This window comes from Lepus europaeus, chromosome 19 (assembly GCF_033115175.1).
Source record: "Lepus europaeus isolate LE1 chromosome 19, mLepTim1.pri, whole genome shotgun sequence".
Classification (NCBI taxonomy): Eukaryota; Metazoa; Chordata; class Mammalia; order Lagomorpha; family Leporidae; genus Lepus; species Lepus europaeus.
In genome coordinates, this window is record NC_084845.1 from 27326134 (window position 1) to 27398222 (window position 72089).

The following is a 72089-nucleotide window of genomic DNA, read 5'->3' on the forward strand; positions in this document are numbered from 1 at the left end:
GGAACATTTAATTTTGTGCTGGGAAACACTAATTGGTTCCACATGGAGACACCAGTCTACACATTCGTATTTTCTAGGGAGAAAGCTAGAATAACTGCGGTAAACAAACATGATGTTTCTGTTTGTATAGATGACATTTTATGCACTGGCTTAAGGAAAAGACTTTGTTTTACTCCAAAACCATTTTTACTGCGATTTTCCCGGTTCATTGCATACGAATTCCACCAAACTTAGTCCGGATATGACTGGATGAAACCAGAAATATCCGGTTGTGTTTTGGCTAAATCAATCCCAGATATTGCGACGGACTCTGTGTTTGTGTTTTCTGGACATTATCAATGGACTTTATTGTTTTGAATGTTTTTATCAGGGAACATTTAATTTTGTACCGTAGAAACACTAATTGGTTCCACATGGAGACACCAGTAACACATTCCTATGTTCTAGGGAGAAAGCTTGAGGAACTGCAAATCGATATGATATGTCTGTTTGTATAGATGACATTTTATGCACTTGCGATGGAAAAGACTTTTTGCCTTTCTCTAAAACCATTTTTACTGTGATTTTGTTGGTCCATTGCATACGAATTCCAACCCACTTTGTCCGGATATGACTGGATGAAACCAGAAATATCCGGTTGTGTTTTGGCTAACTCAATCCCAGATATTGTGAAAGCTTCTGTATTTGTGTTCTCCAGATATTATGAACGGATTTTATGGTTTTGCATGTTTTTTTTCAGGGAACATTTAATTTTGTACCGTAGAAACACTAATTGGTTCCACACGGAGACACCAGCTCTACACATTTGTATTTTCTAGGGAGAAAGCTAGAGGAACTGCGGGAAACAAACATGATATTTCTGTTTGTATAGATGACATTTTATGCACTTTCCTAAGAAAAAGACTTTACTTTTCTCCAAAACCATTTTTACTGTGATTTTCTCGGTCCATTGCATACGAATTCCACCTCACTTTGTCCGGATATGACTGGATGAAACCAGAAATATCCGTTTTCTTTTTTTTGGGCTTACTATATCCCAGATATTACTACAGACTCTGTGTTTGTGTTTTCTGGATATTATCAATGGATTATATTGGTTTGAATGTTTTTATCAGGGAACATTTAATTTTGTGCTGGGAAACACTAATTGGTTCCACATGGAGACACCAGTCTACACATTCGTATTTTCTAGGGAGAAAGCTAGAATAACTGCGGTAAACAAACATGATGTTTCTGTTTGTATAGATGACATTTTATGCACTGGCTTAAGGAAAAGACTTTGTTTTACTCCAAAACCATTTTTACTGCGATTTTCCCGGTTCATTGCATACGAATTCCACCAAACTTAGTCCGGATATGACTGGATGAAACCAGAAATATCCGGTTGTGTTTTGGCTAAATCAATCCCAGATATTGCGACGGACTCTGTGTTTGTGTTTTCTGGACATTATCAATGGACTTTATTGTTTTGAATGTTTTTATCAGGGAACATTTAATTTTGTACCGTAGAAACACTAATTGGTTCCACATGGAGACACCAGTAACACATTCCTATGTTCTAGGGAGAAAGCTTGAGGAACTGCAAATCGATATGATATGTCTGTTTGTATAGATGACATTTTATGCACTTGCGATGGAAAAGACTTTTTGCCTTTCTCTAAAACCATTTTTACTGTGATTTTGTTGGTCCATTGCATACGAATTCCAACCCACTTTGTCCGGATATGACTGGATGAAACCAGAAATATCCGGTTGTGTTTTGGCTAACTCAATCCCAGATATTGTGAAAGCTTCTGTATTTGTGTTCTCCAGATATTATGAACGGATTTTATGGTTTTGCATGTTTTTTTTCAGGGAACATTTAATTTTGTACCGTAGAAACACTAATTGGTTCCACACGGAGACACCAGCTCTACACATTTGTATTTTCTAGGGAGAAAGCTAGAGGAACTGCGGGAAACAAACATGATATTTCTGTTTGTATAGATGACATTTTATGCACTTTCCTAAGAAAAAGACTTTACTTTTCTCCAAAACCATTTTTACTGTGATTTTCTCGGTCCATTGCATACGAATTCCACCTCACTTTGTCCGGATATGACTGGATGAAACCAGAAATATCCGTTTTCTTTTTTTTGGGCTTACTATATCCCAGATATTACTACAGACTCTGTGTTTGTGTTTTCTGGATATTATCAATGGATTATATTGGTTTGAATGTTTTTATCAGGGAACATTTAATTTTGTGCTGGGAAACACTAATTGGTTCCACATGGAGACACCAGTCTACACATTCGTATTTTCTAGGGAGAAAGCTAGAATAACTGCGGTAAACAAACATGATGTTTCTGTTTGTATAGATGACATTTTATGCACTGGCTTAAGGAAAAGACTTTGTTTTACTCCAAAACCATTTTTACTGCGATTTTCCCGGTTCATTGCATACGAATTCCACCAAACTTAGTCCGGATATGACTGGATGAAACCAGAAATATCCGGTTGTGTTTTGGCTAACTCAATCCCAGATATTGCGACGGACTCTGTGTTTGTGTTTTCTGGACATTATCAACGGACTTTATTGTTTTGAATGTTTTTATCAGGGAACATTTAATTTTGTACCTTAGAAACACTAATAGGTTCAACATGGAGACACCAGTATACACATGCGTATGTTCTAGGGAGAAAGTTAGAGGAACTGCGGCAAACAAACATGATATTTCTGTTTGTATACATGACATTTTATGCACTTGCATAATGAAAAAAACTTTGCTTTTCTCCAAAACCATTTTTACTGTGATTTTCTCGGTCCATTGCATACGAATTCCACCTCGCTTTGTCCGGATATGACTGGATGAAACCGGAAATATCCGGTTGTGTTTTGGCTAACTCAATCCCAGATATTGTGAAAGCTTCTGTATTTGTGTTCTCCGGATATTATGAACGGATTTTATGGTTTTGCATATTTTTTATCAGGGAACATTTAATTTTGTACCGTGGAAACACTAATTGGTTCCACACGGAGACACCAGCTCTACACATTTGTATTTTCTAGGGAGAAAGCTAGAGGAACTGCGGCAAACAAACATGATATTTCTGTTTGTATAGATGACATTTTATGCACTTTCCTAAGAAAAAGACTTTACTTTTCTCCAAAACCATTGTTACTGTGATTTTCTCGGTCCATTGCATACGAATTCCACCTCACTTTGTCCGGATATGACTGGATGAAACCAGAAATATCCGGTTGTGTTTTGGCTAACTCAATCCCAGATATTGTGAAAGCTTCTGTATTTGTGTTCTCCGGATATTATGAACGGATTTTATGGTTTTGCATGTTTTTTATCAGGGAACATTTAATTTTGTACCGTAGAAACACTAATTGGTTCCACACGGAGACACCAGCTCTACACATTTGTATTTTCTAGGGAGAAAGCTAGAGGAACTGCGGCAAACAAACATGATATTTCTGTTTGTATAGATGACATTTTATGCACTCTCCTAAGAAAAAGACTTTACTTTTCTCCAAAACCATTGTTACTGTGATTTTCTCGGTCCATTGCATACGAATTCCACCTCACTTTGTCCGGATATGACTGGATGAAACCAGAAATATCCGTTTTATTTTTTTTGGGCTTACTATATCCCAGATATTACTACAGACTCTGTGTTTGTGTTTTCTGGATATTATCGATGGATTATATTGGTTTGAATGTTTTTATCAGGGAACATTTAATTTTGTGCTGGGAAACACTAATTGGTTCCACATGGAGACACCAGTCTACACATTCGTATTTTCTAGGGAGAAAGCTAGAATAACTGCGGTAAACAAACATGATGTTTCTGTTTGTATAGATGACATTTTATGCACTGGCTTAAGGAAAAGACTTTGTTTTACTCCAAAACCATTTTTACTGCGATTTTCCCGGTTCATTGCATACGAATTCCACCAAACTTAGTCCGGATATGACTGGATGAAACCAGAAATATCCGGTTGTGTTTTGGCTAACTCAATCCCAGATATTGCGACGGACTCTGTGTTTGTGTTTTCTGGACATTATCAACGGACTTTATTGTTTTGAATGTTTTTATCAGGGAACATTTAATTTTGTACCTTAGAAACACTAATAGGTTCAACATGGAGACACCAGTATACACATTCGTATGTTCTAGGGAGTAAGTTAGAGGAACTGCGGCAAACAAACATGATCTTTCTGTTTGTATACATGACATTTTATGCACTTGCATAACGAAAAAAACTTTGCTTTTCTCCAAAACCATTTTTACTGTGATTTTCTCGGTCCATTGCATACGAATTCCACCTCGCTTTGTCCGGATATGACTGGATGAAACCAGAAATATCCGGTTGTGTTTTGGCTTACTACAACCCAGATATTGTGAAAGCTTCTGTATTTGTGTTCTCCGGATATTATGAACGGATTTTATGGTTTTGCATGTTTTTTATCAGGGAACATTTAATTTTGTACCGTAGAAACACTAATTGGTTCCACACGGAGACACCAGCTCTACACATTTGTATTTTCTAGGGAGAAAGCTAGAGGAACTGCGGCAAACAAACATGATATTTCTGTTTGTATAGATGACATTTTATGCACTCTCCTAAGAAAAAGACTTTACTTTTCTCCAAAACCATTGTTACTGTGATTTTCTCGGTCCATTGCATACGAATTCCACCTCACTTTGTCCGGATATGACTGGATGAAACCAGAAATATCCGTTTTATTTTTTTTGGGCTTACTATATCCCAGATATTACTACAGACTCTGTGTTTGTGTTTTCTGGATATTATCGATGGATTATATTGGTTTGAATGTTTTTATCAGGGAACATTTAATTTTGTGCTGGGAAACACTAATTGGTTCCACAAGGAGACACCAGTCTACACATTCGTATTTTCTAGGGAGAAAGCTAGAATAACTGCGGTAAACAAACATGATGTTTCTGTTTGTATAGATGACATTTTATGCACTGGCTTAAGGAAAAGACTTTGTTTTACTCCAAAACCATTTTTACTGCGATTTTCCCGGTTCATTGCATACGAATTCCACCAAACTTAGTCCGGATATGACTGGATGAAACCAGAAATATCCGGTTGTGTTTTGGCTAACTCAATCCCAGATATTGCGACGGACTCTGTGTTTGTGTTTTCTGGACATTATCAACGGACTTTATTGTTTTGAATGTTTTTATCAGGGAACATTTAATTTTGTACCTTAGAAACACTAATAGGTTCAACATGGAGACACCAGTATACACATTCGTATGTTCTAGGGAGAAAGTTAGAGGAACTGCGGCAAACAAACATGATCTTTCTGTTTGTATACATGACATTTTATGCACTTGCATAACGAAAAAAACTTTGCTTTTCTCCAAAACCATTTTTACTGTGATTTTCTCGGTCCATTGCATACGAATTCCACCTCGCTTTGTCCGGATATGACTGGATGAAACCAGAAATATCCGGTTGTGTTTTGGCTAACTCAATCCCAGATATTGTGAAAGCTTCTGTATTTGTGTTCTCCGGATATTATGAACGGATTTTATGGTTTTGCATGTTTTTTATCAGGGAACATTTAATTTTGTACCGTAGAAACACTAATTGGTTCCACACGGAGACACCAGCTCTACACATTTGTATTTTCTAGGGAGAAAGCTAGAGGAACTGCGGCAAACAAACATGATATTTCTGTTTGTATAGATGACATTTTATGCACTCTCCTAAGAAAAAGACTTTACTTTTCTCCAAAACCATTGTTACTGTGATTTTCTCGGTCCATTGCATACGAATTCCACCTCACTTTGTCCGGATATGACTGGATGAAACCAGAAATATCCGTTTTATTTTTTTTGGGCTTACTATATCCCAGATATTACTACAGACTCTGTGTTTGTGTTTTCTGGATATTATCGATGGATTATATTGGTTTGAATGTTTTTATCAGGGAACATTTAATTTTGTGCTGGGAAACACTAATTGGTTCCACATGGAGACACCAGTCTACACATTCGTATTTTCTAGGGAGAAAGCTAGAATAACTGCGGTAAACAAACATGATGTTTCTGTTTGTATAGATGACATTTTATGCACTGGCTTAAGGAAAAGACTTTGTTTTACTCCAAAACCATTTTTACTGCGATTTTCCCGGTTCATTGCATACGAATTCCACCAAACTTAGTCCGGATATGACTGGATGAAACCAGAAATATCCGGTTGTGTTTTGGCTAACTCAATCCCAGATATTGCGACGGACTCTGTGTTTGTGTTTTCTGGACATTATCAACGGACTTTATTGTTTTGAATGTTTTTATCAGGGAACATTTAATTTTGTACCTTAGAAACACTAATAGGTTCAACATGGAGACACCAGTATACACATTCGTATGTTCTAGGGAGTAAGTTAGAGGAACTGCGGCAAACAAACATGATCTTTCTGTTTGTATACATGACATTTTATGCACTTGCATAACGAAAAAAACTTTGCTTTTCTCCAAAACCATTTTTACTGTGATTTTCTCGGTCCATTGCATACGAATTCCACCTCGCTTTGTCCGGATATGACTGGATGAAACCAGAAATATCCGGTTGTGTTTTGGCTAACTCAATCCCAGATATTGTGAAAGCTTCTGTATTTGTGTTCTCCGGATATTATGAACGGATTTTATGGTTTTGCATGTTTTTTATCAGGGAACATTTAATTTTGTACCGTAGAAACACTAATTGGTTCCACACGGAGACACCAGCTCTACACATTTGTATTTTCTAGGGAGAAAGCTAGAGGAACTGCGGCAAACAAACATGATATTTCTGTTTGTATAGATGACATTTTATGCACTCTCCTAAGAAAAAGACTTTACTTTTCTCCAAAACCATTGTTACTGTGATTTTCTCGGTCCATTGCATACGAATTCCACCTCACTTTGTCCGGATATGACTGGATGAAACCAGAAATATCCGTTTTATTTTTTTTGGGCTTACTATATCCCAGATATTACTACAGACTCTGTGTTTGTGTTTTCTGGATATTATCGATGGATTATATTGGTTTGAATGTTTTTATCAGGGAACATTTAATTTTGTGCTGGGAAACACTAATTGGTTCCACATGGAGACACCAGTCTACACATTCGTATTTTCTAGGGAGAAAGCTAGAATAACTGCGGTAAACAAACATGATGTTTCTGTTTGTATAGATGACATTTTATGCACTGGCTTAAGGAAAAGACTTTGTTTTACTCCAAAACCATTTTTACTGCGATTTTCCCGGTTCATTGCATACGAATTCCACCAAACTTAGTCCGGATATGACTGGATGAAACCAGAAATATCCGGTTGTGTTTTGGCTAACTCAATCCCAGATATTGCGACGGACTCTGTGTTTGTGTTTTCTGGACATTATCAACGGACTTTATTGTTTTGAATGTTTTTATCAGGGAACATTTAATTTTGTACCTTAGAAACACTAATAGGTTCAACATGGAGACACCAGTATACACATTCGTATGTTCTAGGGAGAAAGTTAGAGGAACTGCGGCAAACAAACATGATCTTTCTGTTTGTATACATGACATTTTATGCACTTGCATAACGAAAAAAACTTTGCTTTTCTCCAAAACCATTTTTACTGTGATTTTCTCGGTCCATTGCATACGAATTCCACCTCGCTTTGTCCGGATATGACTGGATGAAACCAGAAATATCCGGTTGTGTTTTGGCTAACTCAATCCCAGATATTGTGAAAGCTTCTGTATTTGTGTTCTCCGGATATTATGAACGGATTTTATGGTTTTGCATGTTTTTTATCAGGGAACATTTAATTTTGTACCGTAGAAACACTAATTGGTTCCACACGGAGACACCAGCTCTACACATTTGTATTTTCTAGGGAGAAAGCTAGAGGAACTGCGGCAAACAAACATGATATTTCTGTTTGTATAGATGACATTTTATGCACTCTCCTAAGAAAAAGACTTTACTTTTCTCCAAAACCATTGTTACTGTGATTTTCTCGGTCCATTGCATACGAATTCCACCTCACTTTGTCCGGATATGACTGGATGAAACCAGAAATATCCGTTTTATTTTTTTTGGGCTTACTATATCCCAGATATTACTACAGACTCTGTGTTTGTGTTTTCTGGATATTATCGATGGATTATATTGGTTTGAATGTTTTTATCAGGGAACATTTAATTTTGTGCTGGGAAACACTAATTGGTTCCACATGGAGACACCAGTCTACACATTCGTATTTTCTAGGGAGAAAGCTAGAATAACTGCGGTAAACAAACATGATGTTTCTGTTTGTATAGATGACATTTTATGCACTGGCTTAAGGAAAAGACTTTGTTTTACTCCAAAACCATTTTTACTGCGATTTCCCCGGTTCATTGCATACGAATTCCACCAAACATAGTCCGGATATGACTGGATGAAACCAGAAATATCCGGTTGTGTTTTGGCTAACTCAATCCCAGATATTGCGACGGACTCTGTGTTTGTGTTTTCTGGACATTATCAACGGACTTTATTGTTTTGAATGTTTTTATCAGGGAACATTTAATTTTGTACCTTAGAAACACTAAGAGGTTCAACATGGAGACACCCGTCTACACATTCGTATGTTCTAGGGAGAAAGTTAGAGGAACTGCGGCAAACAAACATGATATTTCTGTTTGTATACATGACATTTTATGCACTTGCATAACGAAAAAAACTTTGCTTTTCTCCAAAACCATTTTTACTGTGATTTTCTCGGTCCATTGCATACGAATTCCACCTCGCTTTTTCCGGATATGACTGGATGAAACCAGAAATATCCGGTTGTGTTTTGGCTTACTACAACCCAGATATTGTGAAAGCCTCTGTGTTTATGTTTTCCGGATACTATCAACGGAATTTATGTTTTTGCATGTTATTTATCAGGGAACATTTAATTTTGTGCTGGGAAACACTAATTGGTTCCACATGGAGACACCAGCTCTACACATTCGTATTTTCTAGGGAGAAAGCTAGAGGAACTGCGGCAAACAAACATGATATTTCTGTTTGTATAGATGACATTTTATGCACTTTCCTAAAGAAAAGACTTTGCTTTTCTCCAAAACCATTTTTCCTGTGATATTCTCGATCCATTACATATGAATTCCACCCCACTTTGTCCGGATATGAGTGGATGAAACCAGAAATATCCGGTTGTGTTTTGGCTAACTCAATCCCAGATATTGCGACGGACTCTGTATTCGTGTTTTCTGGACATTATCAATGGACTTTATTGTTTTGAATGTTTTTATCAGGGAACATTTAATTTTGTACCTTAGAAACACTAATAGGTTCAACATGGAGACACCAGTATACACATTCGTATGTTCTAGGGAGAAAGTTAGAGGAACTGCGGCAAACAAACATGATATTTCTGTTTGTATACATGACATTTTATGCACTTGCATAACGAAAAAAACTTTGCTTTTCTCCAAAACCATTTTTACTGTGATTTTCTCGGTCCATTGCATACGAATTCCACCTCGCTTTGTCCGGATATGACTGGATGAAACCAGAAATATCCGGTTGTGTTTTGGCTAACTCAATCCCAGATATTGTGAAAGCTTCTGTATTTGTGTTCTCCGGATATTATGAACGGATTTTATGGTTTTGCATGTTTTTTATCAGGGAACATTTAATTTTGTACCGTAGAAACACTAATTGGTTCCACACGGAGACACCAGCTCTACACATTTGTATTTTCTAGGGAGAAAGCTAGAGGAACTGCGGCAAACAAACATGATATTTCTGTTTGTATAGATGACATTTTATGCACTCTCCTAAGAAAAAGACTTTACTTTTCTCCAAAACCATTGTTACTGTGATTTTCTCGGTCCATTGCATACGAATTCCACCTCACTTTGTCCGGATATGACTGGATGAAACCAGAAATATCCGTTTTATTTTTTTTGGGCTTACTATATCCCAGATATTACTACAGACTCTGTGTTTGTGTTTTCTGGATATTATCGATGGATTATATTGGTTTGAATGTTTTTATCAGGGAACATTTAATTTTGTGCTGGGAAACACTAATTGGTTCCACATGGAGACACCAGTCTACACATTCGTATTTTCTAGGGAGAAAGCTAGAATAACTGCGGTAAACAAACATGATGTTTCTGTTTGTATAGATGACATTTTATGCACTGGCTTAAGGAAAAGACTTTGTTTTACTCCAAAACCATTTTTACTGCGATTTTCCCGGTTCATTGCATACGAATTCCACCAAACTTAGTCCGGATATGACTGGATGAAACCAGAAATATCCGGTTGTGTTTTGGCTAACTCAATCCCAGATATTGCGACGGACTCTGTGTTTGTGTTTTCTGGACATTATCAACGGACTTTATTGTTTTGAATGTTTTTATCAGGGAACATTTAATTTTGTACCTTAGAAACACTAATAGGTTCAACATGGAGACACCAGTATACACATTCGTATGTTCTAGGGAGAAAGTTAGAGGAACTGCGGCAAACAAACATGATCTTTCTGTTTGTATACATGACATTTTATGCACTTGCATAACGAAAAAAACTTTGCTTTTCTCCAAAACCATTTTTACTGTGATTTTCTCGGTCCATTGCATACGAATTCCACCTCGCTTTGTCCGGATATGACTGGATGAAACCAGAAATATCCGGTTGTGTTTTGGCTAACTCAATCCCAGATATTGTGAAAGCTTCTGTATTTGTGTTCTCCGGATATTATGAACGGATTTTATGGTTTTGCATGTTTTTTATCAGGGAACATTTAATTTTGTACCGTAGAAACACTAATTGGTTCCACACGGAGACACCAGCTCTACACATTTGTATTTTCTAGGGAGAAAGCTAGAGGAACTGCGGCAAACAAACATGATATTTCTGTTTGTATAGATGACATTTTATGCACTCTCCTAAGAAAAAGACTTTACTTTTCTCCAAAACCATTGTTACTGTGATTTTCTCGGTCCATTGCATACGAATTCCACCTCACTTTGTCCGGATATGACTGGATGAAACCAGAAATATCCGTTTTATTTTTTTTGGGCTTACTATATCCCAGATATTACTACAGACTCTGTGTTTGTGTTTTCTGGATATTATCGATGGATTATATTGGTTTGAATGTTTTTATCAGGTAACATTTAATTTTGTTCTGGGAAACACTAATTGGTTCCACATGGAGACACCAGTCTACACATTCGTATTTTCTAGGGAGAAAGCTAGAATAACTGCGGTAAACAAACATGATGTTTCTGTTTGTATAGATGACATTTTATGCACTGGCTTAAGGAAAAGACTTTGTTTTACTCCAAAACCATTTTTACTGTGATTTTCCCGGTTCATTGCATACGAATTCCACCAAACTTAGTCCGGATATGACTGGATGAAACCAGAAATATCCGGTTGTGTTTTGGCTAACTCAATCCCAGATATTGCGACGGACTCTGTGTTTGTGTTTTCTGGACATTATCAACGGACTTTATTGTTTTGAATGTTTTTATCAGGGAACATTTAATTTTGTACCTTAGAAACACTAATAGGTTCAACATGGAGACACCAGTCTACACATTCGTATGTTCTAGGGAGAAAGTTAGAGGAACTGCGGCAAACAAACATGATATTTCTGTTTGTATACATGACATTTTATGCACTTGCATAACGAAAAAAAACTTTGCTTTTCTCCAAAACCAATTTTACTGTGATTTTCTCGGTCCATTGCATACGAATTCCACCTCGCTTTGTCCGGATATGACTGGATGAAACCAGAAATATCCGGTTGTGTTTTGGCTTACTACAACCCAGATATTGTGAAAGCCTCTGTGTTTATGTTTTCCAGATATTATCAACGGAATTTATGTTTTTGCATGTTATTTATCAGGGAACATTTAATTTTGTGCTGGGAAACACTAATTGGTTCCACATGGAGACACCAGCTCTACACATTCGTATTTTCTAGGGAGAAAGCTAGAGGAACTGCGGCAAACAAACATGATATTTCTGTTTGTATAGATGACATTTTATGCACTTTCCTAAAGAAAAGACTTTGCTTTTCTCCAAAACCATTTTTCCTGTGATATTCTCGATCCATTACATATGAATTCCACCACACTTTGTCCGGATATGAGTGGATGAAACCAGAAATATCCGGTTGTGTTTTGGCTAACTCAATCCCAGATATTGCGACGGACTCTGTATTCGTGTTTTCTGGACATTATCAATGGACTTTATTGTTTTGAATGTTTTTATCAGGGAACATTTAATTTTGTACCTTAGAAACACTAATAGGTTCAACATGGAGACACCAGTATACACATTCGTATGTTCTAGGGAGAAAGTTAGAGGAACTGCGGCAAACAAACATGATATTTCTGTTTGTATACATGACATTTTATGCACTTGCATAACGAAAAAAACTTTGCTTTTCTCCAAAACCATTTTTACTGTGATTTTCTCGGTCCATTGCATACGAATTCCACCTCGCTTTGTCCGGATATGACTGGATGAAACCAGAAATATCCGGTTGTGTTTTGGCTAACTCAATCCCAGATATTGTGAAAGCTTCTGTATTTGTGTTCTCCGGATATTATGAACGGATTTTATGGTTTTGCATGTTTTTTATCAGGGAACATTTAATTTTGTACCGTAGAAACACTAATTGGTTCCACACGGAGACACCAGCTCTACACATTTGTATTTTCTAGGGAGAAAGCTAGAGGAACTGCGGCAAACAAACATGATATTTCTGTTTGTATAGATGACATTTTATGCACTCTCCTAAGAAAAAGACTTTACTTTTCTCCAAAACCATTGTTACTGTGATTTTCTCGGTCCATTGCATACGAATTCCACCTCACTTTGTCCGGATATGACTGGATGAAACCAGAAATATCCGTTTTATTTTTTTTGGGCTTACTATATCCCAGATATTACTACAGACTCTGTGTTTGTGTTTTCTGGATATTATCGATGGATTATATTGGTTTGAATGTTTTTATCAGGGAACATTTAATTTTGTGCTGGGAAACACTAATTGGTTCCACATGGAGACACCAGTCTACACATTCGTATTTTCTAGGGAGAAAGCTAGAATAACTGCGGTAAACAAACATGATGTTTCTGTTTGTATAGATGACATTTTATGCACTGGCTTAAGGAAAAGACTTTGTTTTACTCCAAAACCATTTTTACTGCGATTTTCCCGGTTCATTGCATACGAATTCCACCAAACTTAGTCCGGATATGACTGGATGAAACCAGAAATATCCGGTTGTGTTTTGGCTAACTCAATCCCAGATATTGCGACGGACTCTGTGTTTGTGTTTTCTGGACATTATCAACGGACTTTATTGTTTTGAATGTTTTTATCAGGGAACATTTAATTTTGTACCTTAGAAACACTAATAGGTTCAACATGGAGACACCAGTCTACACATTCGTATGTTCTAGGGAGAAAGTTAGAGGAACTGCGGCAAACAAACATGATCTTTCTGTTTGTATACATGACATTTTATGCACTTGCATAACGAAAAAAACTTTGCTTTTCTCCGAAACCATTTTTACTGTGATTTTCTCGGTCCATTGCATACGAATTCCACCTCTCTTTGTCCGGATATGACTGGATGAAACCAGAAATATCCGGTTGTGTTTTGGCTAACTCAATCCCAGATATTGTGAAAGCTTCTGTATTTGTGTTCTCCGGATATTATGAACGGATTTTATGGTTTTGCATGTTTTTTATCAGGGAACATTTAATTTTGTACCGTAGAAACACTAATTCGTTCCACACGGAGACACCAGCTCTACACATTTGTATTTTCTAGGGAGAAAGCTAGAGGAACTGCGGCAAACAAACATGATATTTCTGTTTGTATAGATGACATTTTATGCACTCTCCTAAGAAAAAGACTTTACTTTTCTCCAAAACCATTGTTACTGTGATTTTCTCGGTCCATTGCATACGAATTCCACCTCACTTTGTCCGGATATGACTGGATGAAACCAGAAATATCCGTTTTATTTTTTTTGGGCTTACTATATCCCAGATATTACTACAGACTCTGTGTTTGTGTTTTCTGGATATTATCGATGGATTATATTGGTTTGAATGTTTTTATCAGGGAACATTTAATTTTGTGCTGGGAAACACTAATTGGTTCCACATGGAGACACCAGTCTACACATTCGTATTTTCTAGGGAGAAAGCTAGAATAACTGCGGTAAACAAACATGATGTTTCTGTTTGTATAGATGACATTTTATGCACTGGCTTAAGGAAAAGACTTTGTTTTACTCCAAAACCATTTTTACTGCGATTTTCCCGGTTCATTGCATACGAATTCCACCAAACTTAGTCCGGATATGACTGGATGAAACCAGAAATATCCGGTTGTGTTTTGGCTAACTCAATCCCAGATATTGCGACGGACTCTGTGTTTGTGTTTTCTGGACATTATCAACGGACTTTATTGTTTTGAATGTTTTTATCAGGGAACATTTAATTTTGTACCTTAGAAACACTAATAGGTTCAACATGGAGACACCAGTCTACACATTCGTATGTTCTAGGGAGAAAGTTAGAGGAACTGCGGCAAACAAACATGATATTTCTGTTTTTATACATGACATTTTATGCACTTGCATAACGAAAAAAAACTTTGCTTTTCTCCAAAACCAATTTTACTGTGATTTTCTCGGTCCATTGCATACGAATTCCACCTCGCTTTGTCCGGATATGACTGGATGAAACCAGAAATATCCGGTTGTGTTTTGGCTTACTACAACCCAGATATTGTGAAAGCCTCTGTGTTTATGTTTTCCGGATATTATCAACGGAATTTATGTTTTTGCATGTTATTTATCAGGGAACATTTAATTTTGTGCTGGGAAACACTAATTGGTTCCACATGGAGACACCAGCTCTACACATTCGTATTTTCTAGGGAGAAAGCTAGAGGAACTGCGGCAAACAAACATGATATTTCTGTTTGTATAGATGACATTTTATGCACTTTCCTAAAGAAAAGACTTTGCTTTTCTCCAAAACCATTTTTCCTGTGATATTCTCCATCCATTACATATGAATTCCACCCCACTTTGTCCGGATATGAGTGGATGAAACCAGAAATATCTGGTTGTGTTTTGTTTTACTATATCCCAGATATTGCTACAGCCTCAGTGTCTGTGTTTTCTGGATATTATCGATGGATTTTATTGTTTTGAATGTTTTTATCAGGGAACATTTAATTTTGTACCGTAGAAACACTAATTGGTTCCACATGGAGACACCAGTAACACATTCCTCTGTTCTAGGGAGAAAGCTTGAGGAACTGCAAATCGATATGATATGTCTGTTTGTATAGATGACATTTTATGCACTTGCGATGGAAAAGACTTTTTGCCTTTCTCTAAAACCATTTTCACTGTGATTTTGTTGGTCCATTGCATACGAATTCCAACCCACTTTGTCCGGGTATAACTGGATGAAACCAGAAATATCCGGTTGTGTTTTGGCTAACTCAATCCCAGATATTGTGAAAGCTTCTGTATTTGTGTTCTCCGGATATTATGAACGGATTTTATGGTTTTGCATGTTTTTTTTCAGGGAATATTTAATTTTGTACCGTAGAAACACTAATTGGTTCCACACGGAGACACCAGCTCTACACATTTGTATTTTCTAGGGAGAAAGCTAGAGGAACTGCGGCAAACAAACATGATATTTCTGTTTGTATACATGACATTTTATGCACTTTCCTAAGAAAAAGACTTTACTTTTCTCCAAAACCATTTTTACTGTGATTTTCTCGGTCCATTGCATACGAATTCCACCTCACTTTGTCCGGATATGACTGGATGAAACCAGAAATATCCGTTTTCTTTTTTTTGGGCTTACTATATCCCAGATATTACTACAGACTCTGTGTTTGTGTTTTCTGGATATTATCACTGGATTATATTGTTTTGAATGTTTTTATCAGGGAACATTTAATTTTGTGCTGGGAAACACTAATTGGTTCCACATGGAGACACCAGTCTACACATTCATATTTTCTAGGGAGAAAGCTAGAATAACTGCGGCAAACAAACATGATGTTTCTGTTTGTATAGATGACATTTTATGCACTGGCTTAAGGAAAAGACTTTGTTTTACTCCAAAACCATTTTTACTGCGATTTTCCCTGTTCATTGCATACGAATTCCACCAAACTTATTCCGGATATGACTGGATGAAACCAGAAATATCCGGTTGTGTTTTGGCTAGCTCAATCCCAGATATTGCGACGGACTCTGTGTTTGTGTTTTCTGGACATTATCAACGGACTTTATTGTTTTGAATGTTTTTATCAGGGAACATTTAATTTTGTACCTTAGAAACACTAATAGGTTCAACATGGAGACACCAGTCTACACATTCGTATGTTCTAGGGAGAAAGTTAGAGGAACTGCGGCAAACAAACATGATATTTCTGTTTGTATACATGATATTTTATGCACTTGTATAACGAAAAAAACTTTGCTTTTCTCCAAAACCATTTTTACTGTGATTTTCTCGGTCCATTGCATACGAATTCCACCTCGCTTTGTCCGGATATGACTGGATGAAACCAGAAATATCCGGTTGTGTTTTGGCTAACTCAATCCCAGCTATTGTGAAAGCTTCTGTATTTGTGTTCTCCGGATATTATGAACGGATTTTATGGTTTTGCATGTTTTTTATCAAGGAACATTTAATTTTGTACCGTAGAAACACTAATTGGTTCCACACAGAGACACCAGCTCTACACATTTGTATTTTCTAGGGAGAAAGCTAGAGGAACTGCGGCAAACAAACATGATATTTCTGTTTGTATAGATGACATTTTATGCACTTTCCTAAAGAAAAGACTTTGCTTTTCTCCAAAACCATTGTTACTGTGATTTTCTCGGTCCATTGCATACGAATTCCACCTCACTTTGTCCGGATATGACTGGATGAAACCAGAAATATCCGTTTTCTTTTTTTTTGGCTTACTATATCCCTGATATTACTACAGACTCTGTGTTTGTGTTTTCTGGATATTATCGATGGATTATATTGTTTTGAATGTTTTTATCAGGGAACATTTAATTTTGTGCTGGGAAACACTAATTGGTTCCACATGGAGACACCAGTCTACACATTCGTATTTTCTAGGGAGAAAGCTAGAATAACTGCGGTAAACAAACATGATGTTTCTGTTTGTATAGATGACATTTTATGCACTGGCTTAAGGAAAAGACTTTGTTTTACTCCAAAACCATTTTTACTGCGATTTTCCCGGTTCATTGCATACGAATTCCACCAAACTTAGTCCGGATATGACTGGATGAAACCAGAAATATCCGGTTGTGTTTTGGCTTACTACAACCCAGATATTGTGAAAGCCTCTGTGTTTATGTTTTCCGGATATTATCAACGGAATTTATGTTTTTGCATGTTATTTATCAGGGAACATTTAATTTTATGCTGGGAAACACTAATTGGTTCCACATGGAGACACCAGCTCTACACATTCGTATTTTCTAGGGAGAAAGCTAGAGGAACTGCGGCAAACAAACATGATATTTCTGTTTTTATACATGACATTTTATGCACTTGCATAACGAAAAAAACTTTGCTTTTCTCCAAAACCATTTTTACTGTGATTTTCTCGGTCCATTGCATACGAATTCCACCTCGCTTTGTCCGGATATGACTGGATGAAACCAGAAATATCCGGTTGTGTTTTGGCTTACTACAACCCAGATATTGTGAAAGCCTCTGTGTTTATGTTTTCCGGATATTATCAACGGAATTTATGTTTTTGCATGTTATTTATCAGGGAACATTAAATTTTGTGCTGGGAAACACTAATAGTTTCCACATGGAGACACCAGCTCTACACATTCGTATTTTCTAGGGAGAAAGCTAGAGGAACTGCGGCAAACAAACATGATATTTCTGTTTGTATAGATGACATTTTATGCACTTTCCTAAAGAAAAGACTTTGCTTTTCTCCAAAACCATTTTTCCTGTGATATTCTCGATCCATTACATATGAATTCCACCCCACTTTGTCCGGATATGAGTGGATGAAACCAGAAATATCCGGTTGTGCTTTGTCTTACTATATCCCAGATATTGCTACAGCCTCAGTGTCTGTGTTTTCTGGATATTATCGATGGATTTTATTGTTTTGAATGTTTTTATCAGGGAACATTTAATTTTGTGCTGGGAAACACTAATTGGTTCCACATGGAGACACCAGTCTACACATTCGTATTTTCTAGGGAGAAAGCTAGAATAACTGCGGTAAACAAACATGATGTTTCTGTTTGTATAGATGACATTTTATGCACTGGCTTAAGGAAAAGACTTTGTTTTACTCCAAAACCATTTTTACTGTGATTTTCCCGGTTCATTGCATACGAATTCCACCAAACTTAGTCCGGATATGACTGGATGAAACCAGAAATATCCGGTTGTGTTTTGGCTTACTACAACCCAGATATTGTGAAAGCCTCTGTGTTTATGTTTTCCGGATATTATCAACGGAATTTATGTTTTTGCATGTTATTTATCAGGGAACATTTAATTTTGTGCTGGGAAACACTAATTGGTTCCACATGGAGACACCAGCTCTACACATTCATATTTTCCAGGGAGAAAGCTAGAGGAACTGCGGCAAACAAACATGATATTTCTGTTTGTATATATGACATTTTATGCACTTGCATAACGAAAAAAACTTTGCTTTTCTCCAAAACCATTTTTACTGTGATTTTCTCGGTCCATTGCATACAAATTCCACCTCGCTTTGTCCGGATATGACTGGATGAAACCAGAAATATCCGGTTGTGTTTTGGCTTACTACAACCCAGATATTGTGAAAGCCTCTGTGTTTATGTTTTCCGGATATTATCAACGGAATTTATGTTTTTGCATGTTATTTATCAGGGAACATTTAATTTTGTGCTGGGAAACACTAATTGGTTCCACATGGAGACACCAGCTCTACACATTCGTATTTTCTAGGGAGAAAGCTAGAGGAACTGTGGCAAACAAACATGATATTTCTGTTTGTATAGATGACATTTTATGCACTTTCCTAAAGAAAAGACTTTGCTTTTCTCCAAAACCATTTTTCCTGTGATATTCTCGATCAATTACATATGAATTCCACCCCACTTTGTCCAGATATGAGTGGATGAAACCAGAAATATCCGGTTGTGTTTTGTTTTACTATATCCCAGATATTTCTACAGCCTCAGTGTCTGTGTTTTCTGGATATTATCGATGGATTTTATTGTTTTGAATGTTTTTATCAGGGAACATTTAATTTTGTGCTGGGAAACACTAATTGGTTCCACATGGAGACACCAGTAACACATTCCTATGTTCTAGGGAGAAAGCTTGAGGAACTGCAAATCGATATGATATGTCTGTTTGTATAGATGACATTTTATGCACTTGCGATGGAAAAGACTTTTTGCCTTTCTCTAAAACCATTTTTACTGTGATTTTGTTGGTCCATTGCATACGAAATCCAACCCACTTTGTCCGGATATGACTGGATGAAACCAGAAATATCCGGTTGTGTTTTGGCTAACTCAATCCCAGATATTGTGAAAGCTTCTGTATTTGTGTTCTCCGGATATTATGAACGCAATTTATGGTTTTGCATATTTTTTATCAGGGAACATTTAATTTTGTACCGTAGAAACACTAATTGGTTCCACACGGAGACACCAGCTCTACACATTTGTATTTTCTAGGGAGAAAGCTAGAGGAACTGCGGCAAACAAACATGATATTTCTGTTTGTATAGATGACATTTTATGCACTTTCCTAAGAAAAAGACTTTACTTTTCTCCAAAACCATTGTTACTGTGATTTTCTCGGTCCATTGCATACGAATTCCACCTCACTTTGTCCGGATATGACTGGATGAAACCAGAAATATCCGTTTTCTTTTTTTTGGGCTTACTATATCCCAGATATTTCTACAGACTCTGTGTTTGTGTTTTCTGGATATTATCGATGGATTATATTGTTTTGAATGTTTTTATCAGGGAACATTTAATTTTGTGCTGGGAAACACTAATTGGTTCCACATGGAGACACCAGTCTACACATTCGTATTTTCTAGGGAGAAAGCTAGAATAACTGCGGTAAACAAACATGATGTTTCTGTTTGTATAGATGACATTTTATGCACTGGCTTAAGGAAAAGACTTTGTTTTACTCCAAAACCATTTTTACTGCGATTTTCCCGGTTCATTGCATACGAATTCCACCAAACTTAGTCCGGATATGACTGGATGAAACCAGAAATATCCGGTTGTGTTTTGGCTAACTCAATCCCAGATATTGCGACAGACTCTGTGTTTATGTTTTCCGGATATTATCAACGGAATTTATGTTTTTGCATGTTATTTATCAGGGAACATTTAATTTTGTGCTGGGAAACACTAATTGGTTCCACATGGAGAAACCAGCTCTACACATTCGTATTTTCTAGGGAGAAAGCTAGAGGAACTGCGGCAAACAAACATGATATTTCTGTTTGTATACATGACATTTTATGCACTTTCCTAAGAAAAAGACTTTACTTTTCTCCAAAACCATTGTTACTGTGATTTTCTCGGTCCATTGCATACGAATTCCACCTCGCTTTGTCCGGTTATGACTGGATGAAACCAGAAATATCTGGTTGTGTTTTGGCTTACTACAACCCAGATATTGTGAAAGCCTCTGTGTTTATGTTTTCCGGATATTATCAACGGAATTTATGTATTTGCATGTTATTTATCAGGGAACATTTAATTTTGTGCTGGGAAACACTAATTGGTTCCACATGGAGACACCAGCTCTACACATTCGTATTTTCTAGGGAGAAAGCTAGAGGAACTGCGGCAAACAAACATGATATTTCTGTTTGTATAGATGACATTTTATGCACTTTCCTAAAGAAAAGACTTTGCTTTTCTCCAAAACCATTTTTCCTGGGATATTCTCCATCCATTACATATGAATTCCACCCCACTTTGTCCGGATATGAGTGGATGAAACCAGAAATATCCGGTTGTGTTTTGTTTTACTATATCCCAGATATTTCTACAGCCTCAGTGTCTGTGTTTTCTGGATATTATCGATGGATTTTATTGTTTTGAATGTTTTTATCAGGGAACATTTAATTTTGTGCTGGGAAACACTAATTGGTTCCACAAGCACACACCAGTAACACATTCCTCTGTTCTAGGGAGAAAGCTTGAGGAACTGCAAATCGATATGATATGTCTGTTTGTATAGATGACATTTTATGCACTTGCGATGGAAAAGACTTTTTGCCTTTCTCTAGAACCATTTTTACTGTGATTCTGTTGGTCCATTGCATACGAATTCCAACCCACTTTGTCCAGATATGACTGGATGAAACCAGAAATATCCGGTTGTGTTTTGGCTAACTCAATCCCAGATATTGTGAAAGCTTCTGTATTTGTGTTCTCCGGATATTATGAACGGATTTTATGGTTTTGCATATTTTTTATCAGGGAACATTTAATTTTGTACCATAGAAACACTAATTGGTTCCACACGGAGACACCAGCTCTACACATTTGTATTTTCTAGGGAGAAAGCTAGAGGAACTGCGGCAAACAAACATGATATTTCTGTTTGTATAGATGACATTTTATGCACTTTCCTAACAAAAAGACTTTACTTTTCTCCAAAACCATTGTTACTGTGATTTTCTCGGTCCATTGCATACGAATTCCACCTCACTTTGTCCGGATATGACTGGATGAAACCAGAAATATCCGTTTTCTTTTTTTTGGGCTTACTATATCCCAGATATTACTACAGACTCTGTGTTTGTGTTTTCTGGATATTATCGATGGATTATATTGTTTTGAATGTTTTTATCAGGGAACATTTAATTTTGTTCTGGGAAACACTAATTGGTTCCACATGGAGACACCAGTCTACACATTCGTATTTTCTAGGGAGAAAGCTAGAATAACTGCGGTAAACAAACATGATGTTTCTGTTTGTATAGATGACATTTTATGCACTGGCTTAAGGAAAAGACTTTGTTTTACTCCAAAACCATTTTTACTGCGATTTTCCCGGTTCATTGCATACGAATTCCACCAAACTTAGTCCGGATATGACTGGATGAAACCAGAAATATCCGGTTGTGTTTTGGCTAACTCAATCCCAGATATTGCGACGGACTCTGTGTTTGTGTTTTCTGGACATTATCAACGGACTTTATTGTTTTGAATGTTTTTATCAGGGAACATTTAATTTTGTACCGTAGAAACACTAATTGGTTCCACATGGAGACACCAGCTCTACACATTCCTATGTTCTAGGGAGAAAGCTAGAGGAACTGCGGCAAACAAACATGATATTTCTGTTTGTATACATGACATTTTATGCACTTGCATAACGGAAAAAACTTTGCTTTTCTCCAAAACCATTTTTACTGTGATTTTCTCGGTCCATTGCATACGAATTCCACCTCGCTTTGTCCGGATATGACTGGGTGAAACCAGAAATATCCGGTTGTGTTCTGGCTTACTACAACCCAGATATTGTGAAAGCCTCTGTGTTTATGTTTTCCGGATATTATCAACGGAATTTATGTTTTTGCATGTTATTTATCAGGGAACATTTAATTTTGTGCTGGGAAACACTAATTGGTTCCACATGGAGACACCAGCTCTACACATTCGTATTTTCTAGGGAGAAAGCTAGAGGAACTGCGGCAAACAAACATGATATTTCTGTTTGTATAGATGACATTTTATGCACTTTCCTAAAGAAAAGACTTTGCTTTTCTCCAAAACCATTTTTCCTGTGATATTCTCCATCCATTACATATGAATTCCACCCCACTTTGTCCGGATATGAGTGGATGAAACCAGAAATATCCGGTTGTGTTTTGTTTTACTATATCCCAGATATTTCTACAGCCTCAGTGTCTGTGTTTTCTGGATATTATCGATGGATTTTATTGTTTTGAATGTTTTTATCAGGGAACATTTAATTTTGTGCTGGGAAACACTAATTGGTTCCACATGGAGACACCAGTAACACATTCCTATGTTCTAGGGAGAAAGCTTGAGGAACTGCAAATCGATATGATATGTCTGTTTGTATAGATGACATTTTATGCACTTGCGATGGAAAAGACTTTTTGCCTTTCTCTAAAACCATGTTTACTGTGATTTTGTTGGTCCATTGCATACGAATTCCAACCCACTTTGTCCGGGTATGACTGGATGAAACCAGAAATATCCGGTTGTGTTTTGGCTAACTCAATCCCAGATATTGTGAAAGCTTCTGTATTTGTGTTCTCCGGATATTATGAACGGATTTTATGGTTTTGCATATTTTTTATAAGGGAATATTATTTTTGTACCGTAGAAACACTAATTGGTTCCACACGGAGACACCAGCTCTACACATTTGTATTTTCTAGGGAGAAAGCTAGAGGAACTGCGGCAAACAAACATGATATTTCTGTTTGTATAGATGACATTTTATGCACTTTCCTAAGAAAAAGACTTTACTTTTCTCCAAAACCATTGTTACTGTGATTTTCTCGGTCCATTGCATACGAATTCCACCTCACTTTGTCCGGATATGACTGGATGAAACCAGAAATATCCGTTTTCTTTTTTTTTTGGGCTTACTATATCCCAGATATTTCTACAGACTCTGTGTTTGTGTTTTCTGGATATTATCGATGGATTATATTGTTTTGAATGTTTTTATCAGGGAACATTTAATTTTGTGCTGGGAAACACTAATTGGTTCCACATGGAGACACCAGTCTACACATTCGTATTTTCTAGGGAGAAAGCTAGAATAACTGCGGTAAACAAACATGATGTTTCTGTTTGTATAGATGACATTTTATGCACTGGCTTAAGGAAAAGACTTTGTTTTACTCCAAAACCATTTTTACTGCGATTTTCCCGGTTCATTGCATACGAATTCCACCAAACTTAGTCCGGATATGACTGGATGAAACCAGAAATATCCGGTTGTGTTTTGGCTAACTCAATCCCAGATATTGCGACGGACTCTGTGTTTATGTTTTCCGGATATTATCAACGGAATTTATGTTTTTGCATGTTATTTATCAGGGAACATTTAATTTTGTGCTGGGAAACACTAATTGGTTCCACATGGAGACACCAGCTCTACACATTCGTATTTTCTAGGGAGAAAGCTAGAGGAACTGCGGCAAACAAACATGATATTTCTGTTTGTATAGATGACATTTTATGCACTTTCCTAAAGAAAAGACTTTGCTTTTCTCCAAAACCATTTTTCCTGTGATATTCTCGATCCATTACATATGAATTCCACCCCACTTTGTCCGGATATGAGTGGATGAAACCAGAAATATCCGGTTGTGTTTTGTTTTACTATATCCCAGATATTTCTACAGCCTCAGTGTCTGTGTTTTCTGGATATTATCGATGGATTTTATTGTTTTGAATGTTTTTATCAGGGAACATTTAATTTTGTGCTGGGAAACACTAATTGGTTCCACATGGAGACACCAGTAACACATTCCTATGTTCTAGGGAGAAAGCTTGAGGAACTGCAAATCGATATGATATGTCTGTTTGTATAGATGACATTTTATGCACTTGCGATGGAAAAGACTTTTTGCCTTTCTCTAAAACCATGTTTACTGTGATTTTGTTGGTCCATTGCATACGAATTCCAACCCACTTTGTCCGGGTATGACTGGATGAAACCAGAAATATCCGGTTGTGTTTTGGCTAACTCAATCCCAGATATTGTGAAAGCTTCTGTATTTGTGTTCTCCGGATATTATGAACGGATTTTATGGTTTTGCATATTTTTTATCAGGGAATATTTAATTTTGTACCGTAGAAACACTAATTGGTTCCACACGGAGACACCAGCTCTACACATTTGTATTTTCTAGGGAGAAAGCTAGAGGAACTGCGGCAAACAAACATGATATTTCTGTTTGTATAGATGACATTTTATGTACTTTCCTAACAAAAAGACTTTACTTTTCTCCAAAACCATTGTTACTGTGATTTTCTCGGTCCATTGCAAACGAATTCCACCTCACTTTGTCCGGATATGACTGGATGAAACCAGAAATATCCGTTTTCTTTTTTTTGGGCTTACTATATCCCAGATATTACTACAGACTCTGTGTTTGTGTTTTCTGGATATTATCGATGGATTATATTGTTTTGAATGTTTTTATCAGGGAACATTTAATTTTGTGCTGGGAAACACTAATTGGTTCCACATGGAGACACCAGACTACATATTCGTATTTTCTAGGGAGAAAGCTAGAATAACTGCGGTAAACAAACATGATGTTTCTGTTTGTATAGATGACATTTTATGCACTGGCTTAAGGAAAAGATTTTGTTTTACTCCAAAACCATTTTTACTGCGATTTTCCCGGTTCATTGCATACGAATTCCACCGAACTTAGTCCGGATATGACTGGATGAAACCAGAAATATCCAGTTGTGTTTTGGCTTACTACAACCCAGATATTGTGAAAGCCTCTGTGTTTATGTTTTCCGGATATTATCAACGGAATTTATGTTTTTGCATGTTATTTATCAGGGAACATTTAATTTTGTGCTGGGAAACACTAATTGGTTCCACATGGAGACACCAGCTCTACACATTCGTATTTTCTAGGGAGAAAGCTAGAGGAACTGCGGCAAACAAACATGATATTTCTGTTTGTATACATGACATTTTATGCACTTGCATAACGGAAAAAACTTTGCTTTTCTCCAAAACCATTTTTACTGTGATTTTCTCGGTCCATTGCATACGAATTCCACCTCGCTTTGTCCGGATATGACTGGATGAAACCAGAAATATCCGGTTGTGTTTTGGCTTACTACAACCCAGATATTGTGAAAGCCTCTGTGTTTATGTTTTCCAGATATTATCAACGGAATTTATGTTTTTGCATGTTATTTATCAGGGAACATTTAATTTTGTGCTGGGAAACACTAATTGGTTCCACATGGAGACACCAGCTCTACACATTCGTATTTTCTAGGGAGAAAGCTAGAGGAACTGCGTCAAACAAACATGATATTTCTGTTTGTATAGATGACATTTTATGCACTTTCCTAAAGAAAAGACTTTGCTTTTCTCCAAAACCATTTTTCCTGTGATATTCTCGATCCATTACATATGAATTCCACCCCACTTTGTCCGGATATGAGTGGATGAAACCAGAAATATCCGGTTGTGTTTTGTTTTACTATATCCCAGATATTTCTACAGCCTCAGTGTCTGTGTTTTCTGGATATTATCGATGGATTTTATTGTTTTGAATGTTTTTATCAGGGAACATTTAATTTTGTGCTGGGAAACACTAATTGGTTCCACATGGAGACACCAGTAACACATTCCTATGTTCTAGGGAGAAAGCTTGAGGAACTGCAAATCGATATGATATGTCTGTTTGTATAGATGACATTTTATGCACTTGCGATGGAAAAGACTTTTTGCCTTTCTCTAAAACCATTTTTACTGTGATTTTGTTGGTCCATTGCATACGAAATCCAACCCACTTTGTCCGGATATGACTGGATGAAACCAGAAATATCCGGTTGTGTTTTGGCTAACTCAATCCCAGATATTGTGAAAGCTTCTGTATTTGTGTTCTCCGGATATTATGAACGCATTTTATGGTTTTGCATATTTTTTATCAGGGAATATTTAATTTTGTACCGTAGAAACACTAATTGGTTCCACACGGAGACACCAGCTCTACACATTTGTATTTTCTAGGGAGAAAGCTAGAGGAACTGCGGCAAACAAACATGATATTTCTGTTTGTATAGATGACATTTTATGCACTTTCCTAAGAAAAAGACTTTACTTTTCTCCAAAACCATTCTTACTGTGATTTTCTCGGTCCATTGCATACGAATTCCACCTCACTTTGTCCGGATATGCCTGGATGAAACCAGAAATATCCGTTTTCTTTTTTTTGGGCTTACTATATCCCAGATATTTCTACAGACTCTGTGTTTGTGTTTTCTGGATATTATCGATGGATTATATTGTTTTGAATGTTTTTATCAGGGAACATTTAATTTTGTGCTGGGAAACACTAATTGGTTCCACATGGAGACACCAGTCTACACATTCGTATTTTCTAGGGAGAAAGCTAGAATAACTGCGGTAAACAAACATGATGTTTCTGTTTGTATAGATGACATTTTATGCACTGGCTTAAGGAAAAGACTTTGTTTTACTCCAAAACCATTTTTACTGCGATTTTCCCGGTTCATTGCATACGAATTCCACCAAACTTAGTCCGGATATGACTGGATGAAACCAGAAATATCCGGTTGTGTTTTGGCTAACTCAATCCCAGATATTGCGACGGACTCTGTGTTTATGTTTTCCCGATACTATCAACGGAATTTATGTTTTTGCATGTTATTTATCAGGGAACATTTAATTTTGTGCTGGGAAACACTAATTGGTTCCACATGGAGACACCAGCTCTACACATTCGTATTTTCTAGGGAGAAAGCTAGAGGAACTGCGGCAAACAAACATGATATTTCTGTTTGTATACATGACATTTTATGCACTTGCATAACGAAAAAAAACTTTGCTTTTCTCCAAAACCATTTTTACTGTGATTTTCTCGGTCCATTGCATACGAATTCCACCTCGCTTTGTCCGGATATGACTGGATGAAACCAGAAATATCCGGTTGTGTTTTGGCTTACTACAACCCAGATATTGTGAAAGCCTCTGTGTTTATGTTTTCTGGATATTATCAACGGAATTTATGTTTTTGCATGTTATTTATCAGGGAACAATTAATTTTGTGCTGGGAAACACTAATTGGTTCCACATGGAGACACCAGCTCTACACATTCGTATTTTCTAGGGAGAAAGCTAGAGGAACTGCGTCAAACAAACATGATATTTCTGTTTGTATAGATGACATTTTATGCACTTTCCTAAAGAAAAGACTTTGCTTTTCTCCAAAACCATTTTTCCTGTGATATTCTCCATCCATTACATATGAATTCCACCCCACTTTGTCCGGATATGAGTGGATGAAACCAGAAATATCCGGTTGTGTTTTGTTTTACTATATCCCAGATATTTCTACAGCCTCAGTGTCTGTGTTTTCTGGATATTATCGATGGATTTTATTGTTTTGAATGTTTTTATCAGGGAACATTTAATTTTGTGCTGGGAAACACTAATTGGTTCCACATGGAGACACCAGTAACACATTCCTATGTTCTAGGGAGAAAGCTAGAGGAACTGCGGCAAACAAACATGATATTTCTGTTTGTATACATGACATTTTATGCACTTGCATAACGAAAAAAACTTTGCTTTTCTCCAAAACCATTTTTACTGTGATTTTCTCGGTCCATTGCATACGAATTCCACCTCGCTTTGTCCGGATATGACTGGATGAAACCAGAAATATCCGGTTGTGTTTTGGCTTACTACAACCCAGATATTGTGAAAGCCTCTGTGTTTATGTTTTCTGGATATTATCAACGGAATTTATGTTTTTGCATGTTATTTATCAGGGAACATTTAATTTTGTGCTGGGAAACACTAATTGGTTCCACATGGAGACACCAGCTCTACACATTCGTATTTTCTAGGGAGAAAGCTAGAGGAACTGCGTCAAACAAACATGATATTTCTGTTTGTATAGATGACATTTTATGCACTTTCCTAAAGAAAAGACTTTGCTTTTCTCCAAAACCATTTTTCCTGTGATATTCTCGATCCATTACATATGAATTCCACCCCACTTTGTCCGGATATGAGTGGATGAAACCAGAAATATCCGGTTGTGTTTTGTTTTACTATATCCCAGATATTTCTACAGCCTCAGTGTCTGTGTTTTCTGGATATTATCGATGGATTTTATTGTTTTGAATGTTTTTATCAGGGAACATTTAATTTTGTACCGTAGAAATACTATTTGGTTCCACATGTAGACACCAGTAACACATTCCTATGTTCTAGGGAGAAAGCTTGAGGAACTGCAAATCGATATGATATGTCTGTTTGTATAGATGACATTTTATGCACTTGCGATGGAAAAGACTTTTTGCCTTTCTCTAAAACCATTTTTACTGTGATTTTGTTGGTCCATTGCATACGAATTCCAACCCACTTTGTCCGGATATGACTGGATGAAACCAGAAATATCCGGTTGTGTTTTGGCTTACTATAACCCAGATATTGTGAAAGCTTCTGTATTTGTGTTCTCCGGATATTATGAACTGATTTTATGGTTTTGCATGTTTTTTATCAGGGAACATTTAATTTTGTACCGTAGAAACACTAATAGGTTCAACATGGAGACACCAGTATACACATTCGTATGTCTAGGTAGAAAGTTAGAGGAACTGCGGCAAACAAACATGATATTTCTGTTTGTATACATGATATTTTATGCACTTGCATAACGAAAAAAAACTTTGCTTTTCTCCAAAACCATTTTTACTGTGATTTTCTCGGTCCATTGCATACGAATTCCACCTTGCTTTGTCCGGATATGACTGGATGAAAGCAGAAATATCCGGTTGTGTTTTGGCTTACTACAACCCAGATATTGTGAAAGCCTCTGTGTTTATGTTTTCTGGATATTATCAACGGAATTTATGTTTTTGCATGTTATTTATCAGGGAACATTTAATTTTGTGCTGGGAAACACTAATTGGTTCCACATGGAGACACCAGCTCTACACATTCGTATTTTCTAGGGAGAAAGCTAGAGGAACTGCGTCAAACAAACATGATATTTCTGTTTGTATAGATGACATTTTATGCACTTTCCTAAAGAAAAGACTTTGCTTTTCTCCAAAACCATTTTTCCTGTGATATTCTCGATCCATTACATATGAATTCCACCCCACTTTGTCCGGATATGAGTGGATGAAACCAGAAATATCCGGTTGTGTTTTGTTTTACTATATCCCAGATATTTCTACAGCCTCAGTGTCTGTGTTTTCTGGATATTATCGATGGATTTTATTGTTTTGAATGTTTTTATCAGGGAACATTTAATTTTGTGCTGGGAAACACTAATTGGTTCCACATGGAGACACCAGTAACACATTCCTATGTTCTAGGGAGAAAGCTTGAGGAACTGCAAATCGATATGATATGTCTGTTTGTATAGATGACATTTTATGCACTTGCGATGGAAAAGACTTTTTGCCTTTCTCTAAAACCATTTTTACTGTGATTTTGTTGGTCCATTGCATACGAAATCCAACCCACTTTGTCCGGATATGACTGGATGAAACCAGAAATATCCGGTTGTGTTTTGGCTAACTCAATCCCAGATATTGTGAAAGCTTCTGTATTTGTGTTCTCCGGATATTATGAACGCATTTTATGGTTTTGCATATTTTTTATCAGGGAATATTTAATTTTGTACCGTAGAAACACTAATTGGTTCCACACGGAGACACCAGCTCTACACATTTGTATTTTCTAGGGAGAAAGCTAGAGGAACTGCGGCAAACAAACATGATATTTCTGTTTGTATAGATGACATTTTATGCACTTTCCTAAGAAAAAGACTTTACTTTTCTCCAAAACCATTCTTACTGTGATTTTCTCGGTCCATTGCATACGAATTCCACCTCACTTTGTCCGGATATGCCTGGATGAAACCAGAAATATCCGTTTTCTTTTTTTTGGGCTTACTATATCCCAGATATTTCTACAGACTCTGTGTTTGTGTTTTCTGGATATTATCGATGGATTATATTGTTTTGAATGTTTTTATCAGGGAACATTTAATTTTGTGCTGGGAAACACTAATTGGTTCCACATGGAGACACCAGTCTACACATTCATATTTTCTAGGGAGAAAGCTAGAATAACTGCGGTAAACAAACATGATGTTTCTGTTTGTATAGATGACATTTTATGCACTGGCTTAAGGAAAAGACTTTGTTTTACTCCAAAACCATTTTTACTGCGATTTTCCCGGTTCATTGCATACGAATTCCACCAAACTTAGTCCGGATATGACTGGATGAAACCAGAAATATCCGGTTGTGTTTTGGCTAACTCAATCCCAGATATTGCGACGGACTCTGTGTTTATGTTTTCCGGATACTATCAACGGAATTTATGTTTTTGCATGTTATTTATCAGGGAACATTTAATTTTGTGCTGGGAAACACTAATTGGTTCCACATGGAGACACCAGCTCTACACATTCGTATTTTCTAGGGAGAAAGCTAGAGGAACTGCGGCAAACAAACATGATATTTCTGTTTGTATACATGACATTTTATGCACTTGCATAACGAAAAAAAACTTTGCTTTTCTCCAAAACCATTTTTACTGTGATTTTCTCGGTCCATTGCATACGAATTCCACCTCGCTTTGTCCGGATATGACTGGATGAAACCAGAAATATCCGGTTGTGTTTTGGCTTCCTACAACCCAGATATTGTGAAAGCCTCTGTGTTTATGTTTTCTGGATATTATCAACGGAATTTATGTTTTTGCATGTTATTTATCAGGGAACATTTAATTTTGTGCTGGGAAACACTAATTGGTTCCACATGGAGACACCAGCTCTACACATTCGTATTTTCTAGGGAGAAAGCTAGAGGAACTGCGGCAAACAAACATGATATTTCTGTTTGTATAGATGACATTTTATGCACTTTCCTAAAGAAAAGACTTTGCTTTTCTCCAAAACCATTTTTCCTGTGATATTCTCGATCCATTACATATGAATTCCACCCCACTTTGTCCGGATATGAGTGGATGAAACCAGAAATATCCGGTTGTGTTTTGTTTTACTATATCCCAGATATTTCTACAGCCTCAGTGTCTGTGTTTTCTGGATATTATCGATGGATTTTATTGTTTTGAATGTTTTTATCAGGGAACATTTAATTTTGTGCTGGGAAACACTAATTGGTTCCACATGGAGACACCAGTAACACATTCCTATGTTCTAGGGAGAAAGCTAGAGGAACTGCGGCAAACAAACATGATATTTCTGTTTGTATACATGACATTTTATGCACTTGCATAACGAAAAAACTTTGCTTTTCTCCAAAAACATTTTTACTGTGATTTTCTCGGTCCATTGCATACGAATTCCACCTCGCTTTGTCCGGATATGACTGGATGAAACCAGAAATATCCGGTTGTGTTTTGGCTTACTACAACCCAGATATTGTGAAAGCCTCTGTGTTTATGTTTTCCGGATATTATCAACGGAATTTATGTTTTTGCATGTTATTTATCAGGGAACATTTAATTTTGTGCTGGGAAACACTAATTGGTTCCACATGGAGACACCAGCTCTACACATTCGTATTTTCTAGGGAGAAAGCTAGAGGAACTGCGGCAAACAAACATGATATTTCTGTTTGTATAGATGACATTTAATGCACTTTCCTAAAGAAAAGACTTTGCTTTTCTCCAAAACCATTTTTGCTGTGATATTCTCCATCCATTACATATGAATTCCACCGCACTTTGTCCAGATATGAGTGGATGAAACCAGAAATATCCGGTTGTGTTTTGTCTTACTATATCCCAGATATTGCTACAGCCTCAGTGTCTGTGTTTTCTGGATATTATCGATGGCTTTTATTGTTTTGAATGTTTTTATCAGGGAACATTTAATTTTGTACCGTAGAAACACTAATTGGTTCCACATGGAGACACCAGTAACACATTCCTATGTTCTAGGGAGAAAGCTTGAGGAACTGCAAATCAATATGATATGTCTGTTTGTATAGATGACATTTTATGCACTTGCGATGGAAAAGACTTTTTGCCTTTCTCTAAAACCATTTTTACTGTGATTTTGTTGGTCCATTGCATACGAATTCCAACCCACTTTGTCCGGATATGATTGGATGAAACCAGAAATATCCGTTTTCTTTTTTTTTGGCTTACTATATCCCAGATATTACTACAGACTCTGTGTTTGTGTTTTCTGGATATTATCGATGGATTATATTGTTTTGAATGTTTTTATCAGGGAACATTTAATTTTGTACCGTAGAAATACAATTTGGTTCCACATGGAGACACCAGTAACACATTCCTATGTTCTAGGGAGAAAGCTTGAGGAACTGCAAATCGATATGATATGTCTGTTTGTATAGATGACATTTTATGCACTTGCGATGGAAAAGACTTTTTGCCTTTCTCTAAAACCATTTTTACTGTGATTTTGTTGGTCCATTGCATACGAATTCCAACCCACTTTGTCCGGATATGACTGGATGAAACCAGAAATATCCGGTTGTGTTTTGGCTTACTATAACCCAGATATTGTGAAAGCTTCTGTATTTGTGTTCTCCGGATATTATGAACTGATTTTATGGTTTTGCATGTTTTTTATCAGGGAACATTTAATTTTGTACCGTAGAAACACTAATAGGTTCAACATGGAGACACCAGTATACACATTCGTATGTCTAGGGAGAAAGTTAGAGGAACTGCGGCAAACAAACATATTTCTGTTTGTATACATGATATTTTATGCACTTGCATAACGAAAAAAAACTTTGCTTTTCTCCAAAACCATTTTTACTGTGATTTTCTCGGTCCATTGCATACGAATTCCACCTCACTTTGTCCGGATATGATTGGATGAAACCAGAAATATCCGTTTTCTTTTTTTTTTGGCTTACTATATCCCAGATATTACTACAGACTCTGTGTTTGTGTTTTCTGGATATTATCGATGGATTTTATTGTTTTGAATGTTTTTATCAGGGAACATTTAATTTTGTGCTGGGAAACACTAATTGGTTCCACATGGAGACACCAGTAACACATTCCTATGTTCTAGGGAGAAAGCTTGAGGAACTGCAAATCGATATGATATGTCTGTTTGTATAGATGACATTTTATGCACTTGCGATGGAAAAGACTTTTTGCCTTTCTCTAAAACCATTTTTACTGTGATTTTGTTGGTCCATTGCATACGAAATCCAACCCACTTTGTCCGGATATGACTGGATGAAACCAGAAATATCCGGTTGTGTTTTGGCTAACTCAATCCCAGATATTGTGAAAGCTTCTGTATTTGTGTTCTCCGGATATTATGAACGCATTTTATGGTTTTGCATATTTTTTATCAGGGAATATTTAATTTTGTACCGTGGAAACACTAATTGGTTCCACACGGAGACACCAGCTCTACACATTTGTATTTTCTAGGGAGAAAGCTAGAGGAACTGCGGCAAACAAACATGATATTTCTGTTTGTATAGATGACATTTTATGCACTTTCCTAAGAAAAAGACTTTACTTTTCTCCAAAACCATTGTTACTGTGATTTTCTCGGTCCATTGCAAATGAATTCCACCTCACTTTGTCCGGATATGACTGGATGAAACCAGAAATATCCGTTTTCTTTTTTTTGGGCTTACTATATCCCAGATATTTCTACAGACTCTGTGTTTGTGTTTTCTGGATATTATCGATGGATTATATTGTTTTGAATGTTTTTATCAGGGAACATTTAATTTTGTGCTGGGAAACACTAATTGGTTCCACATGGAGACACCAGTCTACACATTCGTATTTTCTAGGGAGAAAGCTAGAATAACTGCGGTAAACAAACATGATGTTTCTGTTTGTATAGATGACATTTTATGCACTGGCTTAAGGAAAAGACTTTGTTTTACTCCAAAACCATTTTTACTGCGATTTTCCCGGTTCATTGCATACGAATTCCACCAAACTTAGTCCGGATATGACTGGATGAAACCAGAAATATCCGGTTGTGTTTTGGCTAACTCAATCCCAGATATTGCGACGGACTCTGTGTTTATGTTTTCCGGATATTATCAACGGAATTTATGTTTTTGCATGTTATTTATCAGGGAACATTTAATTTTGTGCTGGGAAACACTAATTGGTTCCACATGGAGACACCAGCTCTACACATTCGTATTTTCTAGGGAGAAAGCTAGAGGAACTGCGGCAAACAAACATGATATTTCTGTTTGTATACATGACATTTTATGCACTTGCATAACGAAAAAAAACTTTGCTTTTCTCCAAAACCATTTTTACTGTGATTTTCTCGGTCCATTGCATACGAATTCCACCTCGCTTTGTCCGGATATGACTGGATGAAACCAGAAATATCCGGTTGTGTTTTGGCTTCCTACAACCCAGATATTGTGAAAGCCTCTGTGTTTATGTTTTCTGGATATTATCAACGGAATTTATGTTTTTGCATGTTATTTATCAGGGAACATTTAATTTTGTGCTGGGAAACACTAATTGGTTCCACATGGAGACACCAGCTCTACACATTCGTATTTTCTAGGGAGAAAGCTAGAGGAACTGCGGCAAACAAACATGATATTTCTGTTTGTATAGATGACATTTTATGCACTTTCCTAAAGAAAAGACTTTGCTTTTCTCCAAAACCATTTTTCCTGTGATATTCTCGATCCATTACATATGAATTCCACCCCACTTTGTCCGGATATGAGTGGATGAAACCAGAAATATCCGGTTGTGTTTTGTTTTACTATATCCCAGATATTTCTACAGCCTCAGTGTCTGTGTTTTCTGGATATTATCGATGGATTTTATTGTTTTGAATGTTTTTATCAGGGAACATTTAATTTGTGCTGGGAAACACTAATTGGTTCCACATGGAGACACCAGTAACACATTCCTATGTTCTAGGGAGAAAGCTAGAGGAACTGCGGCAAACAAACATGATATTTCTGTTTGTATACATGACATTTTATGCACTTGCATAACGAAAAAAACTTTGCTTTTCTCCAAAAACATTTTTACTGTGATTTTCTCGGTCCATTGCATACGAATTCCACCTCGCTTTGTCCGGATATGACTGGATGAAACCAGAAATATCCGGTTGTGTTTTGGCTTACTACAACCCAGATATTGTGAAAGCCTCTGTGTTTATGTTTTCCGGATATTATCAACGGAATTTATGTTTTTGCATGTTATTTATCAGGGAACATTTAATTTTGTGCTGGGAAACACTAATTGGTTCCACATGGAGACACCAGCTCTACACATTCGTATTTTCTAGGGAGAAAGCTAGAGGAACTGCGGCAAACAAACATGATATTTCTGTTTGTATAGATGACATTTAATGCACTTTCCTAAAGAAAAGACTTTGCTTTTCTCCAAAACCATTTTTGCTGTGATATTCTCCATCCATTACATATGAATTCCACCGCACTTTGTCCGGATATGAGTGGATGAAACCAGAAATATCCGGTTGTGTTTTGTCTTACTATATCCCAGATATTGCTACAGCCTCAGTGTCTGTGTTTTCTGGATATTATCGATGGCTTTTATTGTTTTGAATGTTTTTATCAGGGAACATTTAATTTTGTACCGTAGAAACACTAATTGGTTCCACATGGAGACACCAGTAACACATTCCTATGTTCTAGGGAGAAAGCTTGAGGAACTGCAAATCAATATGATATGTCTGTTTGTATAGATGACATTTTATGCACTTGCGATGGAAAAGACTTTTTGCCTTTCTCTAAAACCATTTTTACTGTGATTTTGTTGGTCCATTGCATACGAATTCCAACCCACTTTGTCCGGATATGATTGGATGAAACCAGAAATATCCGTTTTCTTTTTTTTTGGCTTACTATATCCCAGATATTACTACAGACTCTGTGTTTGTGTTTTCTGGATATTATCGATGGATTATATTGTTTTGAATGTTTTTATCAGGGAACATTTAATTTTGTACCGTAGAAATACAATTTGGTTCCACATGGAGACACCAGTAACACATTCCTATGTTCTAGGGAGAAAGCTTGAGGAACTGCAAATCGATATGATATGTCTGTTTGTATAGATGACATTTTATGCACTTGCGATGGAAAAGACTTTTTGCCTTTCTCTAAAACCATTTTTACTGTGATTTTGTTGGTCCATTGCATACGAATTCCAACCCACTTTGTCCGGATATGACTGGATGAAACCAGAAATATCCGGTTGTGTTTTGGCTTACTATAACCCAGATATTGTGAAAGCTTCTGTATTTGTGTTCTCCGGATATTATGAACTGATTTTATGGTTTTGCATGTTTTTTATCAGGGAACATTTAATTTTGTACCGTAGAAACACTAATAGGTTCAACATGGAGACACCAGTATACACATTCGTATGTCTAGGGAGAAAGTTAGAGGAACTGCGGCAAACAAACATATTTCTGTTTGTATACATGATATTTTATGCACTTGCATAACGAAAAAAAACTTTGCTTTTCTCCAAAACCATTTTTACTGTGATTTTCTCGGTCCATTGCATACGAATTCCACCTCACTTTGTCCGGATATGATTGGATGAAACCAGAAATATCCGTTTTCTTTTTTTTTGGCTTACTATATCCCAGATATTACTACAGACTCTGTGTTTGTGTTTTCTGGATATTATCGATGGATTTTATTGTTTTGAATGTTTTTATCAGGGAACATTTAATTTTGTGCTGGGAAACACTAATTGGTTCCACATGGAGACACCAGTAACACATTCCTATGTTCTAGGGAGAAAGCTTGAGGAACTGCAAATCGATATGATATGTCTGTTTGTATAGATGACATTTTATGCACTTGCGATGGAAAAGACTTTTTGCCTTTCTCTAAAACCATTTTTACTGTGATTTTGTTGGTCCATTGCATACGAAATCCAACCCACTTTGTCCGGATATGACTGGATGAAACCAGAAATATCCGGTTGTGTTTTGGCTAACTCAATCCCAGATATTGTGAAAGCTTCTGTATTTGTGTTCTCCGGATATTATGAACGCATTTTATGGTTTTGCATATTTTTTATCAGGGAATATTTAATTTTGTACCGTGGAAACACTAATTGGTTCCACACGGAGACACCAGCTCTACACATTTGTATTTTCTAGGGAGAAAGCTAGAGGAACTGCGGCAAACAAACATGATATTTCTGTTTGTATAGATGACATTTTATGCACTTTCCTAAGAAAAAGACTTTACTTTTCTCCAAAACCATTGTTACTGTGATTTTCTCGGTCCATTGCAAATGAATTCCACCTCACTTTGTCCGGATATGACTGGATGAAACCAGAAATATCCGTTTTCTTTTTTTTGGGCTTACTATATCCCAGATATTTCTACAGACTCTGTGTTTGTGTTTTCTGGATATTATCGATGGATTATATTGTTTTGAATGTTTTTATCAGGGAACATTTAATTTTGTGCTGGGAAACACTAATTGGTTCCACATGGAGACACCAGTCTACACATTCGTATTTTCTAGGGAGAAAGCTAGAATAACTGCGGTAAACAAACATGATGTTTCTGTTTGTATAGATGACATTTTATGCACTGGCTTAAGGAAAAGACTTTGTTTTACTCCAAAACCATTTTTACTGCGATTTTCCCGGTTCATTGCATACGAATTCCACCAAACTTAGTCCGGATATGACTGGATGAAACCAGAAATATCCGGTTGTGTTTTGGCTAACTCAATCCCAGATATTGCGACGGACTCTGTGTTTATGTTTTCCGGATATTATCAACGGAATTTATGTTTTTGCATGTTATTTATCAGGGAACATTTAATTTTGTGCTGGGAAACACTAATTGGTTCCACATGGAGACACCAGCTCTACACATTCGTATTTTCTAGGGAGAAAGCTAGAGGAACTGCGGCAAACAAACATGATATTTCTGTTTGTATAGATGACATTTTATGCACTTTCCTAAAGAAAAGACTTTGCTTTTCTCCAAAACCATTTTTCCTGTGATATTCTCGATCCATTACATATGAATTCCACCCCACTTTGTCCGGATATGAGTGGATGAAACCAGAAATATCCGGTTGTGTTTTGTTTTACTATATCCCAGATATTTCTACAGCCTCAGTGTCTGTGTTTTCTGGATATTATCGATGGATTTTATTGTTTTGAATGTTTTTATCAGGGAACATTTAATTTGTGCTGGGAAACACTAATTGGTTCCACATGGAGACACCAGTAACACATTCCTATGTTCTAGGGAGAAAGCTAGAGGAACTGCGGCAAACAAACATGATATTTCTGTTTGTATACATGACATTTTATGCACTTGCATAACGAAAAAAACTTTGCTTTTCTCCAAAAACATTTTTACTGTGATTTTCTCGGTCCATTGCATACGAATTCCACCTCGCTTTGTCCGGATATGACTGGATGAAACCAGAAATATCCGGTTGTGTTTTGGCTTACTACAACCCAGATATTGTGAAAGCCTCTGTGTTTATGTTTTCCGGATATTATCAACGGAATTTATGTTTTTGCATGTTATTTATCAGGGAACATTTAATTTTGTGCTGGGAAACACTAATTGGTTCCACATGGAGACACCAGCTCTACACATTCGTATTTTCGAGGGAGAAAGCTAGACGAACTGCGGCAAACAAACATGATATTTCTGTTTGTATAGATGACATTTTATGCACTTTCCTAAAGAAAAGACTTTGCTTTTCTCCAAAACCATTTTTCCTGTGATATTCTCCATCCATTACATATGAATTCCACCCCACTTTGTCCGGATATGAGTGGATGAAACCAGAAATATCCGGTTGTGTTTTGTCTTACTATATCCCAGATATTGCTACAGCCTCAGTGTCTGTGTTTTCTGGATATTATCGATGGCTTTTATTGTTTTGAATGTTTTTATCAGGGAACATTTAATTTTGTACCGTAGAAACACTAATTGGTTCCACATGGAGACACCAGTAACACATTCCTCTGTTCTAGGGAGAAAGCTTGAGGAACTGCAAATCGATATGATATGTCTGTTTGTATAGATGACATTTTATGCACTTGCGATGGAAAAGACTTTTTGCCTTTCTCTAAAACCATTTTTACTGTGATTTTGTTGGGCCATTGCATACGAATTCCAACCCACTTTGTCCGGATATGATTGGATGAAACCAGAAATATCTGTTTTCTTTTTTTTTGGCTTACTATATCCCAGATATTACTACAGACTGGGTGTTTGTGTTTTCTGGATATTATCGATGGATTATATTGTTTTGAATGTTTTTATCAGGGAACATTTAATTTTGTACCGTAGAAATACAATTTGGTTCCACATGGAGACACCAGTAACACATTCCTATGTTCTAGGGAGAAAGCTTGAGGAACTGCAAATCGATATGATATGTCTGTTTGTATAGATGACATTTTATGCACTTGCGATGGAAAAGACTTTTTGCCTTTCTCTAAAACCATTTTTACTGTGATTTTGTTGGTCCATTGCATACGAATTCCAACCCACTTTGTCCGGATATGACTGGATGAAACCAGAAATATCCGGTTGTGTTTTGACTTACTATAACCCAGATATTGTGAAAGCTTCTGTATTTGTGTTCTCCGGATATTATGAACGGATTTTATGGTTTTGCATGTTTTTTATCAGGGAACATTTAATTTTGTACCGTAGAAACACTAATAGGTTCAACATGGAGACACCAGTATACACATTCGTATGTCTAGGGAGAAAGTTAGAGGAACTGCGGCAAACAAACATGATATTTCTGTTGGTATACATGATATTTTATGCACTTGCATAACGAAAAAAACTTTGCTTTTCTCCAAAACCATTTTTACTGTGATTTTCTCGGTCCATTGCATACGAATTCCACCTCACTTTGTCCGGATATGACTGGATGAAACCAGAAATATCCGTTTTCTTTTTTTTTTTTTGGCTTACTATATCCCCGATATTACTACAGACTCTGTGTTTGTGTTTTCTGGATATTATCGATGGATTATATTGTTTTGAATGTTTTTATCAGGGAACACTTAATTTTGTGCTGGGAAACACTAATTGTTTGCACATGGAGACACCAGTCTACACATTCGTATTTTCTAGGGAGAAAGCTAGAATAACTGCGGTAAACACACATGATGTTTCTGTTTGTATAGATGACATTTTATGCACTGGCTTAAGGAAAAGACTTTGTTTTACTCCAAAACCATTTTTACTGCGATTTTCCCGGTTCATTGCATACGAATTCCACCAAACTTAGTCCGGATATGACAGGATGAAACCAGAAATATCCGGTTGTGTTTTGGCTAACTCAATCCCAGATATTGTGAAAGGTTCTGTATTTGTGTTCTCCGGATATTATGAACGGATTTTATGGTTTTGCATGTTTTTTATCAGGGAACATTTAATTTTGTACCGTAGAAACACTAATTGGTTCCACACGGAGACACCAGCTCTACACATTCGTATTTTCTAGGGAGAAAGCTAGAGGAACTGCGGCAAACAAACATGATATTTCTGTTTGTATACATGACATTTTATGCACTTGCATAACGAAAAAAACTTTGCTTTTCTCCAAGACCATTTTTACTGTGATTTTCTCGGACCATTGCATACGAATTCCACCTCGCTTTGTCCGGGTATGACTGGATGAAACCAGAAATATCCGGTTTTGTTTTGGCTTACTACAACCCAGATATTGTGAAAGCCTCTGTGTTTATGTTTTCCAGATATTATCAACGGAATTTATGTTTTTGCATGTTATTTATCAGGGAACATTTAATTTTGTGCTGGGAAACACTAATTGGTTCCACATGGAGACACCAGCTCTACACATTCGTATTTTCTAGGGAGAAAGCTATAGGAACTGCGGCAAACAAACATGATATTTCTGTTTGTATACATGACATTTTATGCACTTTCCTAAAGAAAAGACTTTGCTTTTCTCCAAAACCATTTTTCCTGTGATATTCTCGATCCATTACATATGAATTCCACCCCACTTTGTCCGGATATGAGTGGATGAAACCAGAAATATCCGGTTGTGTTTTGTCTTACTATATCCCAGGTATTGCTACAGCCTCAGTGTCTGTGTTTTCTGGATATTATCGATGGATTTTATTGTTTTGAATGTTTTTATCAGGGAACATTTAATTTTGTACCGTAGAAACACTAATTGGTTCCACATGGAGACACCAGTAACACATTCCTATGTTCTAGGGAGAAAGCTTGAGGAACTGCAAATCGATATGATATGTCTGTTTGTATAGATGACATTTTATGCACTTGCGATGGAAAAGACTTTTTGCCTTTCTCTAAAACCATTTTTACTGTGATTTTGTTGGTCCATTGCATACGAATTCCAACCCACTTTGTCCGGATATGACTGGATGAAACCAGAAATATCCGGTTGTGTTTTGGCTTACTATAACCCAGATATTGTGAAAGCTTCTGTATTTGTGTTCTCCGGATATTATGAATGGATTTTATGGTTTTGCATGTTTTTTATCAGGGAACATTTAATTTTGTACCGTAGAAACACTAATTGGTTCCACACGGAGACACCAGCTCTACACATTTGTATTTTCTAGGGAGAAAGCTAGAGGAACTGCGGCAAACAAACATGATATTTCTGTTTGTATACATGACATTTTATGCACTTGCATAACGAAAAAAACTTTGCTTTTCTCCAAAACCAATTTTACTGTGATTTTCTCGGTCCATTGCAAATGAATTCCACCTCACTTTGTCCGGATATGACTGGATGAAACCAGAAATATCCGTTTTCTTTTTTTTGGGCTTACTATATCCCAGATATTTCTACAGACTCTGTGTTTGTGTTTTCTGGATATTATCGATGGATTATATTGTTTTGAATGTTTTTATCAGGGAACATTTAATTTTGTGCTGGGAAACACTAATTGGTTCCACATGGAGACACCAGTCTACACATTCGTATTTTCTAGGGAGAAAGCTAGAATAACTGCGGTAAACAAACATGATGTTTCTGTTTGTATAGATGACATTTTATGCACTGGCTTAAGGAAAAGACTTTGTTTTACTCCAAAACCATTTTTACTGCGATTTTCCCGGTTCATTGCATACGAATTCCACCAAACTTAGTCCGGATATGACTGGATGAAACCAGAAATATCCGGTTGTGTTTTGGCTAACTCAATCCCAGATATTGCGACGGACTCTGTGTTTATGTTTTCCGGATATTATCAACGGAATTTATGTTTTTGCATGTTATTTATCAGGGAACATTTAATTTTGTGCTGGGAAACACTAATTGGTTCCACATGGAGACACCAGCTCTACACATTCGTATTTTCTAGGGAGAAAGCTAGAGGAACTGCGGCAAACAAACATGATATTTCTGTTTGTATAGATGACATTTTATGCACTTTCCTAAAGAAAAGACTTTGCTTTTCTCCAAAACCATTTTTCCTGTGATATTCTCGATCCATTACATATGAATTCCACCCCACTTTGTCCGGATATGAGTGGATGAAACCAGAAATATCCGGTTGTGTTTTGTTTTACTATATCCCAGATATTTCTACAGCCTCAGTGTCTGTGTTTTCTGGATATTATCGATGGATTTTATTGTTTTGAATGTTTTTATCAGGGAACATTTAATTTGTGCTGGGAAACACTAATTGGTTCCACATGGAGACACCAGTAACACATTCCTATGTTCTAGGGAGAAAGCTAGAGGAACTGCGGCAAACAAACATGATATTTCTGTTTGTATACATGACATTTTATGCACTTGCATAACGAAAAAAACTTTGCTTTTCTCCAAAAACATTTTTACTGTGATTTTCTCGGTCCATTGCATACGAATTCCACCTCGCTTTGTCCGGATATGACTGGATGAAACCAGAAATATCCGGTTGTGTTTTGGCTTACTACAACCCAGATATTGTGAAAGCCTCTGTGTTTATGTTTTCCGGATATTATCAACGGAATTTATGTTTTTGCATGTTATTTATCAGGGAACATTTAATTTTGTGCTGGGAAACACTAATTGGTTCCACATGGAGACACCAGCTCTACACATTCGTATTTTCGAGGGAGAAAGCTAGACGAACTGCGGCAAACAAACATGATATTTCTGTTTGTATAGATGACATTTTATGCACTTTCCTAAAGAAAAGACTTTGCTTTTCTCCAAAACCATTTTTCCTGTGATATTCTCCATCCATTACATATGAATTCCACCCCACTTTGTCCGGATATGAGTGGATGAAACCAGAAATATCCGGTTGTGTTTTGTCTTACTATATCCCAGATATTGCTACAGCCTCAGTGTCTGTGTTTTCTGGATATTATCGATGGCTTTTATTGTTTTGAATGTTTTTATCAGGGAACATTTAATTTTGTACCGTAGAAACACTAATTGGTTCCACATGGAGACACCAGTAACACATTCCTCTGTTCTAGGGAGAAAGCTTGAGGAACTGCAAATCGATATGATATGTCTGTTTGTATAGATGACATTTTATGCACTTGCGATGGAAAAGACTTTTTGCCTTTCTCTAAAACCATTTTTACTGTGATTTTGTTGGTCCATTGCATACGAATTCCAACCCACTTTGTCCGGATATGATTGGATGAAACCAGAAATATCTGTTTTCTTTTTTTTTGGCTTACTATATCCCAGATATTACTACAGACTGGGTGTTTGTGTTTTCTGGATATTATCGATGGATTATATTGTTTTGAATGTTTTTATCAGGGAACATTTAATTTTGTACCGTAGAAATACAATTTGGTTCCACATGGAGACACCAGTAACACATTCCTATGTTCTAGGGAGAAAGCTTGAGGAACTGCAAATCGATATGATATGTCTGTTTGTATAGATGACATTTTATGCACTTGCGATGGAAAAGACTTTTTGCCTTTCTCTAAAACCATTTTTACTGTGATTTTGTTGGTCCATTGCATACGAATTCCAACCCACTTTGTCCGGATATGACTGGATGAAACCAGAAATATCCGGTTGTGTTTTGACTTACTATAACCCAGATATTGTGAAAGCTTCTGTATTTGTGTTCTCCGGATATTATGAACGGATTTTATGGTTTTGCATGTTTTTTATCAGGGAACATTTAATTTTGTACCGTAGAAACACTAATAGGTTCAACATGGAGACACCAGTATACACATTCGTATGTCTAGGGAGAAAGTTAGAGGAACTGCGGCAAACAAACATGATATTTCTGTTGGTATACATGATATTTTATGCACTTGCATAACGAAAAAAACTTTGCTTTTCTCCAAAACCATTTTTACTGTGATTTTCTCGGTCCATTGCATACGAATTCCACCTCACTTTGTCCGGATATGACTGGATGAAACCAGAAATATCCGTTTTCTTTTTTTTTTTTTGGCTTACTATATCCCCGATATTACTACAGACTCTGTGTTTGTGTTTTCTGGATATTATCGATGGATTATATTGTTTTGAATGTTTTTATCAGGGAACACTTAATTTTGTGCTGGGAAACACTAATTGTTTGCACATGGAGACACCAGTCTACACATTCGTATTTTCTAGGGAGAAAGCTAGAATAACTGCGGTAAACACACATGATGTTTCTGTTTGTATAGATGACATTTTATGCACTGGCTTAAGGAAAAGACTTTGTTTTACTCCAAAACCATTTTTACTGCGATTTTCCCGGTTCATTGCATACGAATTCCACCAAACTTAGTCCGGATATGACAGGATGAAACCAGAAATATCCGGTTGTGTTTTGGCTAACTCAATCCCAGATATTGTGAAAGGTTCTGTATTTGTGTTCTCCGGATATTATGAACGGATTTTATGGTTTTGCATGTTTTTTATCAGGGAACATTTAATTTTGTACCGTAGAAACACTAATTGGTTCCACACGGAGACACCAGCTCTACACATTCGTATTTTCTAGGGAGAAAGCTAGAGGAACTGCGGCAAACAAACATGATATTTCTGTTTGTATACATGACATTTTATGCACTTGCATAACGAAAAAAACTTTGCTTTTCTCCAAGACCATTTTTACTGTGATTTTCTCGGACCATTGCATACGAATTCCACCTCGCTTTGTCCGGGTATGACTGGATGAAACCAGAAATATCCGGTTTTGTTTTGGCTTACTACAACCCAGATATTGTGAAAGCCTCTGTGTTTATGTTTTCCAGATATTATCAACGGAATTTATGTTTTTGCATGTTATTTATCAGGGAACATTTAATTTTGTGCTGGGAAACACTAATTGGTTCCACATGGAGACACCAGCTCTACACATTCGTATTTTCTAGGGAGAAAGCTATAGGAACTGCGGCAAACAAACATGATATTTCTGTTTGTATACATGACATTTTATGCACTTTCCTAAAGAAAAGACTTTGCTTTTCTCCAAAACCATTTTTCCTGTGATATTCTCGATCCATTACATATGAATTCCACCCCACTTTGTCCGGATATGAGTGGATGAAACCAGAAATATCCGGTTGTGTTTTGTCTTACTATATCCCAGGTATTGCTACAGCCTCAGTGTCTGTGTTTTCTGGATATTATCGATGGATTTTATTGTTTTGAATGTTTTTATCAGGGAACATTTAATTTTGTACCGTAGAAACACTAATTGGTTCCACATGGAGACACCAGTAACACATTCCTATGTTCTAGGGAGAAAGCTTGAGGAACTGCAAATCGATATGATATGTCTGTTTGTATAGATGACATTTTATGCACTTGCGATGGAAAAGACTTTTTGCCTTTCTCTAAAACCATTTTTACTGTGATTTTGTTGGTCCATTGCATACGAATTCCAACCCACTTTGTCCGGATATGACTGGATGAAACCAGAAATATCCGGTTGTGTTTTGGCTTACTATAACCCAGATATTGTGAAAGCTTCTGTATTTGTGTTCTCCGGATATTATGAATGGATTTTATGGTTTTGCATGTTTTTTATCAGGGAACATTTAATTTTGTACCGTAGAAACACTAATTGGTTCCACACGGAGACACCAGCTCTACACATTTGTATTTTCTAGGGAGAAAGCTAGAGGAACTGCGGCAAACAAACATGATATTTCTGTTTGTATACATGACATTTTATGCACTTGCATAACGAAAAAAACTTTGCTTTTCTCCAAAACCAATTTTACTGTGATTTTCTCGGTCCATTGCATACGAATTCCACCTCACTTTGTCCGGATATGACTGGATGAAACCAGAAATATCCGGTTGTGTTTTGGCTTACTATATCCCAGATATTGCTACAGCCTCAGTGTCTGTGTTTTCTAGATATTATCGATGGATTTTATTGTTTTGAATGTTTTTATCAGGGAACATTTAATTTTGTACCGTAGAAACACTAATTGGTTCCACATGGAGACACCAGTAACACATTCCTATGTTCTAGGGAGAAAGCTTGAGGAACTGCAAATCGATATGATATGTCTGTTTGTATAGATGACACTTTATGCATTTGCGATGGAAAAGACTTTTTGCCTTTCTCTAAAACCATTTTTACTGTGATTTTGTTGGTCCATTGCATACGAATTCCAACCCACTTTGTCCGGATATGACTGGATGAAACCAGAAATATCCGGTTGTGTTTTGGCTAACTCAATCCCAGATATTGTGAAAGCTTCTGTATTTGTGTTCTCCGGATATTATGAATGGATTTTATGGTTTTGCATGTTTTTTATCAGGGAACATTTAATTTTGTACCGTAGAAACACTAATTGGTTCCACACGGAGACACCAGCTCTACACATTTGTATTTTCTAGGGAGAAAGCTAGAGGAACTGCGGCAAACAAACATGATATTTCTGTTTGTATAGATGACATTTTATGCACTTTCCTAAGAAAAAGACTTTACTTTTCTCCAAAACCATTTTTACTGTGATTTTCTCGGTCCATTGCATACGAATTCCACCTCACTTTGTCTGGATATGACTGGATGAAACCAGAAATATCCGTTTTCTTTTTTTTTGGCTTACTATATCCCCGATATTACTACAGACTCTGTGTTTGTGTTTTCTGGATATTATCGATGGATTATATTGTTTTGAATGTTTTTATCAGGGAACATTTAATTTTGTGCTGGGAAACACTATTTGTTTGCACATGGAGACACCAGTCTACACATTCGTATTTTCTAGGGAGAAAGCTAGAATAACTGCGGTAAACAAACATGATGTTTCTGTTTGTATAGATGACATTTTATGCACTGGCTTAAGGAAAAGACTTTGTTTTACTCCAAAACCATTTTTACTGCGATTTTCCCGGTTCATTGCATACGAATTCCACCAAACTTAGTCAGGATATGACAGGATGAAACCAGAAATATCCGGTTGTGTTTTGGCTAACTCAATCCCAGATATTGTGAAAGCTTCTGTATTTGTGTTCTCCGGATATTATGAACGGATTTTATGGTTTTGCATGTTTTTTATCAGGGAACATTTAATTTTGTACCGTAGAAACACTAATTGGTTCCACACGGAGACACCAGCTCTACACATTTGTATTTTCTAGGGAGAAAGCTAGAGGAACTGCGGCAAACAAACATGATATTTCTGTTTGTATACATGACATTTTATGCACTTGCATAACGAAAAAAACTTTGCTTTTCTCCAAAACCATTTTTACTGTGATTTTCTCGGTCCATTGCATACGAATTTCACCTCACTTTGTCCGGATATGACTGGATGAAACCAGAAATATCCGGTTGTGTTTTGTCTTACTATATCCCAGATATTGCTACTGCCTCAGTGTCTGTGTTTTCTAGATATTATCGATGGATTTTATTGTTTTGAATGTTTTTATCAGGGAACATTTAATTTTGTACCGTAGAAACACTAATTGGTTCCACATGGAGACACCAGTAACACATTCCTATGTTCTAGGGAGAAAGCTTGAGGAACTGCAAATCGATATGATATGTCTGTTTGTATAGATGACATTTTATGCATTTGCGATGGAAAAGACTTTTTGCCTTTCTCTAAAACCATTTTTACTGTGATTTTGTTGGTCCATTGCATACGAATTCCAACCCACTTTGTCCGGATATGACTGGATGAAACCAGAAATATCCGGTTGTGTTTTGGCTAACTCAATCCCAGATATTGTGAAAGCTTCTGTATTTGTGTTCTCCGCATATTATGAATGGATTTTATGGTTTTGCATGTTTTTTATCAGGGAACATTTAATTTTGTACCGTAGAAACACTAATTGGTTCCACACGGAGACACCAGCTCTACACATTTGTATTTTCTAGGGAGAAAGCTAGAGGAACTGCGGCAAACAAACATGATATTTCTGTTTGTATAGATGACATTTTATGCACTTTCCTAAGAAAAAGACTTTACTTTTCTCCAAAACCATTTTTACTGTGATTTTCTCGGTCCATTGCATACGAATTCCACCTCACTTTGTCTGGATATGACTGGATGAAAACAGAAATATCCGTTTTCTTTTTTTTTGGCTTACTATATCCCCGATATTACTACAGACTCTGTGTTTGTGTTTTCTGGATATTATCGATGGATTATATTGTTTTGAATGTTTTTATCAGGGAACATTTAATTTTGTGCTGGGAAACACTATTTGTTTGCACATGGAGACACCAGTCTACACATTCGTATTTTCTAGGGAGAAAGCTAGAATAACTGCGGTAAACAAACATGATGTTTCTGTTTGTATAGATGACATTTTATGCACTGGCTTAAGGAAAAGACTTTGTTTTACTCCAAAACCATTTTTACTGCGATTTTCCCGGTTCATTGCATACGAATTCCACCAAACTTAGTCAGGATATGACAGGATGAAACCAGAAATATCCGGTTGTGTTTTGGCTAACTCAATCCCAGATATTGTGAAAGCTTCTGTATTTGTGTTCTCCGGATATTATGAACGGATTTTATGGTTTTGCATGTTTTTTATCAGGGAACATTTAATTTTGTACCGTAGAAACACTAATTGGTTCCACACGGAGACACCAGCTCTACACATTTGTATTTTCTAGGGAGAAAGCTAGAGGAACTGCGGCAAACAAACATGATATTTCTGTTTGTATAGATGACATTTTATGCACTTTCCTAAGAAAAAGACTTTACTTTTCTCCAAAACCATTTTTACTGTGATTTTCTCGGTCCATTGCATACGAATTCCACCTCGCTTTGTCCGGATATGACTGGATGAAACCAGAAATATCCGGTTGTGTTTTGGCTTACTACAACCCAGATATTGTGAAAGCCTCTGTGTTTATGTTTTCCGGATATTATCAACGGAATTTTTGTTTTTGCATGTTATTTATCAGGGAACATTTAATTTTGTGCTGGGAAACACTAATTGGTTCCACATGGAGACACCAGTCTACACATTCGTATTTTCTAGGGAGAAAGCTAGAATAACTGCGGTAAACAAACATGATATTTCTGTTTGTATACATGACATTTTATGCACTGGCTTAAGGAAAAGACTTTGTTTTACTCCAAAACCATTTTTACTGCGATTTTCCCGGTTCATTGCATACGAATTCCACCAAACTTAGTCCGGATATGACTGGATGAAACCAGAAATATCCGGTTGTGTTTTGGCTAACTCAATCCCAGATATTGTGAAAGCTTCTGTATTGGTGTTTTCCGGATATTATCAACAGATTTTATGGTTTTGCATGTTTTTTATCAGTGAACATTTAATTTTGTGCTGGGAAACACTAATTGGTTCCACATGGAGACACCAGCTCTACACATTCGTATTTTCTAGGGAGAAAGCTAGAGGAACTGCGGCAAACAAACATGATATTTCTGTTTGTATAGATGACATTTTATGCACTTTCCTAAAGAAAAGACTTTGCTTTTCTCCAAAACCATTTTTCCTGTGATATTCTCGATCCATTACATATGAATTCCACCCCACTTTGTCCGGATATGACTGGATGAAACCAGAAATATCCGGTTGTGTTTTGTCTTACTATATCCCAGATATTGCTACAGCCTCAGTGTCTGTGTTTTCTAGATATTATCGATGGATTTTATTGTTTTGAATGTTTTTATCAGGGAACATTTAATTTTGTACCGTAGAAACACTAATTGGTTCCACATGGAGACACCAGTAACACATTCCTATGTTCTAGGGAGAAAGCTTGAGGAACTGCAAATCGATATGATATGTCTGTTTGTATAGATGACATTTTATGCACTTGCGATGGAAAAGACTTTTTGCCTTTCTCTAAAACCATTTTTACTGTGATTTTGTTGGTCCATTGCATACGAATTCCAACCCACTTTGTCCAGATATGACTGGATGAAACCAGAAATATCCGGTTGTGTTTTGGCTAACTCAATCCCAGATATTGTGAAAGCTTCTGTATTTGTGTTCTCCGGATATTATGAACGGATTTTATGGTTTTGCATGTTTTTTATCAGGGAACATTTAATTTTGTACCGTAGAAACACTAATTGGTTCCACACGGAGACACCAGCTCTACACATTTGTATTTTCTAGGGAGAAAGCTAGAGGAACTGCGGCAAACAAACATGATATTTCTGTTTGTATAGATGACATTTTATGCACTTTCCTAAGAAAAAGACTTTACTTTTCTCCAAAACCATTTTTACTGTGATTTTCTCGGTCCATTGCATACGAATTCCACCTCACTTTGTCCGGATATGACTGGATGAAACCAGAAATATCCGTTTTCTTTTTTTTATTTGGCTTACTATATCCCAGATATTACTACAGACTCTGTGTTTGTGTTTTCTTGATATTATCGATGGATTATATTGTTTTGAATGTTTTTATCAGGGAACACTTAATTTTGTGCTGGGAAACACTAATTGGTTCCACATGGAGACACCAGTCTACACATTCGTATTTTCTAGGGAGAAAGCTAGAATAACTGCGGTAAACAAACATGATGTTTCTGTTTGTATAGATGACATTTTATGCACTGGCTTAAGAAAAAGACTTTGTTTTACTCCAAAACCATTTTTACTGCGATTTTCCCGGTTCATTGCATACGAATTCCACCAAACTTAGTCCGGATATGACTGGATGAAACCAGAAATATCCGGTTGTGTTTTGGCTAACTCAATCCCAGATATTGTGAAAGCTTCTGTATTTGTGTTCTCCGGATATTATGAACGGATTTTATGGTTTTGCATGTTTTTTATCAGGGAACATTTAATTTTGTACCGTAGAAACACTAATTGGTTCCACACGGAGACACCAGCTCTACACATTTGTATTTTCTAGGGAGAAAGCTAGAGGTACTGCGGCAAACAAACATGATATTTCTGTTTGTATACATGACATTTTATGCACTTGCATAACGAAAAAAACTTTGCTTTTCTCCGAAACCATTTTTACTGTGATTTTCTCGGTCCATTGCATACGAATTCCACCTCGCTTTGTCCGGATATGACTGGATGAAACCAGAAATATCCGGTTGTGTTTTGGCTTACTACAACCCAGATATTGTGAAAGCCTCTGTGTTTATGTTTTCCGGATATTATCAACGGAATTTTTGTTTTTGCATGTTATTTATCAGGGAACATTAAATTTTGTGCTGGGAAACACTAATTGGTTCCACATGGAGACACCAGTCTACACATTCGTATTTTCTAGGGAGAAAGCTAGAATAACTGCGGTAAACAAACATGATGTTTCTGTTTGTATAGATGACATTTTATGCACTGGCTTAAGGAAAAGACTTTGTTTTACTCCAAAACCATTTTTACTGCGATTTTCCCGGTTCATTGCATACGAATTCCACCAAACTTTGTCCGGATATGACTGGATGAAACCAGAAATATCCGGTTGTGTTTTGGCTAACTCAATCCCAGATATTGTGAAAGCTTCAGTATTGGAGTTTTCCGGATATTATCAACAGATTTTATGGTTTTGCATGTTTTTTATCAGGGAACATTTAATTTTGTGCTGGGAAACACTAATCGGTTCCACACGGAGACACCAGCTCTACACATTTGTATTTTCTAGGGAGAAAGCTAGAGGAACTGCGGCAAACAAACATGATATTTCTGTTTGTATACATGACATTTTATGCACTTGCATAACGAAAAAAACTTTGCTTTTCTCCAAAACCATTTTTACTGTGATTTTGTTGGTCCATTGCATACGAATTCCACCTCACTTTGTCCGGATATGAGTGGATGAAACCAGAAATATCCGTTTTCTTTTTTTTTTTTTGGCTTACTATATCCCAGATATTACTACAGACTCTGTGTTTGTGTTTTCTTGATATTATCGATGGATTATATTGTTTTGAATGTTTTTATCAGGGAACACTTAATTTTGTGCTGGGAAACACTAATTGGTTCCACATGGAGACACCAGTCTACACATTCGTATTTTCTAGGGAGAAAGCTAGAATAACTGCGGTAAACAAACATGATGTTTCTGTTTGTATAGATGACATTTTATGCACTGGCTTAAGGAAAAGACTTTGTTTTACTCCAAAACCATTTTTACTGCGATTTTCCCGGTTCATTGCATACGAATTCCACCAAACTTAGTCCGGATATGACTGGATGAAACCAGAAATATCCGGTTGTGTTTTGGCTAACTCAATCCCAGATATTGTGAAAGCTTCTGTATTTGTGTTCTCCGGATATTATGAACGGATTTTATGGTTTTGCATGTTTTTTATCAGGGAACATTTAATTTTGTACCGTAGAAACACTAATTGGTTCCACACGGAGACACCAGCTCTACACATTTGTATTTTCTAGGGAGAAAGCTAGAGGAACTGCGGCAAACAAACATGATATTTCTGTTTGTATACATGACATTTTATGCACTTGCATAACGAAAAAAACTTTGCTTTTCTCCAAGACCATTTTTACTGTGATTTTCTCGGACCATTGCATACGAATTCCACCTCGATTTGTCCGGATATGACTGGATGAAACAAGAAATATCCGGTTGTGTTTTGGCTTACTACAACCCAGATATTGTGAAAGCCTCTGTGTTTATGTTTTCCAGATATTATCAACGGAATTTATGTTTTTGCATGTTTTTTATCAGGGAACATTTAATTTTGTGCTGGGAAACACTAATTGGTTCCACATGGAGACACCAGCTCTACACATTCGTATTTTCTAGGGAGAAAGCTAGAGGAACTGTGGCAAACAAACATGATATTTCTGTTTGTATAGATGACATTTTATGCACTTTCCTAAAGAAAAGACTTTGCTTTTCTCCAAAACCATTTTTCCTGTGATATTCTCGATCCATTACATATGAATTCCACCCCACTTTGTCCGGATATGAGTGGATGAAACCAGAAATATCCGGTTGTGTTTTGTCTTACTATATCCCAGATATTGCTACAGCCTCAGTGTCTGTGTTTTCTGGATATTATCGATGGATTTTATTGTTTTGAATGTTTTTATCAGGGAACATTTAATTTTGTACCGTAGAAACACTAATTGGTTCCACATGGAGACACCAGTAACACACTCCTATGTTCTAGGGAGAAAGCTTGAGGAACTGCAAATCGATATGATATGTCTGTTTGTATAGATGACACTTTATGCACTTGCGATGGAAAAGACTTTATGCCTTTCTCTAAAACCATTTTTACTGTGATTTTGTTGGTCCATTGCATACGAATTCCAACCCACTTTGTCCGGATATGACTGGATGAAACCAGAAATATCCGGTTGTGTTTTGGCTAACTCAATCCCAGATATTGTGAAAGCTTCTGTAGTTGTGTTCTCCGGATATTATGAACGGATTTTATGGTTTTGCATGTTTTTTATCAGGGAACATTTAATTTTGTACCGTAGAAACACTAATTGGTTCCACACGGAGACACCAGCTCTACACATTTGTATTTTCTAGGGAGAAAGCTAGAGGAACTGCGGCAAACAAACATGATATTTCTGTTTGTATAGATGACATTTTATGCACTTTCCTAAAGAAAAGACTTTACTTTTCTCCAAAACCATTTTTACTGTGATTTTCTCAGTCCATTGCATACGAATTCCACCTCACTTTGTCCGGATATGACTGGATGAAACCAGAAATATCCGTTTTCTTTTTTTTTGGCTTACTATATCCCAGATATTACTACACTCTGTGTTTGTGTTTTCTGGATATTATCGATGGATTATATTGTTTTGAATGTTTTTATCAGGGAACACTTAATTTTGTGCTGGGAAACACTAATTGGTTCCACATGGAGACACCAGTCTACACATTCGTATTTTCTAGGGAGAAAGCTAGAATAACTGTGGTAAACAAACATGATGTTTCTGTTTGTATAGATGACATTTTATGCACTGGCTTAAGGAATAGACTTTGTTTTACTCCAAAATCATTTTTACTGCGATTTTCCCGGTTCATTGCATATGAATTCCACCAAACTTAGTCCGGATATGACTGGATGAAACCAGAAATATCCGGTTGTGTTTTGGCTAACTCAATCCCAGATATTGTGAAAGCTTCTGTATTGGTGTTTTCCGGATATTATCAACAGATTATATGGTTTTGCATGTTTTTTATCAGGGAACATTTAATTTTGTACCTTAGAAACACTAATAGGTTCAACATGGAGACACCAGTCTACACATTCGTATGTTCTAGGGAGAAAGTTAGAGGAACTGCGGCAAACAAACATGATATTTCTGTTTGTATAGATGACATTTTATGCACTTGCATAACGAAAAAAACTTTGCTTTTCTCCAAAACCATTTTTACTGTGATTTTCTCGGTCCATTGCATACGAATTCCACCTCGCTTTGTCCGGATATGACTGGATGAAACCAGAAATATCTGGTTGTGTTTTGGCTTACTACAACCCAGATATTGTGAAAGCCTCTGTGTTTATGTTTTCCGGATATTATCAACGGAATTTATGTATTTGCATGTTATTTATCAGGGAACATTTAATTTTGTGCTGGGAAACACTAATTGGTTCCACATGGAGACACCAGCTCTACACATTCGTATTTTCTAGGGAGAAAGCTAGAGGAACTGCGGCAAACAAACATGATATTTCTGTTTGTATAGATGACATTTTATGCACTTTCCTAAAGAAAAGACTTTGCTTTTCTCCAAAACCATTTTTCCTGTGATATTCTCGATCCATTACATATGAATTCCACCCCACTTTGTCCGGATATGACTGGATGAAACCAGAAATATCCGGTTGTGTTTTGTCTTACTATATCCCAGATATTGCTACAGCCTCAGTGTCTGTGTTTACTAGATATTATCGATGGATTTTATTGTTTTGAATGTTTTTATCAGGGAACATTTAATTTTGTACCGTAGAAACACTAATTGGTTCCACATGGAGACACCAGTAACACATTCCTATGTTCTAGGGAGAAAGCTTGAGGAACTGTAAATCGATATGATATGTCTGTTTGTATAGATGACACTTTATGCACTTGCGATGGAAAAGACTTTTTGCCTTTCTCTAAAACCATTTTTACTGTGATTTTGTTGGTCCATTGCATACGAATTCCAACCCACTTTGTCCGGATATGACTGGATGAAACCAGAAATATCCGGTTGTGTTTTGGCTAACTCAATCCCAGATATTGTGAAAGCTTCTGTATTTGTGTTCTCCGGATATTATGAACGGATTTTATGGTTTTGCATGTTTTTTATCAGGGAACATTTAATTTTGTACCGTAGAAACACTAATTGGTTCCACACGGAGACACCAGCTCTACACATTTGTATTTTCTAGGGAGAAAGCTAGAGGAACTGCGGCAAACAAACATGATATTTCTGTTTGTATAGATGACATTTTATGCACTTTCCTAACAAAAAGACTTTACTTTTCTCCAAAACCATTTTTACTGTGATTTTCTCAGTCCATTGCATACGAATTCCACCTCACTTTGTCCGGATATGACTGGATGAAACCAGAAATATCCGTTTTCTTTTTTTTTGGCTTACTATATCCCAGATATTACTATACTCTGTGTTTGTGTTTTCTGGATATTATCGATGGATTATATTGTTTTGAATGTTTTTATCAGGGAACACTTAATTTTGTGCTGGGAAACACTAATTGGTTCCACATGGAGACACCAGTCTACACATTCGTATTTTCTAGGGAGAAAGCTAGAATAACTGCGGTAAACAAACATGATGTTCCTGTTTGTATAGATGACATTTTATGCACTGGCTTAAGGAAAAGACTTTGTTTTACTCCAAAACCATTTTTACTGCGATTTTCCCGGTTCATTGCATACGAATTCCACCAAACTTAGTCCGGATATGACTGGATGAAACCAGAAATATCCGGTTGTGTTTTGGCTAACTCAATCCCAGATATTGTGAAAGCTTCTGTATTGGTGTTTTCCGGATATTATCAACGGATTTTATGGTTTTGCATGTTTTTTATCAGGGAACCTTTAATTTTGTACCTTAGAAACACTAATAGGTTCAACATGGAGACACCAGTCTACACATTCGTATGTTCTAGGGAGAAAGCTAGAGGAACTGCGGCAAACAAACATGATATTTCTGTTTGTATACATGACATTTTATGCACTTGCATAACGAAAAAACTTTGCTTTTCTCCAAAACCATTTTTACTGTGATTTTCTCGGTCCATTGCATACGAATTCCACCTCGCTTTGTCCGGATATGACTGGATGAAACCAGAAATATCTGGTTGTGTTTTGGCTTACTACAACCCAGATATTGTGAAAGCCTCTGTGTTTATGTTTTCCGGATATTATCAACGGAATTTATGTTTTTGCATGTTATTTATCAGGGAACATTTAATTTTGTGCTGGGAAACACTAATTGGTTCCACATGGAGACACCAGCTCTACACATTCGTATTTTCTAGGGAGAAAGCTAGAGGAACTGCGGCAAACAAACATGATATTTCTGTTTGTATAGATGACATTTTATGCACTTTCCTAAAGAAAAGACTTTGCTTTTCTCCAAAACCATTTTTCCTGTGATATTCTCGATCCATTACATATGAATTCCACCCCACTTTGTCCGGATATGAGTGGATGAAACCAGAAATATCCGGTTGTGATTAGTCTTACTATATCCCAGATATTGCTACAGCCTCAGTGTCTGTGTTTTCTGGATATTATCGATGGCTTTTATTGTTTTGAATGTTTTTATCAGGGAACATTTAATTTTGTACCGTAGAAACACTAATTGGTTCCACATGGAGACACCAGCTCTACACATTTGTATTTTCGAGGGAGAAAGCTAGAGGAACTGCGGCAAACAAACATGATATTTCTGTTTGTATAGATGACATTTTATGCACTTTCCTAAGAAAAAGACTTTACTTTTCTCCAAAACCATTTTTACTGTGATTTTCTCGGTCCATTGCATACGAATTCCACCTCGCTTTGTGCGGATATGACTGGATGAAACCAGAAATATCTGGTTGTGTTTTGGCTTACTACAACCCAGATATTGTGAAAGCCTCTGTGTTTATGTTTTCCGGATATTATCAACGGAATTTATGTTTTTGCATGTTATTTATCAGGGAACATTTAATTTTGTGCTGGGAAACACTAATTGGTTCCACATGGAGACACCAGCTCTACACATTCGTATTTTCTAGGGAGAAAGCTAGAGGAACTGCGGCAAACAAACATGATATTTCTGTTTGTATAGATGACATTTTATGCACTTTCCTAAAGAAAAGACTTTGCTTTTCTCCAAAACCATTTTTCCTGTGATATTCTCGATCCATTACATATGAATTCCACCCCACTTTGTCCGGATATGACTGGATGAAACCAGAAATATCCGGTTGTGTTTTGTCTTACTATATCCCAGATATTGCTACAGCCTCAGTGTCTGTGTTTTCTGGATATTATCGATGGCTTTTATTGTTTTGAATGTTTTTATCAGGGAACATTTAATTTTGTACCGTAGAAACACTAATTGGTTCCACATGGAGACACCAGTAACACATTCCTATGTTGTAGGGAGTAAGCTTGAGGAACTGCAAATCGATATGATATGTCTGTTTGTATAGATGACATTTTATGCACTTGCGATGGAAAAGACTTTTTGCCTTTCTCTAAAACCATTTTTACTGTGATTTTGTTGGTCCATTGCATACGAATTCCAACCCACTTTGTCCGGATATGACTGGATGAAACCAGAAATATCCGGTTGTGTTTTGGCTAACTCAATCCCAGATATTGTGAAAGCTTCTGTAGTTGTGTTCTCCGGATATTATGAACGGATTTTATGGTTTTGCATGTTTTTTATCAGGGAACATTTAATTTTGTACCGTAGAAACACTAATTGGTTCCACACGGAGACACCAGCTCTACACATTTGTATTTTCTAGGGAGAAAGCTAGAGGAACTGTGGCAAACAAACATGATATTTCTGTTTGTATAGATGACATTTTATGCACTTTCCTAAGAAAAAGACTTTACTTTTCTCCAAAACCATTTTTACTGTGATTTTCTCAGTCCATTGCATACGAATTCCACCTCACTTTGTCCGGATATGACTGGATGAAACCAGAAATATCCGTTTTCTTTTTTTTTTGGCTTACTATATCCCAGATATTACTACACTCTGTGTTTGTGTTTTCTGGATATTATCGATGGATTATATTGTTTTGAATGTTTTTATCAGGGAACACTTAATTTTGTGCTGGGAAACACTAATTGGTTCCACATGGAGACACCAGTCTACACATTCGTATTTTCTAGGGAGAAAGCTAGAATAACTGCGGTAAACAAACATGATGTTTCTGTTTGTATAGATGACATTTTATGCACTGGCTTAAGGAATAGACTTTGTTTTACTCCAAAATCATTTTTACTGCGATTTTCCCGGTTCATTGCATATGAATTCCACCAAACTTAGTCCGGATATGACTGGATGAAACCAGAAATATCCGGTTGTGTTTTGGCTAACTCAATCCCAGATATTGTGAAAGCTTCTGTATTGGTGTTTTCCGGATATTATCAACAGATTTTATGGTTTTGCATGTTTTTTATCAGGGAACATTTAATTTTGTACCTTAGAAACACTAATAGGTTCAACATGGAGACACCAGTCTACACATTCGTATGTTCTAGGGAGAAAGCTAGAGGAACTGCGGCAAACAAACATGATATTTCTGTTTGTATAGATGACATTTTATGCACTTGCATAACGAAAAAAACTTTGCTTTTCTCCAAAACCATTTTTACTGTGATTTTCTCGGTCCATTGCATACGAATTCCACCTCGCTTTGTCCGGATATGACTGGATGAAACCAGAAATATCTGGTTGTGTTTTGGCTTACTACAACCCAGATATTGTGAAATCCTCTGTGTTTATGTTTTCCGGATATTATCAACGGAATTTATGTTTTTGCATGTTATTTATCAGGGAACATTTAATTTTGTGCTGGGAAACACTAATTGGTTCCACATGGAGACACCAGCTCTACACATTCGTATTTTCTAGGGAGAAAGCTAGAGGAACTGCGGCAAACAAACATGATATTTCTGTTTGTATAGATGACATTTTATGCACTTTCCTAAAGAAAAGACTTTGCTTTTCTCCAAAACCATTTTTCCTGTGATATTCTCGATCCATTACATATGAATTCCACCCCACTTTGTCCGGATATGAGTGGATGAAACCAGAAATATCCGGTTGTGTTTTGTCTTACTATATCCCAGATATTGCTACAGCCTCAGTGTCTGTGTTTTCTGGATATTATCGATGGCTTTTATTGTTTTGAATGTTTTTATCAGGGAACATTTAATTTTGTACCGTAGAAACACTAATTGGTTCCACATGGAGACACCAGTAACACATTCCTATGTTCTAGGGAGAAAGCTTGAGGAACTGCAAATCGATATGATATGTCTGTTTGTATAGATGACATTTTATGCACTTGCGATGGAAAAGACTTTTTGCCTTTCTCTAAAACCATTTTTACTGTGATTTTGTTGGTCCATTGCATATGAATTCCAACCCACTTTGTCCGGATATGACTGGATGAAACCAGAAATATCCGGTTGTGTTTTGGCTAACTCAATCCCAGATATTGTGAAAGCTTCTGTATTTGTGTTCTCCGGATATTATGAACGGATTTTATGGTTTTGCATGTTTTTTATCAGGGAACATTTAATTTTGTACCGTAGAAACACTAATTGGTTCCACACGGAGACACCAGCTCTACACATTTGTATTTTCTAGGGAGAAAGCTAGAGGAACTGCGGCAAACAAACATGATATTTCTGTTTGTATAGATGACATTTTATGCACTTTCCTAAGAAAAAGACTTTACTTTTCTCCAAAACCATTTTTACTGTGATTTTCTCGGTCCATTGCATACGAATTCCACCTCGCTTTGTCTGGATATGACTGGATGAAACCAGAAATATCTGGTTGTGTTTTGGCTTACTACAACCCAGATATTGTGAAAGCCTCTGTGTTTATGTTTTCCGGATATAATCAACGGAATTTATGTTTTTGCATGTTATTTATCAGGGAACATTTAATTTTGTGCTGGGAAACACTAATTGGTTCCACATGGAGACACCAGCTCTACACATTCGTATTTTCTAGGGAGAAAGCTAGAGGAACTGCGGCAAACAAACATGATATTTCTGTTTGTATAGATGACATTTTATGCACTTTCCTAAAGAAAAGACTTTGCTTTTCTCCAAAACCATTTTTCCTGTGATATTCTCGATCCATTACATATGAATTCCACCCCACTTTGTCCGGATATGAGTGGATGAAACCAGAAATATCCGGTTGTGTTTTGTCTTACTATATCCCAGATATTGCTACAGCCTCAGTGTCTGTGTTTTCTGGATATTATCGATGGCTTTTATTGTTTTGAATGTTTTTATCAGGGAACATTTAATTTTGTACCGTAGAAACACTAATTGGTTCCACATGGAGACACCAGTAACACATTCCTATGTTCTAGGGAGAAAGCTTGAGGAACTGCAAATCGATATGATATGTCTGTTTGTATAGATGACATTTTATGCACTTGCAATGGAAAAGACTTTTTGCCTTTCTCTAAAACCATTTTTACTGTGATTTTGTTGGTCCATTGCATACGAATTCCAACCCACTTTGTCCGGATATGACTGGATGAAACCAGAAATATCCGGTTGTGTTTTGGCTAACTCAATCCCAGATATTGTGAAAGCTTCTGTATTTGTGTTCTCCGGATATTATGAACGGATTTTATGGTTTTGCATGTTTTTTATCAGGGAACATTTAATTTTGTACCGTAGAAACACTAATTGGTTCCACACGGAGACACCAGCTCTACACATTTGTATTTTCTAGGGAGAAAGCTAGAGGAACTGCGGCAAACAAACATGATATTTCTGTTTGTATAGATGACATTTTATGCACTTTCCTAAGAAAAAGACTTTACTTTTCTCCAAAACCATTTTTACTGTGATTTTAACAGTCCATTGCATACGAATTCCACCTCACTTTGTCCGGATATGACTGGATGAAACCAGAAATATCCGTTTTCTTTTTTTTTGGCTTACTATATCCCAGATATTACTACACTCTGTGTTTGTGTTTTCTGGATATTATCGATGGATTATATTGTTTTGAATGTTTTTATCAGGGAACACTTAATTTTGTGCTGGGAAACACTAATTGGTTCCACATGGAGACACCAGTCTACACATTCGTATTTTCTAGGGAGAAAGCTAGAATAACTGCGGTAAACAAACATGATGTTTCTGTTTGTATAGATGACATTTTATGCACTGGCTTAAGGAATAGACTTTGTTTTACTCCAAAATCATTTTTACTGCGATTTTCCCGGTTCATTGCATATGAATTCCACCAAACTTAGTCCGGATATGACTGGATGAAACCAGAAATATCCGGTTGTGTTTTGGCTAACTCAATCCCAGATATTGTGAAAGCTTCTGTATTGGTGTTTTCCGGATATTATCAACAGATATTATGGTTTTGCATGTTTTTTATCAGGGAACATTTAATTTTTACCTTAGAAACACTAATAGGTTCAACATGGAGACACCAGTCTACACATTCGTATGTTCTAGGGAGAAAGTTAGAGGAACTGCGGCAAACAAACATGATATTTCTGTTTGTATAGATGACATTTTATGCACTTGCATAACGAAAAAAACTTTGCTTTTCTCCAAAACCATTTTTACTGTGATTTTCTCGGTCCATTGCATACGAATTCCACCTCGCTTTGTCCGGATATGACTGGATGAAACCAGAAATATCCGGTTGTGTTTTGGCTTACTACAACCCAGATATTGTGAAAGCCTCTGTGTTTATGTTTTCCGGATATTATCAACGGAATTTATGTTTTTGCATGTTATTTATCAGGGAACATTTAATTTTGTGCTGGGAAACACTAATTGGTTCCACATGGAGACACCAGCTCTACACATTCGTATTTTCTAGGGAGAAAGCTAGAGGAACTGCGGCAAACAAACATGATATTTCTGTTTGTATAGATGACATTTTATGCACTTTCCTAAAGAAAAGACTTTGCTTTTCTCCAAAAGCATTTTTCCTGTGATATTCTCCATCCATTACATATGAATTCCACCCCACTTTGTCCGGATATGAGTGGATGAAACCAGAAATATCCGGTTGTGTTTTGTCTTACTATATCCCAGATATTGCTACAGCCTCAGTGTCCGTGTTTTCTGGATATTATCGATGGATTTTATTGTTTTGAATGTTTTTATCAGGGAACATTTAATTTTGTACCGTAGAAACACTAATTGGTTCCACATGGAGACACCAGTAACACATTCCTATGTTCTAGGGAGAAAGCTTGAGGAACAGCAAATCGATATGATATGTCTGTTTGTATAGATGACATTTTATGCACTTGCGATGGAAAAGACTTTTTGCCTTTCTCTAAAACCATTTTTACTGTGATTTTGTTGGTCCATTGCATACGAATTCCAACCCACTGTGTCCGGATATGACTGGATGAAACCAGAAATATCTGGTTGTGTTTTGGCTAACTCAATCCCAGATATTGTGAAAGCTTCTGTATTTGTGTTCTCCGGATATTATGAACGGATTTTATGGTTTTGCATGTTTTTTATCAGGGAACATTTAATTTTGTACCGTAGAAACACTAATTGGTTCCACACGGAGACACCAGCTCTACACATTTGTATTTTCTAGGGAGAAAGCTAGAGGAACTGCGGCAAACAAACATGATATTTCTGTTTGTATAGATGACATTTTATGCACTTTCCTAAGAAAAAGACTTTACTTTTCTCCAAAACCATTTTTACTGTGATTTTCTCGGTCCATTGCATACGAATTCCACCTCACTTTGTCCGGATATGACTGGATGAAACCAGAAATATCCGTTTTCTTTTTTTTTTGGCTTACTATATCCCAGATATTACTACAGACTCTGTGTTTGTGTTTTCTGGATATTATCGATGGATTATATTGTTTTGAATGTTTTTATCAGGGAACACTTAATTTTGTGCTGGGAAACACTAATTGGTTCCACATGGAGACACCAGTCTACACATTCGTATTTTCTAGGGAGAAAGCTAGAATAACTGCGGTAAACAAACATGATGTTTCTGTTTGTATAGATGACATTTTATGCACTGGCTTAAGGAAAAGACTTTGTTTTACTCCAAAACCATTTTTACTGCGATTTTCCCGGTTCATTGCATACGAATTCCACCAAACTTAGTCCGGATATGACTGGATGAAACCAGAAATATCCGGTTGTGTTTTGGCTAAATCAATCCCAGATATTGCGACGGACTCTGTGTTTGTGTTTTCTGGACATTATCAACGGACTTTATTGTTTTGAATGTTTTTATCGGGGAACATTTAATTTTGTACCTTAGAAACACTAATAGGTTCAACATGGAGACACCAGTCTACACATTCGTATGTTCTAGGGAGAAAGTTAGAGGAGCTGCGGCAAACAAACATGATATTTCTGTTTGTATACATGACATTTTATGCACTTGCATAACGAAAAAAACTTTGCTTTTCTCCAAAACCATTTTTACTGTGATTTTCTCGGTCCATTGCATACGAATTCCACCTCGCTTTGTCCGGATATGACTGGATGAAACCAGAAATATCCGGTTGTGTTTTGGCTTACTACAACCCAGATATTGTGAAAGCCTCTGTGTTTATGTTTTCCGGATATTATCAACGGAATTTATGTTTTTGCATGTTATTTATCAGGGAACATTTAATTTTGTGCTGGGAAACACTAATTGGTTCCACATGGAGACACCAGTCTACACATTCGTATTTTCTAGGGAGAAAGCTAGAATAACTGCGGTAAACAAACATGATGTTTCTGTTTGTATAGATGACATTTTATGCACTGGCTTAAGGAAAAGACTTTGTTTTACTCCAAAACCATTTTTACTGCGATTTTCCCGGTTCATTGCATACGAATTCCACCAAACTTAGTCCGGATATGACTGGATGAAACCAGAAATATCCGGTTGTGTTTTGGCTGAATCAATCCCAGATATTGCGACGGACTCTGTGTTTGTGTTTTCTGGACATTATCAACGGACTTTATTGTTTTGAATGTTTTTATCAGGGAACATTTAATTTTGTACCTTAGAAACACTAATAGGTTCAACATGGAGACACCAGTATACACATTCGTATGTTCTAGGGAGAAAGTTAGAGGAACTGCGGCAAACAAACATGATATTTCTGTTTGTATAGATGACATTTTATGCACTTGCATAACGAAAAAAACTTTGCTTTTCTCCAAAACCATTTTTACTGTGATTTTCTCGGTCCATTGCATACGAATTCCACCTCGCTTTGTCCGGGTATGACTGGATGAAACCAGAAATATCCGGTTGTGTTTTGGCTTACTGTATCCCAGATATTGCTACAGCCTCAGTGTCTGTGTTTTCTGGATATTATCGATGGATTATATTGTTTTGAATGTTTTTATCAGGGAACATTTAATTTTGTGCTGGGAAACACTAATTGGTTCCACATGGAGACACCAGTCTACACATTCGTATTTTCTAGGGAGAAAGCTAGAATAACTGCGGTAAACAAACATGATGTTTCTGTTTGTATAGATGACATTTTATGCACTGGCTTAAGGAAAAGACTTTGTTTTACTCCAAAACCATTTTTACTGCGATTTTCCCGGTTCATTGCATACGAATTCCACCAAACTTAGTCCGGATATGACTGGATGAAACCAGAAATATCCGGTTGTGTTTTGGCTAACTCAATCCCAGATATTGTGAAAGCTTCTGTATTGGTGTTTTCCGGATATTATCAACGGATTTTATGGTTTTGCATGTTTTTTATCAGGGAACATTTAATTTTGTACCTTAGAAACACTAATAGGTTCAACATGGAGACACCAGTCTACACATTCGTATGTTCTAGGGAGAAAGTTAGAGGAACTGCGGCAAACAAACATGATATTTCTGTTTGTATAGATGACATTTTATGCACTTGCATAACGAAAAAAACTTTGCTTTTCTCCAAAACCATTTTTACTGTGATTTTCTCGGTCCATTGCATACGAATTCCACCTCGCTTTGTCCGGATATGACTGGATGAAACCAGAAATATCCGGTTGTGTTTTGGCTTACTACAACCCAGATATTGTGAAAGCCTCTGTGTTTATGTTTTCCGGATATTATCAACGGAATTTATGTTTTTGCATGTTATTTATCAGGGAACATTTAATTTTGTGCTGGGAAACACTAATTGGTTCCACATGGAGACACCAGCTCTACACATTCGTATTTTCTAGGGAGAAAGCTAGAGGAACTGCGGCAAACAAACATGATATTTCTGTTTGTATAGATGACATTTTATGCACTTTCCTAAAGAAAAGACTTTGCTTTTCTCCAAAAGCATTTTTCCTGTGATATTCTCCATCCATTACATATGAATTCCACCCCACTTTGTCCGGATATGAGTGGATGAAACCAGAAATATCCGGTTGTGTTTTGTCTTACTATATCCCAGATATTGCTACAGCCTCAGTGTCTGTGTTTTCTGGATATTATCGATGGATTTTATTGTTTTGAATGTTTTTATCAGGGAACATTTAATTTTGTACCGTAGATATACAATTTGGTTCCACATGGAGACACCAGTAACACATTCCTATGTTCTAGGGAGAAAGCTTGAGGAACTGCAAATCGATATGATATGTCTGTTTGTATAGATGACATTTTATGCACTTGCGATGGAAAAGACTTTTTGCCTTTCTCTAAAACCATTTTTACTGTGATTTTGTTGGTCCATTGCATACGAATTCCAACCCACTTTGTCCGGATATGACTGGATGAAACCAGAAATATCCGGTTGTGTTTTGGCTTACTACAACCCAGATATTGTGAAAGCCTCTGTGTTTATGTTTTCCGGATATTATCAACGGAATTTATGTTTTTGCATGTTATTTATCAGGGAACATTTAATTTTGTACCGTAGAAACACTAATTGGTTCCACATGGAGACACCAGCTCTACACATTCGTATTTTCTAGGGAGAAAGCTAGAGGAACTGCGGCAAACAAACATGATATTTCTGTTTGTATAGATGACATTTTATGCACTTTCCTAAAGAAAAGACTTTGCTTTTCTCCAAAACCATTTTTCCTGTGATATTCTCGATCCATTACATATGAATTCCACCCCACTTTGTCCGGATATGAGTGGATGAAACCAGAAATATCCGGTTGTGTTTTGTCTTACTATATCCCAGATATTGCTACAGCCTCAGTGTCTGTGTTTTCTGGATATTATCGATGGATTTTATTGTTTTGAATGTTTTTATCAGGGAACATTTAATTTTGTACCGTAGAAACACTAATTGGTTCCACATGGAAACACCAGTAACACATTCCTATGTTCTAGGGAGAAAGCTGGAGGAACTGCGGCAAAAAAACATGATATTTCTGTTTGTATAGATGACATTTTATGCACTTTCCTAAGAAAAAGACTTTACTTTTCTCCAAAACCATTTTTACTGTGATTTTCTCGGTCCATTGCATACGAATTCCACCTCACTTTGTCCGGATATGACTGGATGAAACCAGAAATATCCGTTTTCTTTTTTTTTTGGCTTACTATATCCCAGATATTACTACACTAGGTGTTTGTGTTTTCTGGATATTATCGATGGATTATATTGTTTTGAATGTTTTTATCAGGGAACACTTAATTTTGTGCTGGGAAACACTAATTGTTTGCACATGGAGACACCAGTCTACACATTCGTATTTTCTAGGGAGAAAGGTAGAATAACTGCGGTAAACAAACATGATGTTTCTGTTTGTATAGATGACATTTTATGCACTGGCTTAAGGAAAAGACTTTGTTTTACTCCAAAACCATTTTTACTGCGATTTTCCCGGTTCATTGCATACGAATTCCACCAAACTTAGTCCGGATATGACTGGATGAAACCAGAAATATCCGGTTGTGTTTTGGCTGAATCAATCCCAGATATTGCGACGGACTCTGTGTTTGTGTTTTCTGGACATTATCAACGGACTTTATTGTTTTGAATGTTTTTATCAGGGAACATTTAATTTTGTACCTTAGAAACACTAATAGGTTCAACATGGATACACCAGTATACACATTCGTATGTTCTAGGGAGAAAGTTAGAGGAACTGCGGCAAACAAACATGATATTTCTGTTTGTATAGATGACATTTTATGCACTTGCATAACGAAAAAAACTTTGCTTTTCTCCAAAACCATTTTTACTGTGATTTTCTCGGTCCATTGCATACGAATTCCACCTCGCTTTGTCCGGGTATGACTGGATGAAACCAGAAATATCCGGTTGTGTTTTGGCTTACTGTATCCCAGATATTGCTACAGCCTCAGTGTCTGTGTTTTCTGGATATTATCGATGGATTATATTGTTTTGAATGTTTTTATCAGGGAACATTTAATTTTGTGCTGGGAAACACTAATTGGTTCCACATGGAGACACCAGTCTACACATTCGTATTTTCTAGGGAGAAAGCTAGAATAACTGCGGTAAACAAACATGATGTTTCTGTTTGTATAGATGACATTTTATGCACTGGCTTAAGGAAAAGACTTTGTTTTACTCCAAAACCATTTTTACTGCGATTTTCCCGGTTCATTGCATACGAATTCCACCAAACTTAGTCCGGATATGACTGGATGAAACCAGAAATATCCGGTTGTGTTTTGGCTAACTCAATCCCAGATATTGTGAAAGCTTCTGTATTGGTGTTTTCCGGATATTATCAACGGATTTTATGGTTTTGCATGTTTTTTATCAGGGAACCTTTAATTTTGTACCTTAGAAACACTAATAGGTTCAACATGGAGACACCAGTCTACACATTCGTATGTTCTAGGGAGAAAGTTAGAGGAACTGCGGCAAACAAACATGATATTTCTGTTTGTATAGATGACATTTTATGCACTTGCATAACGAAAAAAACTTTGCTTTTCTCCAAAACCATTTTTACTGTGATTTTCTCGGTCCATTGCATACGAATTCCACCTCGCTTTGTCCGGATATGACTGGATGAAACCAGAAATATCCGGTTGTGTTTTGGCTTACTACAACCCAGATATTGTGAAAGCCTCTGTGTTTATGTTTTCCGGATATTATCAACGGAATTTATGTTTTTGCATGTTATTTATCAGGGAACATTTAATTTTGTGCTGGGAAACACTAATTGGTTCCACATGGAGACACCAGCTCTACACATTCGTATTTTCTAGGGAGAAAGCTAGAGGAACTGCGGCAAACAAACATGATATTTCTGTTTGTATAGATGACATTTTATGCACTTTCCTAAAGAAAAGACTTTGCTTTTCTCCAAAACCATTTTTCCTGTGATATTCTCCATCCATTACATATGAATTCCACCCCACTTTGTCCGGATATGAGTGGATGAAACCAGAAATATCCGGTTGTGTTTTGTCTTACTATATCCCAGATATTGCTACAGCCTCAGTGTCTGTGTTTTCTGGATATTATCGATGGATTTTATTGTTTTGAATGTTTTTATCAGGGAACATTTAATTTTGTACCGTAGATATACAATTTGGTTCCACATGGAGACACCAGTAACACATTCCTATGTTCTAGGGAGAAAGCTTGAGGAACTGCAAATCGATATGATATGTCTGTTTGTATAGATGACATTTTATGCACTTGCGATGGAAAAGACTTTTTGCCTTTCTCTAAAACCATTTTTACTGTGATTTTGTTGGTCCATTGCATACGAATTCCAACCCACTTTGTCCGGATATGACTGGATGAAACCAGAAATATCCGGTTGTGTTTTGGCTTACTACAACCCAGATATTGTGAAAGCCTCTGTGTTTATGTTTTCCGGATATTATCAACGGAATTTATGTTTTTGCATGTTATTTATCAGGGAACATTTAATTTTGTACCGTAGAAACACTAATTGGTTCCACATGGAGACACCAGCTCTACACATTCGTATTTTCTAGGGAGAAAGCTAGAGGAACTGCGGCAAACAAACATGATATTTCTGTTTGTATAGATGACATTTTATGCACTTTCCTAAAGAAAAGACTTTGCTTTTCTCCAAAACCATTTTTCCTGTGATATTCTCGATCCATTACATATGAATTCCACCCCACTTTGTCCGGATATGAGTGGATGAAACCAGAAATATCCGGTTGTGTTTTGTCTTACTATATCCCAGATATTGCTACAGCCTCAGTGTCTGTGTTTTCTGGATATTATCGATGGATTTTATTGTTTTGAATGTTTTTATCAGGGAACATTTAATTTTGTACCGTAGAAACACTAATTGGTTCCACATGGAAACACCAGTAACACATTCCTATGTTCTAGGGAGAAAGCTGGAGGAACTGCGGCAAAAAAACATGATATTTCTGTTTGTATAGATGACATTTTATGCACTTTCCTAAGAAAAAGACTTTACTTTTCTCCAAAACCATTTTTACTGTGATTTTCTCGGTCCATTGCATACGAATTCCACCTCACTTTGTCCGGATATGACTGGATGAAACCAGAAATATCCGTTTTCTTTTTTTTTTGGCTTACTATATCCCAGATATTACTACACTAGATGTTTGTGTTTTCTGGATATTATCGATGGATTATATTGTTTTGAATGTTTTTATCAGGGAACACTTAATTTTGTGCTGGGAAACACTAATTGTTTGCACATGGAGACACCAGTCTACACATTCGTATTTTCTAGGGAGAAAGGTAGAATAACTGCGGTAAACAAACATGATGTTTCTGTTTGTATAGATGACATTTTATGCACTGGCTTAAGGAAAAGACTTTGTTTTACTCCAAAACCATTTTTACTGCGATTTTCCCGGTTCATTGCATACGAATTCCACCAAACTTTGTCCGGATATGACTGGATGAAACCAGAAATATCCGGTTGTGTTTTGGCTGAATCAATCCCAGATATTGCGACGGACTCTGTGTTTGTGTTTTCTGGACATTATCAACGGACTTTATTGTTTTGAATGTTTTTATCAGGGAACATTTAATTTTGTACCTTAGAAACACTAATAGGTTCAACATGGATACACCAGTATACACATTCGTATGTTCTAGGGAGAAAGTTAGAGGAACTGCGGCAAACAAACATGATATTTCTGTTTGTATAGATGACATTTTATGCACTTGCATAACGAAAAAAACTTTGCTTTTCTCCAAAACCATTTTTACTGTGATTTTCTCGGTCCATTGCATACGAATTCCACCTCGCTTTGTCCGGGTATGACTGGATGAAACCAGAAATATCCGGTTGTGTTTTGGCTTACTGTATCCCAGATATTGCTACAGCCTCAGTGTCTGTGTTTTCTGGATATTATCGATGGATTATATTGTTTTGAATGTTTTTATCAGGGAACATTTAATTTTGTGCTGGGAAACACTAATTGGTTCCACATGGAGACACCAGTCTACACATTCGTATTTTCTAGGGAGAAAGCTAGAATAACTGCGGTAAACAAACATGATGTTTCTGTTTGTATAGATGACATTTTATGCACTGGCTTAAGGAAAAGACTTTGTTTTACTCCAAAACCATTTTTACTGCGATTTTCCCGGTTCATTGCATACGAATTCCACCAAACTTAGTCCGGATATGACTGGATGAAACCAGAAATATCCGGTTGTGTTTTGGCTAACTCAATCCCAGAT